Source organism: Molothrus aeneus, chromosome 1 (assembly GCF_037042795.1).
Source record: "Molothrus aeneus isolate 106 chromosome 1, BPBGC_Maene_1.0, whole genome shotgun sequence".
In the NCBI taxonomy this organism is placed as follows: Eukaryota; Metazoa; Chordata; class Aves; order Passeriformes; family Icteridae; genus Molothrus; species Molothrus aeneus.
The window spans coordinates 18,711,298-18,782,844 of record NC_089646.1 but is presented as its reverse complement, the minus strand read 5'-3'; the positions used below and the strand labels follow the sequence as shown (position 1 = coordinate 18,782,844).

The following is a 71,547-nucleotide window of genomic DNA, read 5'->3' as shown; positions in this document are numbered from 1 at the left end:
CATGTAAAAACAGCATTTTAAAGTGCTGTCTGAATCCTCTATTATTAACATGACTCCCAGTCCCACAAACTTTAGTCAGGTTCAATTGTTTCTAGCCAGAGCAGCAGGCAAAAGCCTTCCAATGAGCCCATTGCAAGGAAAAGGCTATCACTGCAGCTCCATTGGTTGAAAGAGCAGGAATTTTGCTCGCTGTCAAGCTTTTCTTTGCTCACATGAACAGCAGCCCCAGAGTCCAAACTCCCATCCAGAATGAGCACTGTGCAAAATCTCCAGGATATGCACATTTGAAGACCCTCCTGAACAATGGTCAGCAGAAGAGGTCAAACCAGGGCTGTGTTTGTGAGATTTTTGCCTGCCTTCCCAGCTTTTCTTCAAATGCATGAAACAATTTCAACTTTCATTAAAGAGCAAATAGTCCTTAGCCCTCTGTGCACTGAGGACTCAGGCAGTGTCTCCCTGCTCGTGGCAGCTCCTCTCTTCCCCTGGGCTGTAGTACCTGGATCCTTTAGTCTGCGCTGTCTGCAACTCCCTCCCTACCTCCAGCCTCCCTTTCCAGAGGTGGAGCCGGGATCACTGGTTTTATGATGCCCCTGTGGTTAGCAGCAGTAATCCCTTCTATAAAATTGTTTCCTGACTGAGGACTTGCACAGGAGCAGCAGACTTAGACCACTTCTCCACACACTGGAGAGAGTTCAAACACTCCTAGATCCCAGCGACAAGGCAAATCTGTGGGGGGTGCATTTAACCCCCGAATTTTGAAGTTGTGCTGAAATTCAGCAAAGTGAATATCCACTGAGCCACAGAAAGTGGCCAAGAGTGCATCTCATACCTGGCAGTGGAGGTGGTGCCCAAGGGAGCCCTCAAGTCCTGCAGCTACTCCTGCAACATTCCTGCATTTATCCTGTTACAATCATACTCACCATGCACAAGCATCCCTGTGCATTGTGAGTATGATTGTAACAGGATAAATGCAGGAATGAATAAATAGAAATCTCACTGCAGTGCAGGAGTTTTCCCCAGAAGTTCTTCCCTCAGAGACTGTCCTGCTGCCTCTATGCCCTGGGAAAGGAGCACAGAGCAAGCTGCAGGTCCTGCACACACCAAGGAAGCTCCTTCCTGCCCACAGCCAGGTGCTGCTCTTCTGGAGAGAGCTCAGATTCCAGATGGAGCTGTGTCTCTTGCACTCCCAGGTAGTGAGTGAGCTTACAGACCATGAGTTTGCATTAATCCCACTTGGAGGTGGCTGCCTCTCCTCATGCACTGTGTGCAGTGTCCAGACCTGCAGGTCTGATTTCTCTGGAGTTTTAAAGTTGCACAGGACAACACCATCATTTCCCAATTTCATGGTACTACACTTTGCAACGTTAATGTTCTTTTAATGGAGTTTGTAGGTGCAATACATAAGTATAAACATATCCAGCATGTGGTAATAAACTGCATAGTAAATATAATTACAACAGCTCTCACCAAACTGAAACCTTTTCATTTTACTGTTAATTGACTAAAAGCATTTGCTGAAATGCTGAAAACAAAACTTTGGCATCAATATTTAATAAAAGACAGCAAAAAGATACTAATCATCTGATGGGATCAAGTAGCTAGTTTTTAGATCATATGATATATGATGAGGTGTAGAACTGATGATGCTCATTTCTCTCTAATTAATGCCTAAACCAACATTCAAACAACACAGAAGATCTGGGTTAGGAAAGCTGTTGCTGCCATTCATTTTCTCTACTTGTTATTTTGAGGAAAGACCCATTATGTGAGTGAAAAGCAATTGTTCTCATGGCCCTGACCCCTGTCAAGATGGAGACAGGTGAAAGGCAGACTTCCTAAGGAGAAGTCCAGCAGTGTCTCCAGCAGGGCCAGTCAGGAGGAGCAGTGTGAGGCTGCTGGCTACCTGCAAGCCAGAACAGGGAGTTTTCCACTGCTTGCCCTCCCACAGGGAATGCATGGTCATTTCATGGCACCAGTGCCTCCAAAGCAGGTGGAAATGTAACTCAGGAGTAACTGAGGCCCCAGCAATGATGTCTCCTCCTTCCCTTACCTTCCCATCGCTTACAGGGAGCGAGGGAAAATTCTTTTGGAACAGAAATGGAAAAAGACCATTGCTGCCAAACCTGGGCTACCTCCAGCACATGATCCAGTGTGGAGAGGAAGCAGTGGGAGCAGGGGGAGCTGTGGGAGCAGAGGGTGCAGGGGGAGTAGGGGGAGCAGGGGGTGCAGAGAGTGCAGAGGGAGCAGGGGGTGCAGGGGATGCAGGGGATGCAGGGGGAGCAGGGGGAGCAGGGGGAGCAGGGGGAGCAGGGGGAGCAGGGGGTGCAGGGGGTGCAGGGGGAGCAGGGGGAGCAGGGGGGAACAAGGGGGAGCAGGGGGAGCAGGGGGTGCAGGGGGAGCAGGGGGAGCAGGGGGAGCAGGGGATGCAGGGGATGCAGGGGATGCAGGGGATGCAGGGGATGCAGGGGATGCAGGGGATGCAGGGGGAGCAGGGGGAGCAGAGGGTGCAGGGTTCTCTGAGTGCTGCTCACAGGTACCAGCTGCCATCAGCCCCCAGGGCTTTTAAGATGCTGCCACATCCTGTGCCTGTTCCAGTCCCCAGGCAGTGATTAATTACTGGGCAGTGGTCAAACCTCACCCCTCACACCTGCACGTACAACAAGTGGTGCCATTGCAATGTCTTCCCTCCTCTGCTGTGCCTACACATCCCCCCCTATATTCTTGTATTTGCCAGCTTTCTGGAGGAGGTTCTCTTTTTTTATACAGAAACAGGAGCTCTCAATTTCCAGCCACTGGTGCCTCAGTGCTGCTGCAGTACACAGCAATCATTACAGGAACAGAAAACATCATGCTTGGAAGATGAAAAAGAGTTTGAGAAAAAATGCATCATAGTCTTAAATCTAAAATAGCTAATAAGAAAAACTGAGAGAAGCAGAATGTAGTTTGTTACATATTTGGATGGCCAATGCTTGGAATGCTCACTTCAAGTACTCTTGCAGCATTTTATATACATATACATATATTGCAGCAGTTTTTCATCTAACTGTTGAAATACTGTAATGATCACATGTTTCACTTTAAATAGAAACTCCTACTGAAAAAAGATCTGGTAGGTAATTTTCTTTCACATCTGTGATGGGAGATGTATTATGTATTTGAAGTTTGAGCCAGCATTTTCTCTTGCTTTTTTTTTCTTTTTTCTTTTTTTCTCTGAAGAGCCAGCAAGAAAGAATGCTTCATTTTACTGCTCTGCAGTTTTGAAAAATGAAATGGGTTGGACCATGATGAAAAGCTGAATATTTTGATCTGTCTGTGCTTTGGCTGGGTTTTGCTGCAGCATGAGGAATTCAGATCTCCCCACAAACAGTGCTCTAATGATAGGGTACCACAGCCTAGCCCCAGTGGCAGGGGAGCTCTACTCCCCTTACTCACTCTGACATGCTTAGTCCAAGTTGTAATTCTTTTGGGAATAAATCAGAAACTATGCAAGTCTCTCTGCCCCATGGCACCATCTTTATGTTGATTTGACCATGTTGGATGTACATATGTTGCATCACACCACAGGGGTGGGGGCTGGACAGGATCAATACCTTTTTTTGGCTGCCTCCATTTTATGCTGTGTTTATTTAGCCTGCAAGTTCAGGCCATGTTCAGAGGAATAGTTCATAACATCCATCAAATTTGGGTTTATTGATCAATTATTTCAATTTGCAGCGAACACAATAAAGGATGTCATCCATATGTTCAAGCAGCAAAGGAAAAATTCTATGCAAAAGACACATCAGCAGTTATAGCATATACAGAAGGAATTTCCTTCCTTCTTTTCTAGGACTTTCAAAGTCTTCATTAAGGTGTTTGGGCCTCATCCTTGACTCATGGGCATTGGTACAACCTCACGAATGTCAGTGGAAGTGAGGTTAATTTAAACCAGCCCAGAATCTGGAAATGAGAAATGGCTTCTTTTTATGACATGAACAATAGTTGAGGCACAAAAACTATAGAAAACAATTTACATTAAATGCTAGATTTTAAAAAAATCCCCTTATATGTAATGCTTATTTGTTGTTTGTTACATTAGTTATTATGTCCATCATCCAACATGATGTCCAACTAAAATACCCCAAATAAATGTTTTATGAGTATTTTCTGTCCTGCTTTTCTGACATCTTATGCTCAAACTACTAATGTGCTTGTTTTAATCAATAGGTAGTGTGGTAAAGATGACACAAGAGACTACAGCACACAGCAAAGGAATTCTGCTGCTCTTCAATGATGCTTCTAGGTGATCTTTGTCTTTTAATGTTCAAGAAAAAAGCCAACAGTGATAAAGAATTGCATTTGCATTGCTGTATTTAGGTTTATATTCCTATTCACAAACAATGGGGACTTGGTATCTTCAACCAGCAACATACTTTATAATGCAATCCAAATACTTTTCCTTGAGTTACTACATAAAAATATTATAGATCATCCAACAATATGAGGAAATGTCACTGTATTCATTTAAAATAGCTATCTGTGAAATGTGTGTTACCGTATTTTGCTTGGGGCAATATATTTCCATGCTTTATGAAATTATTAATTCTCATTAAATTCTAATGATCCCGTCTGAAAAGAGCAGAACTAATTAACTGCTCCATTAAAGTTATTACTTACTCCTGATGAGGCCTGTAAATGTTTCTACTTTGTTAGGCCAGTGAAAGTTTTCTGAACCACAGCTCCTGGCCTTACAAGGAAAATTCCCCATTATTCCATAACAGTAAAATTACCAGGTGCTAACAACACCCATGTTAGCCTCTAAGATTGAAGTCTTACACCCTGAAACAAATATTTTCTTCCTCTCACAAATGCAAGAAAATGAAGCTCATGCTGGCAGGAAGGATCTGCAGAACCTGCATCAGACAGGTGATATCTACTTGGGGCCAGCACCCATACAGACAGTAGTTGTTTAAATGTCTTTAAGGATTTGGACTGCAGTGGCTCTGTACCTCTGCTGACACTTGTAAAACCAAAATGACTTTGCTCCCTCTCCAGAGGACTGTGAAAACTGATGACACCATGAGGTTCTCACATGCTGTGTCTGTTGGGGTCTCATCCCTGCCCCAGGGACAGATGGCAGAGCCATGAGCAGCAGCAGGGCCTGGAGAGCAGCACTGCCCCCCAGTCTGCACACTGAGCTGGGGTGCTCAGCACAAACTGGTGATTTTGAGAGGTTACAGGGTCACCTTCAAAAATGGCACCTGCTTAAAGACCATAATGAGTGCAAGAGGTGAGTTCCCAACACGGACTAAGGACAAGCAAAAGGGATTCAGCAGCCTCAGCACTGCCAGGTCAAGATCACAGAACCTCAGTGAGATGAAATGAAGGGAGAAAAGCCTTGATCAGAGCTGATAGGAAAAGCTTGATGACTGAAACAGCAAACAAACTGTGACAGTTGCTTTCACAACCATGCAGGGTACAAACATCCATCCACATGTAAGGAAGATTTTAAATACACACATGTAAAAATCTCCCATGGAAAGGCCCTCTGCTGATCTGGCCACAGAACTGGAACAGAGCCCATTATTGCTACTGCAACTCTGACCAAGAGCTACTCCAGACAAGCATCAAATACTTTCATCCATCAGGTAATAATTAAAACAGGGATATATTAGTTAAAGAATTTGAATAAATTATTACTTTGGCAATCTATTACATTATTTACATACAATGAATAAATTATGTTTTAAATTATTTGCTCAGCTTCATTATTAAGACATTTTTCAAAGTTTGATTTTTTTTTGAGAGGATTTTGTTGGGGCTTTTTCAGAGCTTATTCTTTTCTAGATAAAGGCTGAATTTTTTAGGAAAATTAAATTGTTCTTAATAATGCTTCTCAGATAGTAAACACAAAATATTTTGACATTCAACTCCCATCACTCCCCAAGAAACTCTTGAGTTTGCAAGGCTTCTGCCACAAAACCAGTTTTTATAATGGCCACTGATACTTTGGAAAGGATCAGAAGTTAGATTTGCAATCTAAAGTGACAAATACACACTGCATTTTGACTCATTCTATGCCAATCTCTGCATCTCTGCCATTTAGGCACTGAGGTTTGGCTCAGAGTTTTGGATGCTTCTCTGCAGCGAACAAATACAATCTGAAATACTGACTGCTCTGGAAATACTTTTTCCTCTGCTATGTCCCCCCTTTCAGTCACAATAACAAAATGATCAATTCTTATCATTAGCCCTTGTTCCAGCCCCTTGAAAAATGTTTCGCCAAACATTTGCAGTTGCAACTTTTGACAGCACAAGCTGTGCTTAAACCGCTCACCCTTCCCTGCCTTTCCATGGCCTCCCTGTGCACTGGGCATCCCCAGGAAGGGAGCTGATTCCCCATTTGGGACAATCCCAAGTGCTTGGTGATCACCTGCACTTTGTCCAGTGATGGTGCACACCAAGGTCAGTAACGCTGTTTTGGGCCCCAAGGCAGCTGTGCAAGGAAGTGTTTCTGAGCAAGGAAACGCCAAATGATTGGAGCTGTCTCGGCAGCAGAAGCAGCCATAGGACCTAAGCCACACTCCCACTCTCAGGCTGGACTCGGTGCAAGCAAGCCCCAGGCTCAGCTGCTCCCTGAGAGAGGCTGCCTCATTCCCTGGGGGCACCTGGCTCCACCAGCCACCCCAGCCTGGCATTCCCACCACCCACACGCTCCCTGGAGAGCTGTGCCACTTGCCCAGAGCTTCCAAAATAGCAACTTCCCAGCCCATAAGCTTTTGAAAACATTTGCAACCAATTTTACAGTTAATTAAACCCAGATTTGCTCTATTCAGTCATTTGTTCTATAACTTTAAAATCTTTTTTGGTTTAAAGTTAAGGGGTTTTTTTAAGTCATGTGCAAGCTTTTGCTGTAAATAGGTTAATTGCAGCTCTGATCTTCTTCCAGCATCTGCCAGTAAAGACAAACAGTTTTAAAACATCCAGGCCTAACAGGGATCACAGCATTTCAAGGTGGGACCAGTCCCATGGTGCTGCCAGCAGAGAATCCCATGCCAAATCATACAGCTAATAAATAGTATGGCATCAATTCCTCAAAAATTTCCATAGCAAAAGTTTTAGGAAAAGATCCAAATACTCCATCAGTAAATCTCACAGAGTAGGTAAAGCCTTTGCAGTTGCCATGTATTTCAAGAGGTCTTTCTCTCACATGTGGTTGCAGTCCACAGATCCAAAGCTTACACAAACTAGATATGCCACAAATTTGAAACTCTCTCCTCTGCTCAGAACAAATGTAGGAAAATTATATGATGAAAGTCACCCACTTTTCCTCAACAAGACAAAAAAATCATTATCCACGTTTTTCTTTTAAAATCAATATTTCTACCAAGAAAGAGAAGTAAGTTGTTGCAAGCAAGACTGTCTGGCTTGAGTTTAAAGGCAGGCTTCTCCAAACTGGCAAAGTTTCCCCAGCAATGTGCCTTTCTCTGGTTCCAAAGCAGAATTTCTTATGACTCGTACCTTGAGTATGTAAATGAGGAAATACCAGTGAAAATTAAGCTCCTGCTCACCAGAGATCAATCATTGATTTTCTTCCTCTCTTTATTCAATGAATAGAACAGGCAAGATTTTAAAAGGTTTTAAAAACCTTTGGGAGAAAAATTATCCATTTAAAAACCGTTGCAGTGAATTGTAAATATCAACAAAAAAACCCCATGTCTTGCCTCCATTTCTGGTGAGTGCTATAAGTTTTTTTTGAGAAGTGAATGATCCATGTTCACTGAATAAGGTCACAGAAACAGCCCAGTGCCTTGAAGAGCAACTGGAATCACAGACACCCTTGGCAACTGTGGGCACCTATACTTAGTCCTTGCCCTGGACAAAGGAATTCATCCTACAAAATCTGAGGTGTCCAGGGGCATGATGTACTGGTATGTCCCAGAGACAGGCAGTCTCTGGTGCTATGGGAGCTGTAGGCTGTCCTTTGTAGAAAATAATGACTAATTTACTAACAATGGGAGCTTAAATCCTTCCTATATCAACCTGGAAGGTGTGAACTGATGTCCAGTAAAATCAAAAAACACCCTCTGAACCCAGATTAGTTTATTGGTTTTGAAAGCAAGGAATTTATTTACTCCTACAAGCAAAGCCCATTTGTGCATTAGAATTATCTCAGTGCCTTAAACAAACTTTCAGAAAAGCTTTCCTATGGAACAGCCATTAAAGTGAACTGTTGGAAATTTCATTACTGACATTAAAAAAACTCAAACCCCTCTGATGTCTAGTACCTTCAAAGTGATATTAGATATTATAATAATTCTTTTTTTTCTAAAAAAAATCACTATATAATTCATTAAAACAAGGATTTTAGTGCCACTTACCATCATCTCCTGCTGCTGGTAGGAGACCCCAGGGAGGGAGCACAGATGCCAGTGAGAGTCTGACTCAGGCCAGAGCACCACCCCTGCAATCCTGCCTGCAACAACAAGCAGGGTGAGGCTTCCCAGACCACATCCAAGCACTGGGGATTGGAGATCACCTGTCAGCCATTACCCACACTGGAGACAACACCTACTCTCTGAAAACACTGCTGCATTCTAGCACTTTTCTTTCTTAAATTCCACATCCTCACAACCATTTGATTTTTTAGACAATTGTCTTTATTTTGCAAAAAACACCCTGTGTGTTTTAGGCAAACCTGCACCACACTCTTATAGACCAGAAGTCTGAGTCAGACACCATCCTGTCAGTCTGTGTAGGTAATTTACACATTCCCTTAATCCTTGGACTCAGGATCCTTGTGGGTCCATCCCAATTCAGAATGCTCTGGGAGTGTGTGTGAAGTCTGACCATATATACAGCAGTTTATGTAAAAGTGCAGAATATACAAAATCCACATCAATCAAAAATATCACCACGATCTCAATATAAATCAAGATCCACAACTCAAAATCCAAGACTCTAGTTTAAATCAATTGGAGTTCTGCATAAGGATTAAGGTCACAAATTCTCCTTCTTCCTCTCATTTGAGGAAGTGTGTGCAGGGCTAGAAGTAAGAAAGTCTTCTAGAGAGATGTTTCACCTTAGCTAACAAAAACAAACAAACAAAAACCAACCAAACCAAAAAACCAAAACCTGCAGATTCTGTATCTAGAATAAATATATTATGCCACTCTCATAAATATTCACTTTTTGAACCCGTTCCAAAATTCACCAGAACTCATGCCAGTTTTTTCTGCAATTGCTTTCTGCATCAGTGAGACTCCTGACCTCACACACGGCCACTCTCCTCTCTGACATTTTGACATCATCATTTACAGGCTGTTGTTACCGTGGCAGGTTCTTTAGGGCAGGAACAAAGAAACAGTATGGTTTGACTTCTAGGAAAGAGCATTTGCTGAACTTCCTGCAACCATTCTACTCCTAACCCGTGGAAACCAATGGCTCATGTTCTGGGGAAGTCAAAGGATTTGTGGCTAGTTACTGCACAAATCAGAAGGGAAACACATACAGAGCTTGTTGCTGAACTTGTCAGTGATTGCAGTTAAAGGTAAATTAAAGGAGGGACACAGATCAAGAATCACCAAAGAATGGAGTATCAGGTAAAAGAAGAGGCAAAATGTGCATTTTTTTAAAAGAGAGAAGTTTCATATTGCCTTCAAGCTGCTGACCAAGATTCCTCTTAACAATGGATTATATATTACTGTAACCTTTTTTAATTCCTGCTTAATTAATAAGAATTCTACTATTTTTCAAATGTGTCTTTCTCCTCTGTTTTGGATTCTATTCTTAATCAATGAAAAACCCATTAAATTTTGAAAAATAACAAACAGTTTTATGGGGCATACTGCATGAAGTACTGTTTCTTGTTAATTCAGACTATTTTTTTCAGTTTCATTGTTTTTGAAATATTAACAATTCCTATCAATCAGAGACCTGCAGAATTCAAGTTGCTACATTAATTTTGAATAATTGATTTTAAAACAAATCAATTTACATTTCTATAAACATGATTTCCCAGGAAAACCTGATAAAAGGAGACTTTCTTTAAAGGATTTCCTGGAATCACTCTGGCTCATTCAGGTACATTTTCCTCTTTAATAAGTTTAAGGTACTTAAACTTATTTAATTTTAATATAACCAAACACATGCTTGCTAAAATTAACATTGAGAGTTGTCATCAAAACTTCAAAATTATTTAAAGAACATTGTAATTTTAAATTTCACAGTTACATTTAAAAGCACAAGAAATCCAAACTGTAGACAAAAGCAAAACTGTATTTATTCTTTAATATGTTATTACTAACAAGTATGGGTAACATAATTACATGATTGTATTTTAAGGTTATCTTTTATCAGCATCCCTGACCTTAAAATCAAAACTCTGTCTGGCAAAATTTGCCAGTAATTTATGTTGACATTAGTAGTTAAAATATTTAATGGGATTGTTAATTTTTAATTTTTATCATACTGTTTTCAGACACTCTGATACCAAAAAGAACCCCAACAAAAATCTAGAGAAAATGACTGCTTACTCTATTGCCCTTCAGTATGTTTAACAACCACATTTCTGGGTGCTGTCATACAGCCAGACATACAGGAGCTATGAAATACAATTTATTGCCCATAATTAATTACGCTCACAATCCTTTACAAGGAAAAAATTGTACCAATAAAATGGAGACCTTATAAAAAGAACTGTGTATTACTTTGAAATGACAGGCTTCTCTAGCAGTTTCACTCCTGCTTTTTGGCTAAAATTGTTCTTGTTCGAATGCTGAATTGTCCACCTGGGCCCAGCCCAGCTGTCTCAAGAGCTCTGACTCCAGACTGGCAGCAAAAGCTGCATTCTTCAGCAGCAAAGTCAGGGTTCTATTGCAAGCCTTGGTGTAGCATGGTCTTGTGATTCTTTTTTTTTAAGCTTCACATCTTGGAATTAACAGGTTACATGAAAAGCTCAGCTTCCTTTAAACAAAACTAATTTTCAACTTCACTGGAGAATAAGTTAAAAATAATTTTGTAAAAACCTGGGGATGTGGAAGGCAAATAAGGCCAAGGGGTTTTTATACAGTAAAGACTTTCTAGGCTGGCATGGTGGGTTTACGTTCTATTTCATATTTTTAATGCTCAATATTGACAACATTAATAGTGAGGTTTTATATCAAATGTTAAACACTGCAGAAGAGCAGCCACCCATCAGAGCCAGAAGGACATTTATAGGTTAGAACAGCCGAGTTCCTCCTGCATCCCCATTAATAACAAAATCCATTGCTTAAATAAATAATTGGGAGGGGATTAAGCATAGTAAGAGCTTTGTTTTGGTGGACTTGTTCAGTGGAAAGCAAAATCCTAGTTAGTATCAACCCACTTACTTGAGAAAGTGAACTGGGACAACAGAAATCCCCCAAACCAGGAAATGTGTTTCCCAATGATTTTTTTTTTTAATCTAGTTATAATTTATTTTCAAATGCGATTCCTGGCTTTCCTACTGCAAACCCTGGGCAATCTCAAGCCCCTTGCTGTTGTCCTCCTGAGTCTGTAAACAGGCAGAATTAAACAACAGCATTACTAAGTGCGGACTTACTCCATTCATCTTAATGGACTGTTAATTATGACCACTTAAATGCCCACAGTGTTAACCCTGTCACCGCTGGCTGCATTTCACCCGAAAAGGCAGTTTATAGATGTTGATTTATACACAAACAAGTAGATGTAAACTCTCCATCAATGAACTTTTAAGCGAACTAAACTATTAATAGTTATTCATATGGATTATGAAGCCAGTTGAACAATCTAATAATTGTATTCTGAAGTTTATTCCTTTCAAAGATTAGAGCACGGTGCTGCTTTCAGAATCAACATTGCTGGCTAATTGCTTGAGGGCTGAAGAGTTTCAAACAGGATGGTGTTGGGTTTGTAGTGAATTTTCATGTTGTGAATTTTCAAGGGCTGGTAAGGTGCAGTTAACTGATTGACTTTGCACATCCTAAGTGATGCAGCAATATGTAATGTCAGGATGTAATAAAGCTAGTTGACTTTTCTTTAATTTCAGAAATTTTTATAGAGCTATATAAAATATGAAACTATTTATTTTAAAAAGCCAGGAAAATCTTGGGGAGAAAAGGTAATAAATTTTATATATTGCTGCCTATAAAGCTGATGGAATTAGCAGGTATGACAAATGGAATAAATTCTTGGGCACAAATATATAGACATTTGGAGGGGGCACAGAAATCACAGTGGTTTAGAAGAATTTAACAGAACAATATTTGGAGTACAGTCATTATAGGAATTGTATTTTTAATATTGTATGTACTGCAAAAGTAATAATTACCAAAGCCTTAGGTTTCATTGCCCTAGTTCTCCACTGGCATCCTGGGTATTTGAGGAAAATCTGAGCACCAAAAGGAGCCCTGTCCATTTGTTCTGTCACACCACAGGTTTTTCAGTCATTCCTTCCATCAAATCCTATGGTTGCTCCATGCTTGCACAAATCCCAGGAACTAGGTGTATGTGGTAAGCTGGTTGGCATGGGGAAAAGGAAGATCTCACAACATTCATAACATGCAAACCCCTTGTAAATATTTTCTCAGTCTGCACTGGCAGTTTCAGCCACCACCACTGCAGCACCACTGGCTGCCCATGCAATGCAGATTCTCATTTTTGCAGCACAACCATCATTTCCAGAGTCCACTAAACAGCCAATGTGACACTTCCACAACAATTAGAAAAACAGATCCACCGAATAAAGCAACTCTGAAACCAGAAACCACAACCCAAACCCCTGAGAACCCAACAACAATTTGTGCTCAAGTGTGCGCTCTGTTTCCCCCATTTAAGCACTTTGGGGTGCCAATTTTTTTTTAAAATAAGAATTAGTTGTAAATGAGCAGTCAGGCCCTTGTGGCCAGCACACAGCACTGGCAAGAGCAGCAGTGCCAGAGGACGTGGGCCGGTGCTTTGGGTGTACCAGCAGCGCAGACCCCCCTGATAGTTACCATAGAGATAGCGGGAGCCACAAAGAGCTTCGATCGCTCCCGGCCGGGAGGGGGCAATTTGTATGCGCGAGCCCTGCTGGGATTGAAAGAATGCAGAGGAGGACAGGAAAGATAATAGAGAGAAAAAGAAGTGAAGGGAGAATGCAAGAAATGAGAAAAAACGAAAGAAAGAAAGGAAAAGGGGGAAGGGGGAGATGGGAAAGCGACCAAAGGGAGTGAGGGTTCTCAGAAGAAAAAAAAATCCAGCGGAAAGACCAAGGGAAAATGGAGAGAGAAGGAGAGAAAACATGAGTGAGAAAATTCATCTTGTGCAGACAGCACTCGTGTTGCTGCCTGACAGGCACTGCTGCTCCAGAGGAGCTGAGCCAGTAGTGTGGGCAGCTGAGAGCAGCAGGGATGGATGGATGGATGGATGGATGGATGGATGGATGGATGGATGGATGGATGGATGGATGGATGGATGGATGGAAGCTTGCAGTTCCTGACCTACACCAGAAAAACTGCTCCAAACACGTAGCAGAGGAAGGAGACTGAATTGGAGAGGAGAGGAGAGGAGAGGAGAGGAGAGGAGAGGAGAGGAGAGGAGAGGAGAGGAGAGGAGAGGAGAGGAGAGGAGAGGAGAGGAGAGGAGAGGAGAGGAGAGGATGGTTTGTTCCTATATGCCCACATGTGAACATTCTGAAGCTATTGCCAACTGCACCAGCACCACAAAAGCAAACAAGTTTATTTCTTTCTTCTTTGTGCTCCTCAGTGAAGGGCATTGAGGGCTCAGGGCAGGACAGCTTGTGCCTCTGAAAGCTGTGACTGCCTGGTCTGGTGGGGCTGGAGCTTCAGCAAATGCTCTGGGGTCCCCTTGAGGACCACAGCAGCCTCCACATTCCCAGCTGCCTCCTGCAGACAACACCTAACTCCCTAGTCTGGAAAGGCCGAGAAGAGCAATTTGAATCACTAACAGAATCAGCAGTCTCCCAAACACCAAATTTGGGAAAAAATCTCTTAGTGATGACGGTGACCACTGTAATAAGTGGACTGTGCTTTTGCAAAAGTCTGTTGTTCCTCTGCAGGTTAGTAATGTCACAGGCAAGTCTGCTTGTCTGCCCAGAGGAATCTTAGCAAAGTCAGAGACAGAGAGAGATTTGATACATAATCAGTAACAGTTAAAGAGAAATATCTTATTTGGTGGTGTTCCTCAGCCCTGTACCTCCCAGAAGGGAGGAGTAACTAAAAATGTCTGCTTTGGTGGCCTCAGCGATGCCATCGTGCTGCAGCAACTCACCTCGCAGTTCCAGGACACTTCTCAGCCCCGAGCTGGTACTCAGCTGGGATTTTAGTTTGCTGCCAGAGGAATGTCCCAGAGGCTGGCAGGGCAGCAGAGAGCTGCAGGGTACTGCAGCCCCATGGCTGAGAGACGGGAGAATTTTTCCTGGGGAGAATGACCATCTGCTGAGTTTTTCCTAAAATACACCTTTTTTTTTTTTTCTCTTAGAAGCAGCACCATAGTATTCCTCACCTTGAGGGCCATCCCATTCAGCCCTGTGGGAACAAGACAACATCCCCTACATTTCCTTACAGAGAAACAGATTTAAATATGTTCAGTGAAAGTTTAGCTTGGATTTCAGAGACAACCCCCCAAGTGTCAATAGCATCAATTGGCCCATCTGTGTCATGGGCTCAGTACACACAGACCAGCCTAGAAGTGAATGTGAAGGTGTTATTTTTCTTTTTAATGAACCAATACTGGGTTTGTATCATTCCACTTTTCAAGCCAGCTGCCAAACTGACCATAAAGCAAATTTCTCCCTTGCATATTAACACCAATGTCAAGTTACCCCTAAGATCAACAGCATTGCCTTTGAGTTAAAAGCACACAGATGTCTGAGTAACAGTAAAATTACTGAAGTATGTAAAAGCCTCTGGAAATGTTGGAAAGCAGCTTTTCCATATATAACAGTGTCACCATTTAAGTCAAATACATTGTGATTTTAGCTTAAAAAGCCCTCCAAAGCAACACAAACTAAATTGAAAACACTTTCCATTCAGAGGAATATACTCTTTACATAACGCTGCAAAGTAAAGCAATAAAATGGCATGTATAAAACTGCAAAGTGCCTTTGTAGGAAAACCTGAATAGTTTAATGCACAAGTTTCCAAACTGTCCTATGCATTAGAGTTACTATCTTTTTAAATGTGTTTTATAATACAGAATCATTTTTAAAAGAGACGGTGCCAGTGCAGCCACAGATTCCCTTATCACCACCACACATGTAGGGAGAGGATCCTCCAGCAAGCCCCACAGTTTCCAGCCAAGCCCAGCCCAGCCTCAACAGCCTCAGGCTGCTGAAGTCATTAAGATTTTTATGAACATCTACTAGCCAGATGAGTCCTCATTTCCAAATCCCTTACAAATTTTTCCACCACAAGAATACTTTCCAAAAGCTGGGTAATAGGCCTCAAACAGTTCTTTCAGTACTAATGTGAACTGGAAACTAAAAAACCATCCAGCAATGGTAATTTGTACAAGTCTCTTAAATCTTGAAAATGAGGCTATTCATTTTCTAATAATAAATCTTTACTACAGATAATCTTATCTTCCTTCCACAATAAACTCCTAATTATTACCTTTCCAGCCAGCATATCTGGGATTTTAAAAGTATGTGACAGCAGTAAAAGCAAGTGCTGGATTTTAGGACTGAAAAAAGGGGATAGTTAGGTTAGGCATACAGAAGATCCTTGTTTTTCAAGATCTGGACAACATGATAGAACAGAACAAGTTACAGGCTGGGAGTGAACTATTCACACCAGAGAAGTCAAGGACAGCCACGGCCCCACCAGCTGTGGGGAAACTCCACCTTCAGTTTGGCCAGATCTGTGCTGCCCTAAGGAAAGTGAAAGAGGAAAATGCTTCTTTTTTTTTTTTCATTTTAAGTTAGACCCAGTCAAAACCAGAATCCATTGCTAAATATTAAGGGAAAACGAACAAAACATTTTTGCAAACATTTGTCTAAACTGAAAACTTTGCACATCATTAATTCCAAGTTTTATCTCCCATTTCCACTGGAAGTTCTTCAGGGCTGGCAGCCCCTTGAGGCCCAGGAGTGCTGAGCACAGTGTGAGCCATGGCACAGACCTTCTCTGAGTCACTTTCACTCTGCCGAGGAAAAGCAAATTATGGAGGGCATCCGCAAGGCTAATTTTTGAGCTTCAGAATATTTATGTCACCCAAGGAAAAAAATCAGGTAAAGTATGTCCTCACGTTAAACTGAAGATCTTAATTTTGAGTAGTAACCACTTATCACTGCCTATTTCAATTGAACCATAGAAGGGGAAATATTTAGAGACATGATCTGAAGAGCACATCTGTCTTACACAACCAGAAATGTTTGCAGGAAATCTGTGAAGTGAAAAGGAGACCAAAATTATCACTCAAATCCTGTATTTTACCTTACTGCTTTACAATCATGTTTTAAACAGTACAAGGGATTTAGCAACAGCAACTTTTAAGCAGAATATTTACAAACAACTCTCAGCTTGTTAAATCAATTATTCCTTATCAATATAGGCACTACTCTAGCAAGCACTTAACAGTTGCTTGCAGAGCCTGATATGTCAATGACACAACAACAAAATAAAATAACCAGAATATCAGAATAAAATATAAAATCACCAGTCAGAATAATATATAAAATCACCAGTCCCTTGGTCTCAGTTATTTGGAAATTCCCAGAAACTCATTGCTCTTCTGGAAGGTGTAGATAGAAGTGTTCCCACGTCTCCCTCTCTATTTAACTATGAAGGTGCAATTTAGCTCCCAGGTTTTGCCAACAAAGCTATGATGATGACAAAGGAACATAATACTTAACAGAAAAAAATATTCTAAGCCTATCTTATGTAATAATACTTTAAGTACCTTAGGGCAAATGAACTTCATGAATCAAAGTCATATTCTTTACAGGAAAAACATTATACTGGCCTTTCTCTTCCTGTGAATGCATTTCTTTGTGGCAAAATACATATTTTGAGTAATCATAAAAATAGTTTTTAAAATAATTTATATTTTATTGATTTATAATTTAGAAATAAATTTATTTCTTCTATTTAATTCTACAAAATTTCTCTGTCCTTCATATCTGTGGGACAAGATACAGTGTTATATCTCCTTGGTTCTTCTTCACACCCTGTTTCCTCCCTGAACCCTACATACCTTTCACACATAAATCGGATTTCCATGACATTTAAATGCAGTTCCTTAAGCTTTCAGCAAATGTGACACAGCTTTCCTCTCTGGGCCCTACAGCAGTTCCCAGTATTACTCAATCTGGTTGTAATCTTTGTGTTTCTTGGATAATATTAAAAATTTGAGCTGAGTGTCACTTTCATTTTCAGAAAAAGACTTGCCCATTAAAAAGTCAGTGCCTGTTTTTCTAGGTTATTGTTTCTAGACTGCATTTTTTTCTCACAAGCACAAGTTCGTAATTTTAGCCTTTGATGGAGATTGTAATTTGCATTTTAGTAATTTTGCTCACTCTGCTTTTTACAAATGCTATTCTTTGGAGATTCCTGTGTGCTACAATTATAAAAAAATAACCAGGAATCTGCTTGGTTTTTTAGTGCCTTTGATTCAAATAGTCTCAAGAAATGCTGTACCAGCATCAGGATGTGTAGGAAAGAGGTGCTAGACATATTTTTATGTATCAATCCATGGGGTAGAGCATGGAACTGAGAAATTAAAGCAAAAATGTTCAGATACAGAAAGTAAGCTGTACCAATATGCTGAAATAAACAGGAACTGCGTATGCAGTATCTCAGAATTTCCTTGAAAAATTAAAAACTTGAATAAGAACAGCACAGTTCTCAACAGAAACATTATTCTTAACAATTAGGATTAGAACTGCTCCCCAAATTGACTTGAAAGAAACCAATAAGAGAATAAAATCAAGCAGTTCTGTCTGAAAATCCTATTCTTTAATCTTCAGACAATGGTCTCCAGCCATCCCTGCATTATATTTTTTTATCTGTCTTTGGGTTTTTTTTTTTTGTTTTTTTTTTTTTTTAAGTGTGTTGTTTCTGCTGTGCTTATCTTTGAAGGAGTAGGTCCAAAGTAAGCAAACAGCAACGAGAAAAGAAATAAATAAATAATCCCGGGGAAGGAGCCTCTCTGAGCCTGTGTAGCTGAACCACTGACTTATTGTCTCTGCTCTCACCACACCCCCCACTTCAGTCGGTTGTTCCTCTGTAAAGAAAAAAACAAAAAACCAAAAAAAAACCCAGAAAACCAAAACCAACAAAAATTTTAAAATTTGTGGAGGCCTACCATATTAAAAGCCTAGCAATCCTTAGGGAAAAAAAAAAAAAAACCACCAAAAAAAAGCCATGGAAAAGCTATTTGTTATATGAAAACAAAAAAGCATCTGAAATCAGCATGTTGTATTTGTTTTCACCATCAGTTTGAGGTGGGGGAAAAAGAAAGAAAAAATAAAGACAGCTGTTAACCCATTTTAGGAGAAGTGGGAAAAATCCTGGGGACTTCCTAAGCCTAATTTCAGCCTAGAGTGATTTTTATGGGCAAACAATGAATCCTTAAAATAATTGGTTCATATCATGAATGCACAACAAACTCTGAACCCAGGCCTTGATTCAATTTCCAGGGTAATTTGTAGGAATACCTCCCTTGATTTTGGCGATGGTAACAATGTACAATATCATAAAAAATAAAAAATCTTTACCGATGTGTTCTGGCTGAACACAGTGCAATTGTTTCTTTATGTTGCTTGAGCTCTGAGAGTGTTTTTGCAGCATTACATGTGACTTATGTCGATGAAAACAAATCGATATAAATCGTGGGTAAAAAAAGCACCATCACTTAGAGAGGTACTAAATTTCCAGACCACAGTATTCAGATTATGATTATTTATTGCCATTGTAGGTAGATGAAAGGCTGTGGCGTTCCTTCCAGTCTCCCTGTTCCGTGCCAGCTGAATTCTGCGAGAGGGATGGTGTTACGAATGGAAGGCTACAGTAATGTTAACTATGCTGTTTCCCTCCAACATCCATTTTGTTCCAAAGAAACACTTGCCAGAGATTAAAATATTCAAGATGGCTGTTTTCTGCACCCTTTCTGCGAGCCGTACAGTTTTTCATCTTTCCAATACTCCGGGTCCCCGTCTTTATTGAGACCATGAATATTTTATTCCCCATCTTATCTGCCTCCCAAGTCATTAAATATTGGCCAAAGTTCAAAGGGAGCTGCTTCGCCACGGTCTCGCTCCCAGCCCGGACCCCGCGCAGCCCCTGCGGCCGCCGCTCCGGCCGGACGCCGCTCCCGCACCGCCGCTCTCGCCGGGGATGCGCCCCGGTCCCCGGCACCCCCAGCACCCCCGGCACCCCCGGCACCCCCGGCAGCCTCGCCCGGCCGGGGCAGCGGGCGGAGCGCGGCGGCTCCGCGGGGGCGGCGGGCCCGGTCCCGCACCTGGACTTCCGCGCGGCCCCGCGGCCCCTCCCGCGCGGCTGCGGACGGGGCGGGGCGGCCGCGGGGCCCGGGGGCGGCTGCGGGGGGGTCCCGGCTCCGCCGGCCCCGCCCGCCGGCAGGAGGCAGCGGGAAGCCCCGGCGAGGGGCGGGGGCGGCGCGGATCCCCCCGGCTCCCACGCAGAGCCCACCTCTCCCCCGGGGCTTCCCGTGGCGGGGGAAGAGTCCGCGTTCTTTTGTCCCCGCGCGTCCCCGCGTTTGTGGGTGTCCCGAGCGGCTGCGGGGCCGGCTCGGCCCGGGGGCTCCAGCAGTGCGGGCGGCCGTGTCCTCCCCATCCCCCAGGGCTCCGCTGGACGCGGCGGGAGGGGAGCGGGACCCGCACCCGCAGGGAACGCCGGCTCCCCGAGCCCTCCATCCCGCAGCGCCGGGGCGCGGGCGGCCGGCGGCGGCTCCCCCTCCGCCGAATGCGGAGCCCCCGAGCGCTGCCCGAGGCGGGGGACCGCGGCAGAGCTGTCCCCTGTGTCCCCAGCCCGAGGCACCGGCCGTCCCCAGCCCCGCGTCCCCGTCCCATCGCCGCGCGAACAAAGAGCCGCGGCGCGTTGCGGGTTGCTGCGGTTTATCCAGGCGCTGGTGATGCCAGGGTGAGACAACCGGCGGTCCGCTGGTTCTGGGCTCTCCCGAACGTCTCGACGGCGAGTCTTGTCCAGCTGCCTTAAAAATTGCTTGGAATATCGGTTGGGAATACTTACTCTGGAATTCATCTCGGTGTTAGTTAAGAGGTCACTTTGAATATGTCAAATCTTTTTCCTAAAAGCATCAGACGGTGCAGTCCCCCATTACATTTAGAACAGCGTTTATCCGAGACTGCATATAGATAAATGGATTAAGGCAAGAACCGGCTGGCTTGTCTGGGTACATTACACAGCTACGAGAAGCTTTTTCCACGGCTAAGAACTGAAAGCTTCACTGACCTCTGAAAAAATTCTACTTCATACAAAGGAAGCTTCGATTCCCTGTCTAGTCCCAAAAATGTATCAGGTTTCCCGTTCTCCACAACCTTAATTGTAATTAGTTGGTGAGCAGATGGGATGAGGCACTTCCCATGCACGAGCTTTCCACTTCTACAAAATTAGTTTATCAAGCACTGCCTAAATGTCGCTTTGTATTACCGAGCCCATGATGAGCCCCTCCTGCACACGTGTCGCAGGATCGCGGCGTGGGTGCTCGCACCCCGCACCTATTTTAACAGGTTTGATGGTGCACGCTTGCACAGCGACGTGTAGCAACTGGGATGAGCCTAAACAACCCCCGTGGTCAGCTATAACCACCCCTGTAAAACGCATCTGTGACTTGCTAAGGAGAGCAAGACTTGCTTTAGGCGAGCAGAAACGCCTGTCCTTCCTCATGAACTATCAGCTAATTTTAGTTTTTAAATTGTTACTGGTTTTCCAGACACTGCTGCTTCACACTGACATGATCAATTTTTTGGTGGTGGTGGTTCCTGTAAGCTCTTGATGCCTGCCTGCCAGCGCGGCGGTCCAAGCACTGGCAAATGTAGATTTTTAGATTTCATCCCCTGCGAGGCTTTGCTGGCTGCAGTGGATGCAGTTCTATCGGGCTGAACACATCCTGCACTGCAAACAGCGTGGAAATGTCCAGGAGGGAATTTACCTGAACCACTTTAGTTAAAATAAAATTCTCCCTAACAGCAGGAAATATTTACGGGTTAAGCGTGGCTAACGGTGATAGGGGGGTCCTGCACCCTGAGAGCTACACCTCCCCTGATGCTCAGCACACGGCTGCCAGTTTTTCAAAATGTTTTACCGAAATGAAAAATATGTGGATAATAGAAAAAAAAAATACCATCACACCAACGATTTAAGGTTTACGACTTTCAAAAGATTTTTCGGTGTTTCTAAATACATGTCTTTTCTCTGCTATCTTGGCTAGCGAGGGCCGTATCTTGTCATCGATGGTAAATCAATGGCACAGCCTGACCTTTAAGAGGGTTGTATCCCTTATTCAAACCAGGCGGGTTGAACAGAAAGATTTGTGAAATACAGCTTCGCTGGGGAAGGGGCATTTTTAATACGGATCCTGTTTTCTCTAAACTGTAAATAGATCCTCTCAGAGCTGGCAGAGGTCGGGCTGGAAGGCAGCCGGATTTCACGCGACCAGAGCGCTCGTTGGAATCGCCTCTCGGGCTCGGATACGGCGAAGGTGCCAACTTCTAATTGACACGTTTAGGCGAAGCTCCCGGAGTAATTGCTTTTAACATTCATTTATGCAAAGCGGCTCCGCGCGGGCAGGGCGAGCCCGGAGCGGCCGCGCCGCCTGCCAGCAGGGAACGGGCCTGGAGCACGTCCCGCCCGGGCGGGGAGGGAGCGCGGGGCACGGCGCTGTCCCGCTCCTGCCCGCCGGGCCCCGGAGGCGGCGGGAGCCCCGCCGCCGGCTCTGCCGCCGGGCTCCGGTGTCCCCCCTCGCTTCACCCGGCCGTGCGGGCTCCCTCCGCCGCGGAGAGACGGGGCCGCCGGTGTGCGCGTTCCCAGCGCGCCGCGGAGCGCCGGCCGCAGTGACACTCGGCAGTGGTCGCAATAATCCTCGTCGCAAGCCGCGTTTGTCCCCGAGTCTCGGCTCCCACCCAGGCTGTCCGCCGGCGATCGCTCGAGTGCTGGAGCGCCGTGAGCGCCTCCCGGAGCAAACCCCAATGGCCCCGCAGCCTCGCTCGTTATCTCGGAGCAGCTCGAAGACTGTATTTTCCTTCGCACCTCCCGCCGCGGGAGCCGGGGGTGCAGAAAATCCCGGGCACTCGGGTCCCCGCCAGCCTCAGGACAGAGCCCGCCGCTGCAGCCGACGGCGCTCGGGGGCCGCTCCAGCAAGGGCATCGCCGCACGCACGGAGGCAGGAGCAGGTCCCGGGTGCCCGCAAGCCTCGCTCCACCGGCGAGGCACGGGGCAGGAGCCGGGGCGCCCTGCGCAGGGCACGGCCGCGTGGCCCCGCAGGAGCCGGGGCGCCGTGGGCAGCGCGGCCGCTCTGCGGCGGGCTCAGCGCTCGGCGCGGGCCCCGCCGCAGCTGGGGCCGCCGCGCTGCGCTCCCCGCCGCGGGCCCCCCTGCCCAGCACCACGCGGCGCCTGCGGGGCCGCCGGCGCTGATCGCACACCCTCCTCCGGCGCACACGCACAAAACGACGGCCGGCGGCGGGGGCGGCGCCGAGGCCAAAAGGGAAACCCGTCCCTGGGTGGGCTCGAACCACCAACCTTTCGGTTAACAGCCGAACGCGCTAACCGATTGCGCCACAGAGACTCCGCTTGTAGCGCCTCCGTCCTGCTCACCAAGTGCTACGATACCGCCCCTGCCGTGACCTCCTCCCCCCCCGCCGCCTCCTCGCCCCCGCTCCGGCCACTGGTGGCCACCGCGGACCCACCGAGCCCGGGATCCCAAACAGCGAGCCTCGCGACACGCCAAAAAACACTGAGGAAACAGCGAAAACAGCGGCTTTCCCCCTCCTACCCAACGAGAAACCCTCATTCTCAAAATCATTGTTCACAGCAATGCTCTTATTTTAGGGAATAAATTAATGAATCAGACTTAAAACTGCTTCTTCTGGGATGCTGCTAACTGATGAGTTACTTACGCAAACCAAAATATAATTTCCAAATATCATGACAAAATTTCTCTATTAATACATTTGGAGAGTAATTTTAAGTGACTGCAGGGAACAGTTAGACTCTCTAAAGTAGGCAGCAGTCCTCTGTGTGTGTAGGTTAAGTGTATTTACAGTTCTAAGTAGTGGAAACAATCGTGAAGAAAAGCTAACATTCCTATTTATTATTTTACCAAAATCTTCTTCCCAGAGTACCTTACAGTAAATCTATACCTACAGCTCTGCAACTACAAAGTTTCACATCTGAACCTGAGCAATTGTTTCCCCTTTGCTTTCACAGACTGATACTGTTTGTATCTCTTTGAACTCTTACAATATTGTTGGCCTCATGTTGTCCCTACGTCTCCCTGAAGCTCAGCCTGATGGCTCTTTTGCCCATTAAAAGCCCTCGGAGCTGAGCAGGCTCATGGCACTCACAATACCAGCACTGACTGCTTTCCAAGTGGTGCTGGTCATCTCCTGGTATCCCCCATCCATGACCAAGAAGTCCCAGCTCACTCCTGAAAACAGAGACTCTCATATTTTGCACAATGCTGCTCATCAACACTGTTTGATTTCATTCCTCATCCCAGTGAGTAACTTTATGCTGATCATTTACTGATCACAGTGCAAACTTTCCAGTTTTTCCAATACTCTGAGAAGACCTACACAAATGCCAGCATTATCTCAGGATGGCTCAATTTTCTTTTGTTGTGTATTTTTGGTACCTTACTGACTGACACATTTTAAAACCTTGAAGAGAAACACAAGATATGCAAGTCCTGAAGAGTAATTGAAATAATTATTTTGAAGGTTGCTTTTTGGGACACCATGTCTGCTGCTGCATATTTTCCTACCCAGATATCTGCTATTCTCAGGGTCAGAAGAATCAGTTCACAAGCTGGACCACTTTTGTCTGCTCTGTGTAGCACAAGCAAATAGTCCTGTGATTTTATGCACAAGCCATTGGTTATTTAGTGGAATTACCAAGATTTCAGTCTGACTAAAGGCCTAACCCATAGATCCACAGACCTGTAGACTGGGTGTGGATTTGGGACCCTGAAATGTTTTACTTTATTCACATGAATATTCACATGAGTTTTAACAAAAGTAGGCTATTTTCAAACTCTGTGTCTAGAGGCCAGATCTACAAAGGGTCTTTGCTATGCTGATATTGAACACAAGTTCTAACTCTGAGCTGTCTCACCTGGTGTAAGACATCCAGGGCTGCCTACTCAATGCACTGCTACAGTGAGAGGAGTGCTGTAGCTGAGGCTACACAGTCACTTGGCACCTTTCTTCTCAGCAGTCTTCCTCCCCGAATCTCAGAATCTCTCATTTAAAGTCTTACAAGGTAAAAAAGAAACTAAAAAGAACATACACAGCTGTGAGTATTACCCCTTAAAGCTTGAAACCTACAGATCAGCAAAAGATCCAAACCTGTATGGTTTGGCTGGCTGTGGAAGCACTAACCAGTGAGACATGGTACCAGAGGGCAACACTATCCATCCCTGCTCTGCAAAGGGAAAAGATGCTTTACCTACTATTGGGACAAGGTGTCTGACTGTATCTTAGGAAAAAGGAAGAGCCCAAGTACTGTTTAAGGCATTCAGAAACCAGAAATAATTCACTGCTTCAGAATAATCACCCTTCCTATCAGGGTTTTGCTCTTTATTTCTGGACAGCTCTGTTCCTTGATGTGCTGCTTCTTGTGGATTATACTGGGAGGTGCTTAATTCTTTGCAATATCTAGTCTATATAATTTAAATACTATTATTGCATTCACTACCTATGATTCATATTATGGTTTAGAATTTCATAAAAACATAAATTTATAACAATATATTGCATTTTAATATATTAAAATAGAATACTATATAATGTGAAGTAATTTATATTTTATATAATAACTTTTTTTAAATTCCTAAATCTGTGTGCTTAAATGTTCATTGCTATGACATCTGTGACCTTCTTCAGATATAGTCTTTGGTCCTTAAATGTCAGAGAAAGTTACTGCAGGACAGAGGGTGAAACTGGTATTGTTTACAAGATTTATAAATGTACCATATATTTATCTGCTGTTCAGAAAAAATAAATCTAGGTTTTCATCCAGAACAATTCCTAAAATCAGTTCCACAGGATATATCAGAAACAAAAGAATCTTTCCACTTTTATCACAGAATTATTCTATTTCTACAATTTCTACATGGGAAAGAACCATTTTCCCCCAACAAGCACACGTCCCTACTTTATTTATTATCCTGTGTCAATTTTGGTCAGCTATTTGTCAGTTCTCAAGTTACAACCCTGCCCAAACTACAAAAATTCATAGCCACAAAAAAAATTGTGTAACAGCTACTCAATTTCTGCCCAAATGCATTTCTAATTCCTTACTTTGTAACAGAAATCTCTAGGTTACCATCCAAAGATTTCTTGTGTTTTCCTCAGAAACATACGATTCTAATCCTTACAAGAACTGGGACATTAAGATAAATGGACAGATAATGCAATTCAACATTGCTATTAGAGTTATTATGGGCAGAGAATAAGATTTCCATGACAAAAGATTTTTCTTTATGGAGCTGCAAGCATCAAACCATGGAAAACATTATTCCTGAAGAAGGATTCAAAAGGTTGGGAGAAGCAGATATTGACAATTTTTCTTGACCAATTGCAAGACTTCTGTTCTTTTATTCTTCCAATAAAATGCATTTGTATGAGGGTTTTTTTTCAGTTGTTCGTATACAAATTTGCTACTTTCCAGATACAAAGATGGCTTATATTTCTTACAGACTTTGTCAGCTAAACATTTCTATTCTTGCCTCTATTAATAAAATCAGAGAAATGTTACAACTGAGAGGACATCCCTCCAAATATGATCAACTTACCCTAAAAGCAAAGAACAAGACCAGACAATAGTATTTTAAAGAGCTATCTAGTTCACTTAGCCCTGGCTTCTCTTCTGATACAGGTCACACAAAAGATGATGGCTAGGTGAGAAAATCCAGAAATCTTGGATTATCGTCAGCTGCAGACTGTTGGGTAAACTAAGCCATACTCCCACCCTCCATGTTTACCAAAAGGAAACGGCACAGGCTGCTGGTTCTAGATCACAACATATGTATTACAACATGATGTTCAGGAGAGACAAAAAGTTGTTTCAGCATGACTTGTGACAAAATTAGAACAGCCATTGCTATGATCAGTAATTTGAAGTACAGTCTGAAATTGAGGAAAAAAGCCACCAAAACCCAAAAGCCTGCAACAACAACAAAAACAAACAAAACAAAAACAAACCCCAAACCAAACAGAGAGGGCAGCATTCAGAATTGATCTTCAGATATCAACTGACATACTGTAAGGGGAATTTTATTTTGCCATTCCCTGAAATCTATCTGCTCTGGATGACTACTGAAAAGTGGGCAATCATTATGGCAGTCAGTTCAATAGTTTACATACATACACACACACACAAACATAACCATAACCAAAAAAAAAAAGCAAACAAAAAACCCCATATACGATATAAAGTGAAAAGATGAAAATTTTACTGGCATTAGAAATGGGAAGAGTAATAATGATGCTTTCCACACAGCACTTATTTATCTCAAGCACTTCTTATTATCATGGCTAGAAAGGGAGAACTTTCTTGTCCTTGCAGTTTTTAGAACTGCTCATACTAGGAATGCCTAAGAGTTCTTAAAGTAATAGTGAATACTGTGAAAATAAGAATGAGTCTTAAGCAACTGAACTTTAATGTTGTCTCTACATAACACACATGAAAGCACAGGAATTTCCAGCCAGTGTTTTCAGAAGCACCAACCTGTTTTACCATTTCCTGAAGTCCAGAATTCACATTTAAGTTCTCAGCATAGGCCTTAGTTCAGGAAAGCAGCTGTATTCAGAGTAATATGAAAGCACATGTTTCCTTCAAGTAAATAAGATTATTAGTGTTGTATAAAAGTGTTTTCCTAAACAAGTTAAATTTCAGGGAGAAAAATAAGGGACAAATTTTAGAGTAGACCCAAACCCATAGTTTGTTAAGAAATGAGAAGACCACAAATTTTGTATCCTTGCCATGCTGAGGACAACACATCTCCTTGATAGTGTCACCAGTTCTAAGTTATTTTGCAGGTCATCACACAAGTCAGGTTTACATCTGCTGAAGTGCTACAGTTCAGCCAGAACGTCTGAAGGAAAGGCAGAGAGAAAGGAATACATGGGTAAGCTTTGTGGACCCAGTCCAGATATTTCCAAACAGGAATCCAACACGTTTGGCCAGGCTGCAGGCTTAAGAAACCTGTGCTGACAGGTTGTGTTGGCAACACCACTTTTCAAAGAGTAAATAATAAACCAACTTCCTGTATCAGTGCTCTTTTCAGGATGCATTTACAGGCTCAAAGTGTTCTTGCACTGACTTTTCTAGAAGAGCTTTGTGTGACAGATGGCACAGAAGGTTCAAAGAGCCATGGAAAAGCAAATATATTTCAGTTTCTGCAGCTGCATTTATTTTCAGCTAGCAAAACATCAACAAAGGTTTCTAATCCTGTAACTATTGCCAAAAGGGAGGGAGGCTATAATACCCCATCCTGAAACCAAACTTGAATTCCTATGTTTATCCTTATCTCCAGAAGAATTCTAACTCTCTCAAACACCTCTGATGCAAGGAAGCTTCTTCCATTGCTGTCCCTTGCAATGTGAGCAACATCCTGTAGGACCTCAGGATACCTGTTGGTGGTCTGAACCTGCAGTAACAAAACCTCCTTCTTGAAGTTGTAGTAAGAATGGTATATGAGAGATTTGTCTTGTTCCGTATAAATACTGTGAGAGAGATACTCAGAATATTCTTAGTAATTCACAGCAGAGAGAAACTAAAGGATACCTCTCTCTATATACCTTCTAAAAAATCCCTTTTCTTTATATGGTCTCAGATATGGGCAAGTTTCACAATAATGGGGCCTGAAAAACAAAAAGCAAAACTTCAACTAGACATTAGTCTCCTCCTATTCAGTGGGAGAGAGAAAAACTGAGGAGGTTTATTCTTACATTGGTTGAAATAATGGACAATGTACTTCTACTGTTCTGTACAGTTTATCATCACTTAGCATGGACAGGAATTCAGAAATTTAAATATTCCATAGGGAATATTTAAAGAATAATTTTTAAAAATCCCAAATCAATCACTTTTAAGCCCTCAAATTAAATATACCTATTGTAATCCCAAGTGCTGGAAAGTATGAGGTAGAGGAAGATTGGAGTAGGGAAAGTAAAGAAAAAAGAGACAGATTAGGGAGAAACAAAAGCGGACAATGTGAACTGTGAAGGAAATGAAAGAATAAATAAATCAGAAAAACTAATAAATCTGAATTAGATAATTATTGACTCAGGCCATATTCCTGCTGATTTCAGAGATTTTGGAATATCTGGTGGAAAGGAACCACCATATTTTTGCAGCTTCAATAGCTTGCAGTGAGACTGAAGGCAAAAGGAGAACACAGAGGCAGCTGACCTGTCTCCTGTTACTCCTGTCCTAAAGGATGCTATAATCTCCACTACAGCACAGGAAGAGAGAAGGCACTTGGAGAGTTACTCACAGCCTCCTGTCCCCTCCTCCTCTTCTTGGCCCCCAGTTTCTCAGATCTTTCTATTAAACTTTAATAGTGGGGACCCCATCACTCAGGGCAGCACCGCAGTCATTCATTAGTGTCCACCTAGGGAGCAAATAACTCTTTAGCTGCACTGTAGGTGTCCAGCTTGCTTTGTGCCTGGAGGGGGATTTGTAACCGAAACAGGGAAGTGCAGGAGCAAAGAGAAAAACTGGGCAGTAATAACCCATGAACTCTCCTTTCATTCAGGTAACACACAAGACACATGTTAATGATTTCAGCTAAATTACCAGGCAGAGAACTAACTGTACAGTAACCAGGCAGAAACCACCTGCATGTGCCAACATCCCTCCTTAGCAGGGGCTTTCTGGACAAGGGACAGCAAGAACTAACTTGCTGGATTTGCAGGGAGTTGCTTTGTTGTGTATTTTACTGCTCTGTCTTTGCAAAGTCCCTTTTCAGCTCTCACCCAAATGGATCGACAAGCTAAGATTTTGCTCAGGTCTTGTATTTTAGCTTGTCTGCACAGGGTTCCTGTAACTGGATTAGGAGAACCCCTGAGACTCCAGACAGAATGCACTGGGATTTCAGCAGCTCTGCTGTCTGATGGGACTAGAATATCAGAATATGTGCTATCTTAGGCAGGACTGCTTCATACCTCATGGCCTGGATCATCAAGGTAATTTTTAATTTTAATGGGTTTTGCTAGACCCATCAAAGCAAACGAATGAAAAGACAGACAAACAGGAAATGGGTTTTGCCTCCTATAATTTCTGTCAAAATGCATGTGTGTATGTGCAAAACAATCAAGCAGTTTTTATGTAGGCACTCTTCCTCGTTTTCCTCTTTCAGGTTTTTGGTGGCTGCTGGCCCCAGCAGGGCGAGGCAGCTTTGCCCACCTCCCCAGTGCCCTCAGGTGAGCACATCAGCCTCCTGTACATAAAGGTAAGATAGACAGAGAAATACAGGGGGAGAAAGATCTCTAACAGAGGAGAGAAGACTGCAAATATCTTTGAGGACAATGTTTCCCTTTTCATCCCTAAATATTTGCAATCAATAGAGCTTCAGTATTTCACAGGCTAATCAATAATGCAGTGAGCGTGACAGAGATGTGAGGGTCTTCTTGGCAGCTACAAACTGGCAATGATGCTTTGATGGCTCCTACTGAGGATTTATCATCTCTTGGATAATCTCCTGCAGAACACTGTGGGGTCTGAGAATATAATATACAATATGGCTATAGCAAAGAAGCTGGACAGATGATTGCACTTTATCTTAATTCCCTATGGCGTCATCTGCCAAGGAAATGAAAGGTAAAATAAAAGCATGATAGATGTCTAAAAGTATGAATACAGTGTACAAAGATTGTTGTTTAGACATTTAATCTAGCTAAGGTGGTCCACAGAAGGTAAGACAGAGCAAGAGCGTTATGAGGAACCATTTTCCTTTTTTGCCATTGTCTTTGCCATGAGTGACTTCAGAAGGACTTTATAATAACTAATATTAGATTATACTAACAATTATTTCAGAAGCATACACAAGATAATTCTCTCTCATTTTCCACATGCATGCAATTCACTAAGTGTGAATAAGATGAAAAATTGCCCCTAAAAACATAAACACATGCGCTATTCAATAAAAAAAAGAACAGAAGAGGTCACATCTCCAAAGTTTAATATATTTTGGTCAAAATGCCCCTGGCTCAAGTGACCAGAACATTTAGTGAGGTGTGCCATCCCTGCAGGAGGGGATCCTCCATTCAGACTTCTGCTATGCAGAGCACTGTCCCTCACACACAGCATAAGCCCTCCCAGAAAAAGGAAGTACAAGCTGTGCACAGCAGCACATTCTGACAGTACCAAAGTTCCTCCTCCTCCTCGAGGCCGTGATGCAAGGCCCTAATAATAAGCCCAAGAATTGTCAGACAACATGTTAAATCTCGTCATTTCACCTGCCCAGGAATCATCTGGGCCTGAAAGGTCTAAAATGATTCCTTTCCCCTTCTCTTTTCTCACTTTTCTTTCCTTACTTAAAAGCCTTTCTAGATTTCCACAGGTTTGTTTTGCAATTATTTACTGTCTCTAAATCATTATTTCAAATATTTTTAATTCTACTTCATTAAGAAATGGTATATTAATAAACATCCACTGCAACACATCCCAGTTGCTGCTGAAGAGGCTCCTAATGATCCAACTTGTTACAGTTTTTCAAAAGAACACACAATCCAGCATTTTCAATTTTCCACACAGCCAAGCTGTAATGTAGGACCATTAGCTTTTGCTGTATTTCCACACTCTCTGCTAATACACTGTGCATTGGTTCAGCTTCCACAACTAACTACCTAAGTGTAAATGCAAAATATAAAGAGCACCTGATGGTGTACAGCATATTTCTAGGTCTTATAGCCCTCCTACTCTTTCATTATCACATTAACTAGCTTCAGAAAATTCTGCTAACACTCAGAGCACTTTAACAGTTGCTTTCCTCATGTATTCGTGTGATTGGCATTTCCAGATTCTCAGAGGCTTAACCTTTTTCCTTTCTTGCAGTTAAAAAAAAAAAAAACAAAAAAAACAAACAAAAAAACCCCAATCAACACCCCCACCCCTCAAAAAACTCCCACAGGTGTACTTGAGTCTGTCAGTGCACCTGGAAATTTTCAATCTTTTTTTTTTAATTAAGATAATCAACAAAATTGTAATGTTAAAATCACTCTCAATTAAATTCTCAAGCAAACTTAAGACAGATTATTTTCCGAAATTCTTTTATTTTTTTAACTCAGGATTTTTGAGAGCTTGTTAAAATATTATGCCAAAACCATCAAGCTAAATCACAGCAGAAAGAATGATGATATTAATGATAAAAAATGTATTTATGGGCTTTTACAAATCACAGTATCCAGTTCAATGACACACAAGCAGATTTATAACAAAACTAATTTCTCAAGACTACAGAAGCCTTTAAAAGCAGCATTTCTGCCATCTTCAAGAAGCTTTTGCAGCTTGGTAGGTACAGATAATTTGAATTTCATCAGCTAATTGTCATTAAAGACCCCCCCATATTTCTCTTAAATTGCATAAATAAGAAAATTGTTCATTTCCTCTTCCTCCAGCTCTGTTTTCATGTATGATGAATTTAGGCATGTTTTGCTGAAAATGGGCTAGAGATTATGCTGCATAGAGATATGCCTGCTAAAAACAATTCAATGAATTCAAAATAACTGTGGTCTGCAACTGACCTTTCATATAAGCCATATATCTCTATATTTTTTTACATGCCTTAATGATTATTAGAGTCTGGCTCAATGAAAGCAATGAAAGAGTACAATATTTAGCATTTGTTTTATATTACTTATAATTTCAGTGTTCTGTTTACAGATGTTTACAATCCCCATCCTGGCAATGTTACTGAGATGAGTAATCCGGTCTCTTGATTCTATTACTGAATGGAAGCACTCAAGTATTCTGAATGGAAGATGCAGGAGTGACTCTTTTATTCTGATGTAAACACGAGATAAACAGGCAGACACACCACACGGATCAGCTGAGGTGGGGGATGCCTCCTTGCTGGAGACAGGAGTCTGCTGCCTGTGCAGGGCTCCAGGCAGCTGAGCACAGCAGTGCTGAATGCTGAATGCTCTGAGAGCTCTGCAGCAGCACCTCTGATGGAGACCTATCGGAGCCAGCCCTGCGCTGTGTGCCCTCCTCCCAGCACAGAAAGTTCTGTCTCCAGCACCACGGTGTGCATCGACGTGTCTTTCAAAGCCATGCTTCAAATGTTACTCCTAGTCAATGCAAAGATCATAGTCTTGTATACATTAAATTCCTCTATTTACCTCTATGAGGAAAAGGGATATCTATAACATCATTTCCATCCTAAGGCCAGCTTTTAACTAAAATTACCATGGAAATGTATGTTTGGATCATTTTGATATTAGGTAAGTGGAGAGTCTCAACTGTGAAAAATAATTCTGTGTCTAACATTTAGCTTAGTTTTGAAAATTAAATTCTGTAAATACATATTAAGATATTACTCATAGGGATTTTTAAATAACAAATCTTAGCAACACATGGCATAAGTGTATGTATAAAATGTGATAGAAGTTATATGCATTTCTTGTTTGGAGCAGATGCAACTGTGGCTACATCTTCCTCACTGATGATTTTTGGTTTCAGTTCAAAGGTTTGCACATGAGTTTCATGCACATGGATTTTCTGACATTTTCAGGATCTGGCATTACAAACACTCGAGTAACTTTCTCCAGAGGTAGAGTCCAGCTCTGCTCCAAAGCTTCTCATCTGAGCCAAGCTGCGTTTGCTGAATGAAGCCCCGATATTGACACGGATACACGTGGCTAAATGAGATTTGGCTGCCAATTTCACAATGTGGTATTCTGTATCAGACAAAGCAACAAAGGAAAGGTGACTTGTTTCCCTGTGTGAGCTGTAAATACCAGCCATCACACCACTTAATAGGTTTATTTTATTAATAGCATATATTTAAAGACTTCAATGCAAGTTTCTTTTGAACGATGAAAGGCTGGCAAATTCTTAAAAGATAATAATCAGCAGTGCAGCAGTTCTTTGATGGTCTGTAATTACCCAACTGTCCACTATTTGAATGACAGCAGCAAACTACCACTCACTGTTAGTTTATTTTTATTTATAACTTGTACTTTAGGTAAGAATCCATTAATTACAAGCAAAATAAATTGCTTACTCAAAACACTTCCCACAGAGGCTATTTTTTTCACATGCACTAATCTAGCTGAGATATACATGACATTTTAAATGGAGGTTAAACTGATGTAAATAAATGCAATTATTTGAAAGCAAACAGGAATCAGTCACATTTATTTCTGTGCAGGATTACTGTACTTTCTCCCCTAGTGACCAAGCACCGAACCACAGGAATTCTGAAAGGCTGAGGTTTTTAAAACTTCCTACCAACATGAAATTTGAGGCTATACCGCTGTACCTTTTATTTTAATTCTATGTGATTTGCCTTAGGTGGCATCTTGTGTAGTTGTTTTTCAAATAGAACCACTAAGCTTGGAGGGACAGCCAAGGGTTTGGATTTCACACACTTTTGTGCTTTGCTCATAAAAAAGGTGCAGATGAGCTGCCTGCACTGCCAAGCATGGAGCTGCTGGTCCCTGCTGGGAACACTCCCTGACTGTCACTGCCCTGGGACTCCCCTGGGTGAGCCCACCCCAGCCAGCCTGCAGTGCCACCAGCACCCACCCACCAGGCCAAAATGGCCATCCTGAGAGCCTGGCCCTCAGCCAGCTCCACAGCACACCCCAGCCATCCCCACAGAGGCCACAGCATCAGGGCTCCTTCCCGTTCTTCTCCATCTGGCACCACCCATCCCACCTGGCCACCACTGAGTTCCCCTGGTCTAAGGCCAGGGTCACTGCAAAGGCAATGACCAACCCAAGAGACATGCCAGAACTGACTGCTGTATTCTTGCCACCTTTTATAAAGGACTTAAATTTCAGAAGTGAATCTGTACAGTTTTGGTGTGCTTTTCTCACACTCTGAGCTGTGTTGGTTTCACTGCCATCCAGCAGCCCTCAATGAAGCTCTTTGAGACAAAGAAGAGTGAGAAATCACTGTACACCCACAGCAACTCTGAGGAGCCACCCAATTTCTATGCTGCAGGCACTGGGAAGCCCAATCCCAGTTCTGACAAAGACAACAAAAAGGGGATTTTGCCACCAGTATCAATGGCAGTGAGATCCAGCTGCCCACAGCAGCAAGGTTCCATAAATCAGTTATGTGGTATGATAAAGACTCTGGGACACAATGATCTTATTGTAATCAGTAGGGACTAAAAAATCCCACCCAATTTAATGCATCAAACCATTTCAGCCAATTTTTGCCTTTTGCCATAGCAGAGGTCTTCTGAAAATTATTTAAAATAATATAAATGTGAGTTCCAAAATGTCGGTTTTACATCCTGCCAATTTCAGCTAGCATGCCATGTGAGGGACAATAGATAACCTCATAAAGTCTAATCAATAAAATCAAAGCACGCAGCTGAACAATTAGCCTTCCACGAGCGTCTTGATGATGGTTGTTTCAAACTACACAAGTTAGGGTAATTGCAAGAGGGTCAATCTTTCTATAATCAGACCAATGCAGGGACATGGTTGGCTTTAGGAAGGCTGTTCTTGCTGCTGCTGTGTCACTGGAGAAGCAGAAGCACGGCCCTGACGTGTTCTTGCTCCATTGCAGAGGTTATGCAGAGGGTCAGGGTGCTGGGCTCCCAGAAGCTCTCTCTCACCAGACTGGATCTCATGTGCATTTTCAGCAGCGTTACTGGGTAAGGAGCAGTCACAGGCATAGTCTGGCCCTTTATATAATCCTTTAACCCAACCAGAGATCAATTCCTGGGAGAAGTCTATCCCATTTTTTAAGAACGGCTTTGTCGCCAGCACTGTAAATCTGGCAATAAACTGTTGGGAAACTCTATCCTCTCTCATGCTTAAAGAGCTTTGTGGAAAATGGATCTTGAGGGATAGGGAAATGCAGGAATATTTTTCTGCAAATATTTCAAAGAGGAGCTTTTCTACCTGGGACTAAAACATTTTTGTATTTTTGACTATTTCAGTAACTAGTACATTTTTAGAATGTTATTTTTATCATTATTTCAATAAACTATAGCTTTGTATTGTCAATTCCAAAAAACACAGGCAGGAGTATCTTTGTCAGAGTTCCATATTATCATCAGACATACATATTTATAACTCTCCATTTCCTAGAATGCTCCACATAAATAGATGCTCAGTGCTTGTCATGTAACATGTCTTGCAGATAGTAAGAACAAAAGAAAAACAACAAAGAAACAATATCAAAAATAATTTTAAAAAATCTGAGCTGAAAACATAAAAGAGAAATGCTCAGGCATTCACTGGTAACAACCACACATTTGAAGCCAGTGTGACTGAGCTATGTTTTGCTTTCCTCATGCTTATGAATATGATTGATGTCATGTGAATGGGAAGAAGTTTATTTAAATCCAATAATAATCCCGATGTAAGTGTATTTTATATTGACAGACTAACTCAAAACCCAGTCACCTTTACCTGCATGATAAAGTTCCAACCTGCAGGAGCTCCAGTGACAGGCTAACTTTAATTTCTTCGCTTCAGTCACATGAACCTGGCCAGGGTCATGAACAATTACATACAGCCTGTCATATGGCACAAGGGTCAGTATCTACTAATTCCAGTGGCTACTGTTACAATATTCAACCACCAAAAGTTTCAGATCAGAAGTTGAAAGTTTGAGACATTTATGAGTGAGAACAGAGGATCCTAATTTAAAACGTGTGTGACCTTAATATAGCATTTGGGGGTTCAGAATGTTCTTATGTACTTTGTCTAATACTGCAGTTTTACAATACTCCCTTGCTTCCAGTCGTAAAACCTTATCTGTAAATTCTGTAAAGATGTCTGAGAAAAGCAAATTTACGTTGACTATGTGAACCAGTAACAGGCAAATAGTTTTTCTTTCTGCAAAGGCAGAATAAAAAGAACATGCATCTAACCCTTAATTCCAGACATAAGTTGGCATTTTTCACAGATGTGTACATTTTTCAGAACGTTCTATAAATCAGAATGATTCTGTACTTGTCAATGATAACTCTGTTAATGTAAAATAATCTTATAACAGGACACCAGAATAATCTATCTTAATCAAAGACAGATTTATATCCATACAGTCCAGTTATTCACAGACTGTAACAAACCATATAAAAATGTAGATCTGACATCACTGTAAGTCTTGCATACACAATTGCCTTCTTCGTGTGTTGTATAACAATGAAAAATAACACCCACTGCTGCTCCCATTGAAATCAGGGACACATTCCCACTTACATGGCTGCCATTTGGATGAGAGATCAACACTAATGTCCAGCTTTTGAAAACTTCTTAAGACTGGGTATCACATGGATTTGAATAACTCTGATTGTTCCACAACTAACTGTAAATATAATTTTTTTTTCTTCATAATTAGCCCAAAGAATTAAAACAAAATTCAGAAAATAATGGACATGCACAGAATTTTTCATAATTCTATCCATACATTTTTCTATAATTACAGCTTAGATTACAAGAAACAACTCAGAAGCCTGGCTCATCAAAATATTTTCTTGAGGAAATTACTTAATAAATGGAAGTATGAAATAGAATTAGGAGATCTGTAGGCTGTGATATATTTCATTTTCTCTGGTGGGAATTAGTATATTGTGGATGAACAATATTTGGAGCAAAATCTTTCTTTATTTAATCATGTGTACTTTTTCTGAAGCCAAAAGCCAGTGTATCTACAACAATTTAACTGCAAAAATAATGTAATCAAATATGACCAAACCCACAGTCCTTATCCAAAATATCCATTATTGACATGATGACTTTGCTTACAGTTCTCAGCCATGTTTCAACAGCTTTTTTAATAAAAGCCTTAATAGATTAACTGACAATGGAATCATTAAAGAAACAGATGAACATATTTTTAATAGTATGAAAAAGTTTAACATAAACATATTAATTACCTGGTTTCTGTATCAATGTCAGTGAAAATTCACAAAAGGGAGGTAAAGAGCAATCTGAATTCTTTAAATTGATTCTGGTTCATATAAAAATAGTTGCATTTTATTCAAAGTATAAAACAAAACACAATAAAGTTTTAGTGAGACAGAACAGTGCAATAACTCAAGAAAATTAATGCCATGAACAGTTTTTCCTCTCTTTTTGATGGCAATGGTCAACGAAATAAATGAAGAACAACAAAAGAGAATCAATGCAAAGGCCTAGAGAGTAACTCCAATTTTTTTAACTATTAATTTTGTTCTCGGTGTCAAAGGCAATGACAGTAAGCATTGAATAAATACAAAACTTCTTTGGGATTGCTGTTTTTTTCAAGATGAAAAATGCACTGGCTCGGAATGTTTATTTGAACCAGCTGTAGGGTATTACTATAGAGAGTCAGGAAGTTAATATATTCTTTGGAAGTCCAGTATCATAACATGTTATTCTAGCAGGCACAGTGAATGAACAGAGGATGTGCAAAGGGACCTGGCAGCCCAGGCACAGACACTGCAGATGCTCCTATGTTCAAGCCACACAGCAGCTCTAAGTTACCAGCACCATGTCTTGATGCTAATTAGTGGAGTGACTGGTAAAAGAGGCAGAATCAGAATTAACTCCCACATTTCCTAGCAGACATCATGGGACCGATCCTCTCTGAACTCTACAGAGTGAAATCTTCTGGCTGAGATCTATCATGCAACAGGATCAGGCTCATAACACATTACACCTTTTCTTCATTTATTATAGTGCTTTATTCTGGGCATTTGTCTCCTCTGGTTTATATAACCATGTCCTCCTTGTTACAGTCCTAGCAATACAGCAAAATGTTGTGATAAGAAGGGCTGGAAAATCAAAGAAATCGCTACTCTGCCAAAATTTTCCATGGCAAGCTGAGTGTTGTAGAGATGGAAGGGTATATATTCAGATATTCCAGTTAAGAACAGTCATGAAACCTGTTTATATTCTGAATCTCTCTCATAAAACCATTAAATGTGAAATCTTTCATAACACTACAATCAATCTCTCTGTAACTATTTAATAGCTATGTTGAGGCAAATCAAATTATTATCATAATCAGGGATAAAATCCAACACACTCTGCAATCTATCAAGTAGAAGATCTCATACTTGTACAATTAGTGTCTAAAGATTGTAGTGGGTTGACCCTGGCTGGATGCCAGGTGCCCACCCACTCTATCACTCCTCCTCAGCTGGTCAGGGGAGGGGAATATAACAAAAGGTTCATGGGTTGAGATAAGGACATGGAGAGACTGCTCACCAGCTACCACCATGGGCAAAACTGACTTGACTTGGGGAAATTAGTTTAATTTATTACCAAGAAAGTCAGAGCAGGGTAATGAGAAAATAAAAGCTAAATCTTAAAATACCTTCTCCCCAGCCTTTCCTTCTTCCCAGGCTCAACTTCACTCCCCATTTTCTCTACCTCCTCCCCCCTGCACAGGGGCATAGAGAATGGAGGCTGTGTTCAATTCATCACATTTTCTTTGCTGGTCCTTTCTCCTCAGTAGGAGAACTCACACTCCTCCCCTGCTCCTGCATGGGGTTCCTCCTGTGGGAGACAGTCCTTGACATTCTCCAGCTTAAGTCTTTCTCATGGGCTGCAGTTCTTCCCAAGCATCTCGAGCATGGGTCCCTTCCACAAGGCACTGTCCTTCAGGAACCAGCTGCTCCAGTGTGGACCCTGTGGGCTCACAGGTCCTGCCAGGAGCCTGCTCCAGCGTGGAGCTCTCTCTCACAGGGTCCCAGGTCCTGCCAGGAGCCTGCTCCAGCGTGGAGCTCTCTCTCACAGGGTCCCAGGTCCTGCCAGGACCCTGCTCCAGCGTGGAGCTCTCTCTCACAGGGTCCCAGGTCCTGCCAGGAGCCTGCTCCAGTGTGGAGCTCTCTCTCACAGGGTCCCAGGTCCTGCCAGGACCCTGCTCCAGTGTGGAGCTCTCTCTCACAGGCTCACAGGTCCTGCCAGGACCCTGCTCCAGCGTGGAGCTCTCTCTCACAGGGTCCCAGGTCCTGCCAGGACCCTGCTCCAGTGTGGAGCTCTCTCTCACAGGCTCACAGGTCCTGCCAGGAGCCTGCTCCAGTGTGGAGCTCTCTCTCACAGGGTCCCAGGTCCTGCCAGAAGCCTGCTCCAGCGTGGGCATCTGCGAAGGTCACAGACTCCTTTGGGCACTCCTGCTCCGGCCTGGGGACTTCTGTGGGCTGCATGTGGATCTCTGCTCCACCTTGGAGCACCGCAGCCTTCACCACAGACTCCAAGGGAATCTCTGCTCCCACACCTGGAGCTCCTTCTCCACCTTCTTTCTTCACTGAGTTTGCTGTCTGCAGAGTTGTTTCTCTCACATATTCTCACTCCTCTCTCCACCTGAAGTTGCATAGGATTTCTTCCCCTTCTTGAGTGTGTTATCCCAGAGGCTCTGCCACCATCACCCATGGGCTTGGCCCTGGCCAGTGGCAAGTCTGTCTTGGAGCTGGCTGGCTTTGGTTCTGTTGGAAATGGAGAAAGCTTCTGGCATCTTCTCAAAGAAACCCCCCACAGCCCTCTCACTACAAAAACCTGTCCAATCAAACCCAACACAAAGATCAGCTGCTGTGTTTCAGACTATTAATTGTATTATATATATATATATATATATATATGTATATATATTTTATTATATGAAGTGTAAGGCAAATAATTTAGAGCTGAATTTCAAAGCTAGATGTAGACTTTTATGGCAAGATGATGTAGGATTGTAAGCTATGACACCACAACAACTAGAAATAACAGGGTAAGTTAAAGTTACCATAACAGATGTTTTGACTTTGTCTGCATTCCCTTACTCTAGCTAATGTTGTCACAATCTTCTAGTTGCCTAAATATGGATAATTGCTATCAGTCATATCTCATCATCCTTAGGCAACTTTCCCAAAAAGGGAAAGGGGAATTTTCTTTGAGTGACAGATGCAGAATAGTGATAGATGCAGAACGCACCATTTTTTATCCTCTGTCTGCTATGTAAGATACAATGTGGAACAGTTCTGGAATATCTCCTCATTGTAAACAAGGACAAAAGCCTCTTCCACAAAGTACCACTGCTACCTAACTTTTTTACCTCAATAGAGCAATAGAGACATTAAAAATTTAATGAAATTTCAAAATGTGTAAAGAATCTGTCTGAATTTATTTATGCTTAAAATTGGGTTATGCTCTAAGCTACTATATCTTCATTTCCTTTAATTTACAGAAACAATTTGTTTTCCAAAATATGAAAAGAGACATATAATAGTTTAGTTATTTAAAGCAGTCTAGCCAATAAATGGGACACCTACATAGATCCATTATCAGATTGTGCTAGGAGATGCTTTGGCTGATAATATTAGTCTAATACAGTCCTGTAAATAACAGAATAAGTGAACAAGTACTCTGGAATGTGCTTACATTTTAAAACCTACCTGATATTACCTACCCAACATTAGAACACTGCTTCAGTAAATCAGGTATTTTACTATATTCACATATTATTTAAAAACTGGACTAGATAACAACCCAGATAATACAAGATATTCTACTAGAATAATACAGGAATTCCACTAGATAATACAGGATATTCTAAATTCTGCCTCTTTTTTTTTTTTTTTTTGAGTACCACAATATCACAATAATATCTCAGCTTAAATAATTGGGTTACTGCCATAAAATGCATGCTGGTCCACACTTCTATGTACAAAATTCTTCTGGCATTTTCCTAGTATGATATGGCACAGTGATCCTGGTGATGTGAGTGGATGGTGGGAGGCACAGAACAGGACTCTACCTCCAAGCCTGAGCAGCATGGCTTGCCCAGCCTAACCAGCTCTGTAACTTCCATGCAGTGAACAACCTCCAGCACTGAGAAGTTCCAAAGCCAGCAAAGCCATCCCCAGCACTCACCCTGGGCTACTCATTCAATGCCAGCATTCTCCCCCTCTCCTCTGACTCTCATTCCTCACAGCCACATCCAAAAAATCTTGGACTTTCTGCCAATTGGTGGTTTCCAGTTTTACTCCGCCTTAAGAGAACCAGGGGGAATCAGACAAATCCTAATATTGACTGGGAGAGTTTTGCACTTAGGCTCAGGCCACTGGCTGGGAAATGAAGGTCACAGTGAAGCAGGGCAGGGGGAAAGGTTTCTGACAGCTTTCCCTGACACTGGGAGAACTCCACAGATGAATGCACTCTTTTCAGTCTCATCATACAGCACGAGAGAGAAAATCCTACCACAGAACCTCCCAGGGTTTCCAGCCTCTCAGATGGGCTTTGCCTCAGAGAGGAGCCTTGACAGGAACAGATGTGATAACAAATGACCTTTAGAATTGCACCCTGAGAGCTGTTGACCGTTTCCTGAAAGCTGCTCACCCTCCTGAGCTCCTGGTTTTAGTTTGGAAACCTTGAGATCCTGGCATATAGCTAAAATTTTTTTATTTTTATTTTTTCTATTTCTGGTCAACAACCAGAAATAGAAAAATAGAGTGTAAGATCCAAAGAAAGGGGGGACAAAACCAGAGTACATGTATATTTAAAGACTCTTCCCTTGTTTATAAACATAAAAATCATAAATCTAAATGCAAAGCCAAATCTCAGCATCATCTTCTTCCCCAAATCAAAGAAAAAATTCTGAGATGACACAAAAGGCTAGCCAATGATAATATAATAAATAATTGATGCAAAGCTATTTAATTTTCATTCCAATTCAAATTAAACCAAATGTATCATATTAGATAACATAATATTTATATATTTCTGTGAGAGTACTTAGATTTGCTATGTGATACACAAAACTGTCTTTCCCAAAGACAGCTTACAGGGTAAGTGGAGCACACAGAGAGTAGTACACCTCGAGATGTCCAGAGGAGAGGCTGCACATGCAGATGTATGTCTACAAGCATGAGAGAGGAAGATGGGAGATAGTTTATTTGTTCCACTTTGACTTCACCAAGAAAGTGAAAAATTTCTCAGCACTGACTTCTTGTAAAGCTCCTTGAAATCAAGACTATGACCATATCCCATAACTGACAGGGAGCAAAAGTCACATTTCATTCATATGCTCACTTAGGTTTCTGTTGAGGATTTCAGGCTGTCTCCACTGAGTCTGGGTGGGGGGGTGGGAGGCTGAAAGAATAACAACACACTGGCATTCCATTTTTAAGGCAAGTTCAGGAAAAACCTGGCCCTGCTAATACAATGATATGCTACATCTCAGTCATTGCCTGTGAGAGGCAGAGAAGAGAAAAAGGGGAGGGGTAAGCAAGAGACGGAACGAGACAGAAAGCAAAAGCAGAAACAAAGATGCAGCATTGGGAGGCAAAATGAACGGAGGGATGAAATGGGGGAATGTGCACAGGATGCTTCTTCTTACATTTGTGAAAACTAAACATGCACACAAACTATAAAGCTGAAATGAAAAGCACAGGCAAGCTTATTTGGTTTAATCCTTTCAAGCAGTGAAATTATTTTCTCTATGATTTTTTTCCCTGTCAGTTCCTGTCATTTCCTTGCAATGCCTCCTCCTTTCTCACTTGTCTTTTCTCCTTTTCCTTTTCAATGCCATCTTGCTTTGTTCCTTTTTATTTGCTTCTGTCTGTTTCTTTCTTCCTCTTCCTTTCTTCTCTTGCTCTCCCTTGTCTTTTTTGTCTCGCTCTTGCTCTCCCATGTGTTCTCTGAGCACATGAAGAACATGAACACAAGTAGTTAAAAAGCTTTTTTTTTTCCTGATGCTCCTTTTCTATCCCCATGTGGTTTTGACTGTTGTAGCTCTGTTAGGTTTTAAATGCACATGGGGAACCCACTTGTAGTCCCATGTGTTTTAGAGCTATCTACAGTAGCACACTGCAGGAAAAACATGTGGGAAGGGAATGTGTCAGAAAAGTTTCTTGTACTCCCTCCAACACGTGGGCCACATTTAACAAGGTCAAGGGACAAGTGTGGCTCACAGGCATTAGTTTGACCGGTAGGATAAAAAAGGATCACACATTCTACTTTATTTTACCTGCACACACTCTGCAGTGAATCACTCGCCCAAATGCAGCTTATGGAGTCTCAATTGATCTACTTTTATTTTTAGGCAGATTATTACCTCTTTTTTCCTGATTTGATGATTCCAAGATAATGAAGTATATAAATGTAACAGAAGGAAATCTTTTTTCTTTCCTTTGTCTCCCTCCTGCATGAGAGCATCATGCACGCTGTGATCAAGGAGACAGGGGTCTGCCTGTTAAGCTGGCTGGCTGTTCCTAAGGCAGATAATCTCTGCTGAGGGTTCCTTCTAAACTTTCCTGATACACCACCAAATTCACACAAAATGTCTGTGAACTGTTGGTTCATGTTATGCACATTTTGACACCTTTCAGCTGGCTTTCACAGATTTTCAAAGCACCTGTTCCAATACAACCTGTCTTTTTGGCAGCAAGCAGTACCAGTAAACCCCTGATTTTCTTTCTTCTATTGCTTAACCATTTATAACAATGTACATGTCAAAAAAATTATAATTAAGTGAAAGAAGGCAAATCCTGTTTAGCTTTCATGGATACTGGACCACACTTCCTGCAGGAAATAAAAAAAAGGGTTTGCATTGTTAGAGACCAACTAAACTGTTCTTCCCTGTCACTCATTTCTTAGAGGGAAGGTCCAGCTCACTTGCAAGTGGGCTGCTTTCCATGTGAGCAGATGGGCACGGGGTTTGACAGCCAAGAAATGATGGATCAAATTTTGAAATTTGTTGCTTCGTCTCCACTCTAGTACTTCCTAATTGGCCTCAATGGAACTTTATTGCTGTAAAAATGGTATAATGGCAACAACATTTGCCTGAACAAGCACACATCCCATGTAGGTGCTGCAAGCAGACTTCCTGGCTGGCAGAGCCAGAGTGACGCCGTCAGTGAATATCTGCCACAAGCTGACGTCGGTCTCCAAGGCTAACATGCTCCTGGGTGAGCACACAGTGGAATTCAAGGCAGCTTCTAATGCTTACTTTGAAAGCTGGTCTAAGATACAGTCTTTTGTCTGCAAAGATCCTTTTAATAAACATAACCATATAAACAAACAAAGGGTTTACTTATGTTTTATTATAAGCATAAGGCAACAGGAGGGAAGAGGTGTTTTCATTGATGCGCTATTGATAATACGTTATCTAAAATTGTTACCACCTGGATAACAAATGTAATTCAGGATTTTATATAGAAAATTGACCAAAATTAAATTATATTTGACTGCTACTAAGAAATTAAGAAAATAAATTTACCTTTAGAAAAACATTGTTTCCCAGATTTCTAAGAGCTGCTATGGCAGTATACATTCACCTTAAATTCCTATGTACTCAGTGAGAGCACAGGATATGAAAATAACACAGATTTATCATTGATGTCATTGATGGACTTATATAGTTCTGTTTTTATCATCAGTAATTTGAATTATTACTGATTAAGTGTTATTTAAACTACGAAATAGAGGCTTCTTAAATTTCTTCATATTGATTGTACATAGCTGTGCAATTTTAACTCTTTCTGTTGTCATTTTAACAGTGTTAGCACTGTATTAACTACTGCCAGCAGCTGCAAGACAGGATCTTAACATTTTGTTTATACTGTAATTAGAATTTCTTGCCTTGTGCTGCCTTCTTCTCTACATTTCGACGGGTTACTGATGGATTTGCAAAAATAGTTGAATTCTATGACTGCATAAATAACAAGTGATTATTATTATTATAATTAGTGTTATCTTTAGAAATTACATTGTATTTTTAAAAAAATTGTATTTTAAATAAAATTGCAGAACAGAAAAGATGATAAAAATCTTTATAAGAACCTACACAATACATTTCATTAATTTTTTCAAGGAAAAGAAAGCAATTTCTCAGGGTCTCCTCCAATTTTTCCCCACCACCTTAGGCCCAGTGCTATTTGGTATGGGCAGATTAGGGTAGCTGATGATTCCTATTGATTTAAATGTCGTGCTAGGAAGCCTAAATCCCCAAGAGCAATAGAATCTCCCCTATCACTATCCTACTGCTTATTGACCTAATTCAGTAACCAACCATCAGGGTTTTCTCTCACAACAAATAAATCTTGCATGAAACAGAGAGTACATGGACACTCATAGTTTTCAGTGGTGTTGCCAGTACAATAAATTTAGAGTCACCAAAGCATTCACCTTTGTTTTCTCAGAGTGATCATAATGCCATTTGCTATTTAAAACAAGCAGAAACCACAACTGTTTTTAAGGGCAAAACTATTTCCACAGCCTGAGGTAAACTTGATGTTGTGTAAATGATGCAGACAATTCAGCATGTGTAAAATTCCACACACTTTAATGCTTCAAACAGCCCATAAGTTATTGCTGGAGCATCTGCTGAACAGGTTTAATGGTTGTAGCATCACATCCACTGATCGAGATACTTCTTAGTGCCAGTGTTTACTGCTCAAAATTCTGATAACTACTAAATTTTCATTAATTGAGCCAAAGAAATGAAGAACAAAACAGGGTTTGTTATGTTACTCTGGATCTCACAGGGTCATAATTTCAACTAGAACTTTTGACTTGGAACTCTGCAGATGCCTCTGTATCTGAATTCACTCTTGGTGATTTTACTGAGTTGAATAACACGTTTGTTTATACATAAAAGCCAGGATTCTAAACTTAGTGGTTCTGTAAAATGTGGCTGTTACAAGATACAAAATATGTGCAGCAAGAGAACACAAAAAATACACTTCAAATATTTTTTTAAAAATTTAAAAAGGAAAAAACCCAAACCACATCATACTACTTTGATAGGGAGATCTGTTTCAGAGGAGAGGCCTCATTCTGCTCCCAGTAAAGTTAATTAGAGCAACAACAAGATCCTAAATTACTAGTCCTCTCATCAATATCAAGTTAAGCTTTTATCAATGTAATTTGAAGCAGCATTAAAAGCAATAGTGCTAATTTATAATTGTTGATATTATCAAAGCAAGATCCTTTGCAACCATACATAACTGTGCCAGATTTTTATCACACTATAAAGGTTAACATAAGTGTTACAAGAAACATCAATGAGCTACGTTCACTACGTTTGCTTTTGGTTAGATAAGTATGCTTTGTAGTAGTTGATATTCCCTCTAGATAATGGATATGGGCCAGATTCTCTGCTGACACAATGCAATAGAAGTAATTTGAAGGCAGATATGCTGATTCACACTAGCTGCAGATTTAGCCCTAATATATTTAGATGTAATAAACCATTTTAAGTAAGTCAGTTTCCTAACTATTACTCAGCCATTCCTCACAGTTGCCAAAAGGAAACTGTGAATGCCAAGGTCTGCAGGACTTTATTTATCAAAGCTTCTTTTAAGGCATCTATCATTTTGGCATGCATGCCTTGCTTTATGACCAGAATCAAGCACTTTCATGAAGCAGCAGGTCTAATCCGAGCAAAAAATGCCACGCAGTGCTTGCTCTTGCTGCAATATTACAACATCTGCTTCAACAAGGTTTTTTTTTAATAAAAACTGTTTATTACATTAACAGAATTAGATTAGATACTGTGGAACTGTATAAAGAGAATAAAAATTGTTGTATCACGTACCTCTAAATACTGGATTAATAATAACTCACTCTACTGCTTTTATCTAATTTGATAGGAAACTAAGTGCAGAGCTAAGAAAATCAGATTTCTGTTTGTTATATAAATACAAAATTATTTTACATACCAAAATTAGGTGCTATGCTAAATAACATTTCAGTGCCATGACATTAAACATCTGGAGACAAATAGTACCTGAGCTCCACAGCTTAATTTTCCTTTGAGGTTTATCTATTTTTACATACATTTCCTGGATGTCAGCTTATAGTAATTACTCTTCTACACACATCTCTAGCACTAATGTGACAGACTGTGAATGCTTCTTGACAATAGAACATAATATCCTCCTTACAGGTTTCCACCAGCAAGGTTACAATCTTACCATCACGTGTATAAACATGTAAAAAGCCTTACTTTAAACATTGACAATTTTCAATTATATTTGGCTTACTGTTAAAATTCACATACAGATCAGACTTTTCTCAACAAATTTACAAAATAAAGCTAGAAATAAAGAACTTTGGATACAATGTGTGACATCTGTATCTGAGAGCTGCCTCAACTTTGAAGCATTTGTAAATTATGTCAGATCATTTGAAAAGGAGCAAAAATTTCCATTTAAGACCTGCTTCCAATAAGTGTTGCTTACAAAGACAGAATACCAATATAATAAGTAAAAAGCAGTTCCTAGTATTTTTGTGAATATGACAAACTGTTCATCTGTGACACAGGACTAAAGGTGGAATTACAATAGTAATTCCAGTAAAGCAGCAGGAATGTTTGCATTTCTCCATCTGACATTAAAAGCAGCACGCTCTATGTAGGCCTCATTTGTAAACCTCCACGAATTTAATCAAAGGCATCAGAGTTTTATCCAAAGAAAGAGCAAACACATTATGAGCTACATAGCTTTATTTCTCTGTGAAAGAAAAAGAAACCAAGAGAGCGACTGAAAATTCAGTAAATACAGGACTTTTCTTTAATTAGAATGACTTCAAAATAAGTCAAAACACATAAAACAACAAAGCTGCTATCCTGGAGGATGTACTGTCTAGTACATCACAGTGACTCTGGCTCACATCCACAGATTTTTACATTTTTTATTACTCAGTTTTTTGCATGATCTTGGACATAAAGTATGCAAATTATCCTTGTGGGTTTTTTTTTTATTTGGCAAGAAATTATAAAATATGAATTCAAATAAATTTTTAGAGGTTTGATTTGTGTTTTGATAAAATAAGGGGACTTTTATAATATGTAAGATTTTCCTGAATTGTAAGAAATCAGAGGAATTATAATGTTTTAAGCAGTGGTACTTCTCTGGTTGTCTCTATTCCCGAGTATTTAAATAAGTACTAAAATATCAATAGTTTAAGAGTAAAATTAAAATGTGAAAGCTCTGGATTTTTTCCTTTTTTTTTCCTACAGCCTAGGAATATCTGTCTTTTTTCATGTATGAAGGGGAAACCAGAAGACTTTAAGTTTTGACAAATATAAGATAAAAGCAAGTTGAATAAAGTTAATCAAAAGGTAAATAGATAAGACCTACTTATTTTTTAATAAATTAATCTCATTCAACTCCAAAAATACTATCTAGTAGAAAAAATGGTTTTCATGTTAAATAGACCAAAAAAGATTAAATACCTGGTAAAAAATGTATTCAACTACTACAGGTTTTACCTTACCAAAATAAATCAAGAGCTTTCACATATTTCAATAAAAAGCTAAGTTCCTTAACTGTTAATCAGAACTATTTGTAAGCAAACAAAGCATGTTTTATTGAATAGTCCTTGTGTCTAGACAAACAATGCATTTATTGAAATTAATACATACCAAAAATTTCTGAAAGCAAATATTTTCTTTTTAATATGTGACAAGTACTGCATTTTCAGCAGATATGAGGACTGCCTACAATAATCATACCAATTAAATAATTCACATAATTGCCTGGTTCAAGGCAGTACTTTATTTAATATACTGCACTTTTGTGCCTGTGATTATGAGAGAAATTTTCCTGGACTTTCTGGCATATGCAGACTCCTTTTCCTTATTTCTGTTATTATGTCAGTTACTAGTATCTGGATATCATGCTGTCTTTAAAGATATGAATCCAGCAAGAAAAATTTTTTGTAGAAAATACTGACTTATTTTTACGGTTTTGATCTGCTTAAAATATTTTATTCAGAAAAATATATTTTATAATAAGGAAGGTTTGATACTGACTTAAAAGAAAATTCAAGGGGCAATCCATCAATATGTGGAAGAAACTCTTGGAATTCAGTAATAATTTGGCAGAAAACTGGTGTTGGAATATCATCTTATGTTACTGTCTCTTAACTGAAGAGCAATACATAGATTAAAAAATGTTAATCTGAGACTTTTCAGAAATACTTATGCTAATGTTTAAATTTTATGAATTAGTCCTCTGGAGATGCTAATGATTTCCCCTCATTTTGTTCTATTTGAACTATTTTGTTCTAAGCAACAAAGCTCAAGCAGTAAAAATTACTATCTGGCATGGGCTGAGGTAGTCTGTTTCCTTGATAAATTATTATTCAGTATTTATGCATTTCCCTCATAATTTCTTTATTCAATATACAGGTTAGATTTCTCTAGAAAATTTTAAAGAGCAGCTCTTTAAAATGTGTATATGCTCTAAACAATTAGTAAAATCTCAGAGCAATCTTCCCATCTGAATCCATCTCATGACTTTCTTGGGGGGAAAAAGAAAGAAAAAACGTCAAGCTGAGAGACTGGGTAGAGGACTTGATAATATAAATTTTGTGATGAAATTGTGATGAGAGTTACATGTACAACACAATCTTACAATGACTCTTGAGCAGTTGTTTCGCCTTTAAAGCTGGATGTTAATTTATAGATTTCAGTATGCTATAAATGATAATGGGATGTTGAAGAAGAAATTGCTGTAATGTGCAATCATGCCATGTGTGTTCATTTTAATATATTTTAGGTGACAACCCTTTTTTAAAGCCCTGGTCTCTTTACCTTTGTAATTCTACAGCTCAGAACTCTGTCCTCTCCTCCATGTTATGGTTTTTCCTCTCCTCCATTTTATGCTGGCTTTTATTAGGTATCATGTCTATATTTGACAACCATACCAAAAAAAGAGAGAAAGCCTTATTTTGTCAGCCCACCTGCCTGTCACCACCACTTTCTTGCTTCTGGGAAAGAAAAAAGAAAAAAAAAGACTGGGGCTTCTGTCTGCCAGATTCTGAAGCTTGCAGTTTGTCAGTTCAGTGGTATTAATTTTTATGCATCAGGCCAGAAATAGTAATTCAGATCATATTCCAAAACATTCCATGTTCATTCTGCACAGTATCACAAGGCCTAATATTGTACAGGAGAGTTAGAACTGAGAGCCTGATCCTGCAGCCAGTATGATTTTCCTCTTTACCTTGATTTGGGCACAATTAAGACCTAGATATATAAATGTGTGTTTTTATAACACAGTGGTCAGACAACTCACAGGAAACTGGAGGCAGAATCTTTTGATAGCCTGCATCCATACTGAAGGAGATGCATGCACTGGCTGGATTTGCAAAAAATGTTAATTAATTAATATCACAAAAATATTAAAATCACAAAAAAATGAAAAATAAAAGAAGTTGATGAATGATCTCAAATGTAGCATGATTCAAATAAACACAAAAAGGTGTTGTGGTGAGATTTGATAAAGTCTAATCTTACAATCTGTGCTAGGACAAAGCTGGAACTGGCCTCCAAAGCTGGACCAAGCATTTATATGGTGGGTTGTAATTAGTGAGAGTGATGGATACAAATTCCAAGCAGCTTTTTGGTTAAATTAGCTACCAGTCAATCACCATGAAAGTTCAGAAAAAAATTAAATTTTTTGTTCATTTTGATATTGTATAGATATTATTTTAGAATAATGAATCTAATATCTATATGAATATAGATATTATTTTAGAATAATGAATCAAAGGCCTTTAGCTTTTCCTCATATTTTTTAGGCTGAGTAGCTTTCAGCATTGCATTTTCCTTTAAGAAATGTCCAACAGAAATGTTTATTCAATAAAGAATGCCAAGTAACACAGTAACATTCTTGACCATGCAGAATAGACATACACAAAGAAAAAAATGAGATCTAAAACATTTTCTGTACATGAACTCCAAAGGTCATATACATCATGATTAATGATTCATGTAACACACTAAGGCCTTTACCTTTTCTGATTACATCAGTACTAATTTGGTCCTTAGCTGAGATATAACCACACAATATTTAATTGTTTACTTTTAAGTTACTTAAGTAAACTTCAGTATTTTTGAGGATTATGGCAATGTTTCAATACTTAAAGAATAAAATGCTAACATAAGAGGTTAATACCTCGTGAAGGATTTATTTGATTTTCATGGAAATGTTTTCAGATGGCAGTTGTACACCTTTCCTAAATCACCACAAAAGGTTGTTTGGGCTATCTGTAACTATTTTTTGTATATCAAAAAAGCACAGAGCCTTTTGCCAAAATACAAAAGCAATCCTGGCTAGAAAATTACTTTAGGAGAAAAGGAATTAGCTTAGTAGTAAGTTCATGTTTCAGCTGGCCATAACCACAGGTAAAAACGTGGTTTGATAAGCAAATCTATAAGCGTGGGGAGAGGAGGGGGAATATCTGATGACACACATAGACGTTTCAGAAGCAAAATAACATTCTTTCCTGGAAGAGCGGTTAGGCATTGGAACAGGCTCTCCAGGGAGGTGATGGAGTCACCATCCCAGGAAATGTCAAAAACCCCGAGTAGATTGTGGCGCTCTGCTATGCTTGGGTGGGTATGGTGCTATCCAGGCGAGGGATGGACTTGGCGATCTCGAACGCCTTTTCCAGCCTCAATGGTTCTATGATTCCCTGTAACGAAGGGACAAGGCTCTGCTCCTGAGGACTGAGATTGCCCGCACGACATTTTTGGGCTGTAAAGCTTCACACCAACACATGCACGTCAGACATCTACTGAGATACAAGCGCTTTAGGGATTTCATGAGATACGAGCACTTTTAAGACTCATTAAGAGCTAATTACACCCCAAAACACGCCCTTGCGGCGCATCTCCCACGGAAACGGCACCACCTCCCACTCCGAGCCGCAGGGAGCGAGGGGGACACGCGTGGAAAGGGCAGGGCAGCGGCGGGGCCGGGTGGGGCAGGGCGGCGGAGCGTGGGGGGGGCGGGGGGGGGCGCGCCCCGCGCGGGCTCCGCGGCCGCGCACCGGCACCGGCGCCTCGCGCCCCGCCCGCCCCCGCCCCGCGGCGGCGGCGGCCCCGCCTCGCGCCCGCGATCAGCTGCGCGCGCGTCACGTGGGCGCGTGTCGAAGGTCACGGCGCCCACAATGGAGCTGTCGCCGTACGCGCAGGGCGGGTGGCGGCTGCTGGGCGACCCCCGCCGCTTCCCCCGCCGCCCGTTCGCCGCCCTCCTCCGCGCCGCCTTCCGCAGCCTCCTGGATGACCCGCAGGCCGCGTTGGGTAAGGCGTGCCGCGGCGGCGGGTGCGGGCCGCGCCGCTCCGCGGGGCGCGCAGGCGGGCGCGGGGCTCCGTCCGCCCCCGCGGATGTTCGCGCGTGTCCGCGCTGCAGCGGGCGCTGCCCGCGCACACCCGCGGGGCGGCTCCTGCCCCCGGGCGGCTCCAGGGTGCCGCTGCGCGGGGTGTCATCGCTAATGCTCGCCCGCTCCGTTAAAGCTCCGAGCTGTCCGAAATAAGGGGAGCGGGCCGAGAAGGGTCCCCGCGCGCGTTCGTGTCCGCGGGGTGGGCCGGGCTAAGGGGGCGGTGTTCCCTCTCTGCCACCCTGCGGGGCTTTTCGCGCGGGGACGCGTCCTACGGCAGCCCCGGGCCGAGGGTGCGCGGCCGTGCAATTAATTTTGCGCTGTTAATGACTCCGCCGCCGCCGCCGCGGACGGAGCCAGCCGCCGGTGCCGGGCCGGGGCGGCGGGCGGGCGGGCGGTCCCGGTGCCCCTCCCGGCCGGTGGCCCCAGCCCCGCTTCTCGCCATTAAGAGGCTGCTGAAGTTCGCGGACGAGGCTCGCAGAGGAAACTGAGGTTTTCCTTCTTTCCTTTTTTTTTTTTTTTTGGTTTTTTTCCCCCTTTTTGTTTTTAACGGGAAGGAGCTGTAGGGGCGGCGGGGCGCTCAGCGCCGCACAGCCCCGCCTGGTACGGCTCGCCCCAGCCCGTGCTTCTGCCCCTCACCTTCTCCTCCGCCTCCTCACACCTTGCCTGCTTGTTCTGTCCTCTCGCTCTGAAACACCAAACGTGTTTCATTTTGACGTTTTTGTGGGAAGGATAGCGTTCAAAGGGCGAGCAGCAGGCTTTGGTACCGTGTGCTGGGGTTTGGCAAATAAGTGTGTCATCAGTAATTCATTTATTTTAGACGATCCAGACCTGAAAGATATTGACCCTACAGTATTAAAACATTGCCATGCTGCGGCTGCAATGTGTATTCTGGAGGCAGGGAAGCAGAAAGCTGACATATCTGCTATAAGGTACTCATACTTGGAAGCTACACCATTTTTCTAGCAGTTATTACTTAGAAGTGTACTGCTGAGTTAATGTTAACAGAAAACTAATAAATTCTCTTTCCCTGTAGCACGTGCCTAGAAGACTGCAAACTGGATAAAGAGAGAATAGAACAATTTTGCACCGAATATCAGGTTTTTAAACCAACTTTAACATATTAGTTTTTCTTATTTCATAGGAATTTATTGAACCTAGTAATTTTTTTTTTTCTCTTGCTTCAGAAAAACAAGGATGCATTGGAAATCCTATTGGGAAGGTAGGTCAACCACTCAGCAGAGACATGGTTTCACTTACAGTTAGTTTGAAACTGTCCTGGAAAACACTTCTGCATACTTTAGGTGATTAAAGTAAGTAATATTGTGCCATTAAAAAATAAAGTGCGTTTTTAACAAACTCTAGAAAACAGCTATTGAAACTTTTCTTCATTTGAAATTCTACTCTAAAATAACCTTTTAGAACTTCCCAAGAAGCATTACCAGGATCATGAAAAGTTCTTTATTGATGGACAGCTTGAGAAAATGACCTTTTCTTTTAGCATAGAGGACTTGTAACTGTTGTGTCTTCCAGCATAGGCAGATCTCCTCTCCATATAACTGATGTGTCTTGGCGCTTGGAGTATCAGATCAAGGTAATTTTTACAGATCGAGGTGTTTCTTTAGTCTGTTTTAATGCTGAGACCTGGATTTTTAATATGTTCTTTGTTTCTAATTTAGAACAATCAACTTCATAAAACTTATCAGCCTTCCTATTTGGTGACCTTAAATGTAGAGGTACTGTACTCCCAGCACCCTCAAAGGAAAAAATGCAATTTCAAGATATTTTTAAAATACAATAGACATTGCTGTTTCTTTGCTTTTTTTCCCTTCAGAACAGTGATTCAGGATCACACCCAGATGTTAGTTTTAGTTGTACAATGGAGCAATTACAGGTACTTGTTTCCTTCATCTTTCTATGTTTAGCCCCATTTGTGGATATACACGTTTTTAACAAATTGCCAATCAAAATGAAATCATATACACTATTACTTAAAAAAAATCCAATACTGGGAGGGTAAGAGAATTTTCCATAAAAGTTATCCAAGTGTATTTTTACTGTCTTTTCAAATAAAGTTGGAAAGTAACTGAATTTAGTTGCGTGGGGAGTGTTTTACATACGTGCATAAATATTTTGTCTGTTTTCATAACTGTAATCCATATGTATATGTGGGAGGAAACTCATCATTTTCTGAAACTCTGATTTCCCGTGCTTTAGAGAAATGATTAAAGAAGCTGGTTCAGTGATTTAAATGTGTCATGATTAAAAATAGAGAAGGAACTGAAGGCTCTTCAGTGGTGTTAATGACATGTAAGAAATGTCCTGAAACAAACGTTGATCTTTGTTTAGCGATTTAAATGTGTAACTGAACAATAGAGGTATTGTAATGCTTGGAAGTGACCAAACTCTGGAGGATCGGGAAGAGGGCTTGGTGGGAGAGGAAAAGCAAGATACTAAAACTTAAGGTTTACATCTCGTCTTTTTAAGTGTGTCTCAATAGCTGTCCTTTTGTCAGTAATGAGTGTTTCTAGTTGGTTTGCTGGCATAGTGAAATCTGATGTGCTTTGGCTGGAGAATGGTCCTAGTACAAAATTACACCCAAAATATTTTCGGTGTTTTAGAAATCCATGTACTACTTCAAAGCCGGAAGCAAATGTCAGCATTAGCCATTGTGGCAATACCAGTAAAATCTACGTGTAAATAATAATGATCTATTTTAGGAGAAAATACATTTTAAAGAGTGTTTTCCTTCAGTTCCCACTTTTCTGACTACATTATAAAATACTGAGCTATTGAATTATTTGCTTGCATTGTTCATCAGTTGCAACACTTCTTTGTTCTACAAGGTGCTGGTTTCACTTGAGTCTCTGTCTAAAAAAAATAATCTGTTCTTCTAGCTGACCTTTAAAAAATATGCTTATTCTAAGACTCTATTTCATCTCTTAGGACTTAGTGGGAAAGCTAAAAGATGCTGCAAAAAGCCTAGAACGAGCGACTCAGATGTGATGGAAGGAAGGTGTCAGCCTGCTGAAGCACTCTCCTTCCTAAGTGTCTCCTAAATGACAAATGTCTTTCATCTCTTGATGCAAACTGGGGTTTTTTTAAGTCCTTGGATGTGAATTAAATGATTTTTTTACATCTGCACTGGGTATTCCCTACTCATGTAATTTTTTTTTATTATTATTAACTCCTGTTAAATATTTGCTGAACTGCCGTGTCATCAAGGTATTCCTTCTATCTTATTTTGTATATTTTTACAACTGTCACTGCTTATTTTTCTCTGTGATCTAATAAAGGTTTATTCGCGCCTGTTGTGCAATTTCTATGGATGAATTAGCTGTACCTAAAAGTAAGATGCTAAACGTTAGATCAGCTCAGTGAGGCAAAAGCGCCTTCCCGTGCCGCGGCGCGTTTGCTAAGTCGCCCGCCGCGCTTTGTTACTTCCAGCCGACCTTACATCTCTCCTACGAGGAAAAGTCGGAGCCCGGCGCGGGGGTCGGGAAAGGATTCGGTTTAATTTTGTGGAGCCGGGGCGCCTCCCGGAAAGCCGGCAGAGTCCGCGGGATGGAGCGGAGCCGGGTGGCGGCTCCGGCTCGACGGCGCGGCTGCTCTGCTCCCGGCATCTCCCGCTCGCCCTGGGCCGCGCTGCTCTCCGCTCGCTCCCGCCCGCAGATGCGGAGGGGCTCCGAGGCGCGCTCCGCCCGCACCTGCCGCCGAGGGAGAGCGGCCCCGCGGAGGATGCGCGGCGGCGGCCGGTCCCTCACGGCGGAGCAGGGCTTTTCCTTCTCCGCTCCTCAGCGCCCGAGCGGCGGGCGGCGTCTTAACCTCGCCGGAGGCGAGCACGGCGCGGGTTTCCCCCGTTCCCTCCGGCCGCTCCGGGGCCGTCCGTCCCGCCCGCGGGACGTGGGGACCCCGCGGGTCCCCGCGACACCCGCTCCCGCCGCCGCTCGGGGTGGAAAAGCGTCCGCGCGGCCCTCGAGGGGACGCGTCGCCTCGACGGCGGCGGCTCCGCGCGGCCCCGGGCGGGCGCGGCGGGGCGAGGGGCGCGCGGCAGCGCGCACGCGGTGGCGGAGGCGCGAGGCCGCGGTGCGGGTCCCCGCGGGGGTGCCCGCGCGGCGGGACGGGGCGTGCGGGGGTGGGAGCGCGCAACAAGTGCGCGGAGGGAGGCGAGGGCTGCGCGGGCAGGGTGACGGGCGGCGTGTGGGGCCGGGGAGCCTGCGGGCTGCGGGGCTGCGGCGCGGCCAGGATGGAGAGGGCAGCGCCGGCCAGGGCGGGGGGTGCGGCGGCTGAAGGGGAGCCGCGGCGCGGGCGGAGGGAGCGCGGAGAAGGAGGGCGGGAGGCACCGTGGCTGCGGCGGGCGGGAGCCGCGGAGCGGGGCCGGGGGTCGGGGCGGGCGGTGAGGAAAAGGAGGAAAAGGAGGCATCGGCGGCGCGCGGGCGAGCGCGTGCAGGGCCGGGGGGAGGGGAGGGAGGGAGGAAAGGAGGAGGGAGGGAAGGGAGGGGGTGGCGGGCGGGGGAGGGGAGGGAGGGAGCGAGGGGGGAGGCGGAGGGGGAAGAGGCGGCCGGGTTGCGGGATTGGGTCACGGGGAGGCTGCCGGGCCCCGGCGGCAGCGCCGCTAATTCCCAGGCCGCCCTTAAGGAATGAGGCGCCCCACGTGACGCTGGCGGGGCGGGCGAACTCCGAGCCATTTTGGGGACGGTGTCAGTTTCCACTGTGTGCCTTCAGCGTTGCATTCTTCCCTCCTCCGCCCTCCTCCCGCCCGCCCGCCCGCCCGCCCTCCTTCCCTCCCCGGGTCCCCGCCACCAACTATGAAATAACAACAACAATAATACTCGTAATAATAACAATAATAATAAAAGAAGGAACGCGAGAGAGGCCGCGAGGCGGAGCGGGGGGCAGAGGGAGAGACAATGGGCTGGTGGAGAGAGGACCCATCCGGACCGGGGAGACTGTGCGCTCGCAGCGCCTGAGCCGCCCGGGCGGCCAACTCGGAGGGAGCGAGAGAGCGAGGGAGCGAGCGAGAAGGGCCCGCGAGCAGCCGAGGAGACCCGGGCGTTCTGTAACTAAAATGAGCGGAGCGCAGCGGCGGCGGCGGCAATAAGCTTATTGCAATTGACAGCGTCTGCAGTTCATTTCAAGATGGCCGCTTGGCTCACATTCATTTTCTGCTGAACGACTTTTAACTTTCATTGTCTTTTTTGGCCGCTCCGATCATCACCAACCGGCTCCGTTTTCCGGGTACGTATGAAGCGAGGTGTCGTCTTACCGAGGGCGGGGGGCGAAGGGGGCTCGGCGGCGGTTTTCGGCCGGTTTGGGGGCTGCAAAGGGGCGCCTAGGTGTCCCCCGAGCTCTCCGTATGGGAAAAGCGCTGACAGGCTGCTCTAGCCACACACACACATACAGACACGCAGCAGCAGCAGCCTGTGCACTCGCTCGCGTTACGCACCCACATTTGCAAATTTTAGTTCCTTTCTTTCTCCAGACGCCCCCTAAAACCTTTCTGTGCACATGGCCCCCGAGGAGAATATTTATATTTCCCGACCCTGCTGCCAGCCCGGCCCGAGCGCCCTTTGTTTAAAGGCAGATTTTGATTAAACAGGGACGTTCGTGAAATCTGGAGCTGCCTGGGTCAAGTGATTTCAGTCCTCCCCGAAAGAAATGTGTCTGGGGGGGGTTAAAATGTCAGATAATGCACCCATTTTATAGAGACGGAGCCAGTGGGGGGTAGCGATCCTCCTGGGGGGGTTGTTAGGCGCCGGGGCACCCAGCAGAAAATGTTATTAACTTAAGTTGGACAAGTACTTCTGTGAAATTGGATGGGTTGTAAGATGGCGGTTCCCAGTTGTTTCCAATGTCTCCTCTTACATTTCTGCTCTAAATGCTGAACTTTAGGGGTTTGTGCCTACTGGGAGAGGCAAGGGGTGGTCAACGCCGAGAAATAACTTTTTTGGGGGGTAAGGGTAGCACTTTTAATGCGGTCTTGGGGAGCTGGGGCGAGCGGTTTGCTGGAGCCTTTGGAGCAAAGGTGATGTGTCTGCGGGACGCGGAGGGGGGGTGGTGTGTGTGAATTTCTTTTCTCTAGTTGGTATATTTTTTTACCCTGAGCCCCGGGAAGGGTAAATTTACATGAAATCCTTTGTCAGATCTTAAAGGTGTCACGAGTGGGCTCCTCGTGCTGCTTATGGGCAGCACTTGAAAGTTGCTGGTGTTATGTTTTTATAATTGAATGGCCTTGGCAATATATAAAGCGGGATGTTTCTGGATGTCTGCTGTAAACATTTGCAAATAATCAGGTGAAAATAAGCAGGAAAAAAATCGCATTTCCATAAAAGTGAGGCAGTAACTTTTCAGCCTCTAAAAACTTTGGTTCACTCTTCCACTCTCCAGGAAAGTGGAAGAAAACCTGGGCATGTGTGCCCATTTGCAAGCTTGTCGCTAAAAGAATTTTTTTGCGTAGTCTGTAGTGGTGAGAGCAGCTTCTGTTGTGGGACTGTCCCTAAGACCAGGGACGTTCAGTACAGTCCAGTAAAACTACTTTGAGTGACTCTCGGCAGCCGTCCTGGAAACTGAGACTTGTGTTGCACTTCGCCAGAGACACGAAGTTTTGACCTACCTGATCGCTTAGATATTACAAAATTAACATTTTAGTGTATTTTTTAAAGTAGTTAGATTGTGTCTTACGCCTAGTCCCAGGGAGGCGATTTAAGAGACTGGGGTCCTTTTGCACTCTGTTGCCAATATTCAGGTCTTTTCTCGCTGATGCGAGTTGCGCAGAGATACTTGAGGTTCGTGTGCCTCCTCTGAATGAACTACTGTCCTCTCCTTTAAAACATATGTGGCCATTCTTAAGCGAAAGAGTAATAACAGGCTCGATAGTACAAGTGACTCTGGCTGATAATGGGTGAAGATGTAGAATGAAGGCTGCTTTATTCCTGATGAGAGTTTTCCGAGAGGAGATGGGTACAAAGTACACAAACCTACCCGAGCGATGCTTCTATTTTTTTATGTATGTATTTTCTGTTAGTGACCTGTCGAGCAAGGTTTGATAGCTTATTGCCATTATGGATTTTTAATAATGTAGTTGATTCTTAGCAGGAGAATGCACTTCTGTTTTTCTTCATTTTGACATAACTTGTTTAAGGCCTCTGTATAATCGGTTGGCTGGCAGTGTTTACTTGTTGCAGGTATTATCCACATATATTTTACGTTTTGTTGTTCCATGTGTCAATGTGTAAATATATATTGTCCTGGCTAAGAGGCTGTTTGTATTCCTGTGAAGTGTTGGCATTCACCGTGCGATCAGCAGGAGCAGAAAAAACATCTGAAAGGGTTTCCCTCGTACCAAGATATTAAACTCAGGCTGATGTAGTAAAATGTGCTGCGTTCATGTTACATCCCCGCAGGCACAGACACGCGTGTGCCTGCGCGGGTGGCTTTTGGGGAGAAATTAAGTGCCTAGTTCAGCTCGCTGGGGAAAATCACTGATTTTCAAGATAGCTCATAGCACGTTGAAAATGTGCTAACTTTGGGCAATAAATAATCCGCATTTAGGGGTTGCTTCGACAAAACAGGTTTCACGGTTGAATTTAATCCCCCTCCATTTAGGAAGGGGCTTCGCCTGCGTGAAATAAACGCGTTAGTGTCTTGAAAGGTTTGTCCCAGTCTGTCAGGGCTGGGAAGGAATTCTCGGTCAGCCGACTTGTGTGACCTCGGTCACTGCTGGGTTTTTTTTTTTTTGGTTTAGATATTTATGAATTATAAGGTAGTGACTTGAACAAATAAAACACAGAACCGTGAAAGCTGTCCATGTGTAAGTACCTAAAGGGGCTCCAGAGCCGCCGGCTTCAGGGCGCTGGGTTCTTCAGAGAGGCATGCAGAAACTCCGTCTCTGCCTTTTCTGGGAAAAGCAAAACCTCAGTATCAGTTTAAAAGGAAGAAGCGGAGGGTCAGGGACCCTGGAAGCGACATTTAAACCGCAGTACAATGCAGCGGGGGTCTTGCTTTCCCGCACGGTGCTGGGAACAGCTTTGGGGACCTGGTCTGGCTTGGTGCTTCTGGAACTTTGCTTTTCTTTGTGCTGGCCGGCTGTGGTTTGATGTTGGGGAGTTTTATCTGCTGTTCACTCAAGGGTTCTCCTGCAGTAACAAGAGAAGTTTCCTGGTCGGGGTCGCTCGTTGGCGCTGTGCACGCTTCTGACGAATATTGTACCCCTGTCCTGGTCAGTTTGGCTGACGTTCAAAGCTTTTAGAAACATTACTGTGTTGCCACCTTTCCCCCCCCCCCCCCCTTTTTTTTTTTTCTCCCCTCCCGCTGCCTAACATTGAAGTTTGCGAATGGCTGCTCGCATATTGAGCATTCGGTGCTGCGGTGAGAGGTGGCTCGCAAGCTGTGCCTCGGGAGGAGAGGGGACCAGGGGCAGGAGTTGGTGTGCTGGGAGCACTGACCTGGGGAAATTAATAGCTTGGAGTGGAGCAACGTTGTTACATTACATTTTTCAGGATCTGGTCGACAGAAAATAATTTACTCTACAATTGACGTGGCTGACAGGGATTTTTCCCTGTGCGTGCTTTTCCCTTTATCTGTTATTCCCTCTCATTTTAAACAGTGTGTATGCATCTAGCATTGGTGCCAGTGCATGTGATGGGGTTTTATGGGTTTCAGACTATGAAAATGACATTTGTTTTTCACTCTTGTCTCTGCTTTGTGTTGACAAGGTGTTGATTTAGCTTTAGGAATGATCTGGTCACATGGTCCTTCGCATGTTGTCACTAATGTACCGTTTAAAGTCGGTTTGGGCTTTTTCCCCCTTCTCGGTGTGTTTTATTGCTGAAAAGGGGGGTTACTTAAGTATCCGGAGACTTGTTTTCTCCCGTCCGAGCACCTTACTCTGGTGATGCAAATCTCTTTTACACCTTTTGCAAAACTTTGCACCGCGCTTGCCTCGTCCGCGGGATGATTTTCAAACAAGCGTCAAAAGGTGGGAGAAGGAAAGAAAGAGAGAAAAAGAGTTGGGGGTGAGAGAGAGCTAGGAAGGAGAAAAGTGAGGAGAGCAGAGAAGGAGAGAGCGGGGATGCCGGCGCGGTGGAGCGGGAGCTGGGGCTCGGCACCCCACTGGCGGGGCAGTGGGCTCGGTCCGGGAGCGCGGCGCGGTTCTGCTCGCCGGAGGGAGGGAACGGAGGGGGAGAGGAGCTATCTCAGACCAGCTCCTCGCACCGAGTCGACGTGGAGAGAGGCCCCTGAGAGGATCCGAAATGGCCGAGGCTCGGGAGGAGCCTCTGGCACTCGCCTCCGCCAGGCTGAGACCCCGAAGCCCGGGGCCGCCCCCGCCGGCCGGGCTGCCCCGCACCGCGCCCGGGCACCCTCCGGGCTGTGCCACCCGACCCCGCCCGGGCCGCTCCCGCCCTCCCCCTCCCCTCCCTTCGCGGCCGGGCTCCCAGACCCCCGCGGGCTCCTTGGCTCCTCCACCCCCACCGCCAGCCCCCGGGCCCCGCGTCCCACCCCCTGGCCCGGCCCGACCCGCCCCCCCGGCCGCCCCCCGCCCGGCTCTCGTGTGTTCCCAGCGGTGGCAGGATGCCAAGTGTAAGTGTAAGTTGCTATAGCAACCCCCTCGGAGAGCGGAGCAGATCCGGATCGGCACCGAGCCGCAGCGGCAGCCGCCCGGACCCCCCCGGCGGGCCGGCCCCGCCGCCCCGGTGCCCGGCCCCGCTCCGAGGTGCGTGTGTCCCCCCCCCTCCGTCCCTCCCCCCGCCGCCCCTCCCCGCGCTCCGGAAATGCCAGGGCAGCCGCACCGGGAGGCGCTGGTTCCCCTTTGTGCTGCTCGCCGGCAGCCCGGTGCCCGCCGTGTCGCCCCCGGAGCTCCCCGCCGCATCGCCGCCGAGCCGCCCGCGCAGCCCGAGCCGGCCGGTGCCGCCGCGCCGCGGGAATCGCCCGTGCCCGCCGGGGAACGGCGCGGTGGGTGCCGCGGAACGACCGCCCCTCCGCGGGGCTGCGCCCAGGCCGGCCCGGGGCGGTGCGGTGCGGGGACGCCCCGCCGGCCTCGGGACCGGACCTCGCCCGCCACCCGGCCCCGCGCCGCCGCCGCCGCCGCCTTCGTCTTCCGCGCTCGGTCTTCCTCTGCGCCGGGGGATGCGATGCGATGCACGGGGGAAGGGGATGCGCCGGACCGCGGCACCTGGGACGCCGCCGCGCTTGGCCCCGCTGACCGGTCCTCTGTGTGTGTGTGTGTGTCTTTCAGAGCCGCTCCTCGCCACGCCAAAATGCACCGAACAACCAGAATCAAAATAACCGAGCTAAACCCCCATCTCATGTGCGTGCTCTGCGGCGGGTACTTCATTGATGCAACAACCATCATAGAGTGCCTCCACTCCTGTAAGTACGACCGGGCGCTCCGCGTTTTTCACCCGCCGCTTCCCTCCTTTCCCGACATCCCGGGAACACACACGAAAAAAAAAAAAATCCTCCCAAGCCCAAACCCCCCGAGGGGCTCGGGACCGACGCCCTCCTCCTCCCCGACAAGATGGGAAGTAGGTGTTCCAGCCGCGGTGCAGATTTTCTGAGGACGGCCCTACGGTCTTTGTTAAACTAATAATATATGTGCCATAAGCGTCTCCTTTTCATGGTAATTGCAGCTTATTTGGGTAGTTGTTTAGCTTAAGCAGCGTGTTGCTGACAATGGACGATTTGCTCTAGCTTGCATAGTTTAGAGAATCGCACCTTTATCTATGCATATCTGAGCGGCACCTAGGAGCATCACTAAAAGCCTGTGGTGTTTGACTTACAGTTTGTAAGACCTGTATCGTGCGTTACTTGGAGACCAGCAAGTATTGTCCTATCTGTGATGTCCAAGTTCACAAAACTCGACCGCTTTTGAATATAAGGTAGGAGAAAGTTGGGAAGTGCGCATTGCATCTCTGTATCTCTGTTTTTGCTTTATGTGAGGAGACCAGCAGTAGTCGGTGTCAATGTTATCTCTTCGTCTGCAATTTAAATCTGAAAGGGCTTGTCAATTTACAAGCTACCTCGTGTGTATGTGGTCTCTTTGGAGTTTCTTCACTGATTGAAACTGAAGATGCCTCTAGATGTTTTTGTTGGCCTATTTTAACATAGACCAGTCATTGATGCCTCTTCCTTCTCCCGAATTCTGCTGTACCATCCGATAGTTCTTGCCTCTTCTTTCTGTATCTCCAAGACATGCATCACTCCAACCACAGCTCCTAGTCATGAAAACTCCTGCTGCAACTTTCCAAACTAAGAGGCAGAAGCCTTTAAAATATCATTTGCCTTTCAGAAACATTTTTGTTGTCAGCACTACATTTTGCTCTCTGCACTTTCTAGGAAAGACAAGAAGATTTAAGGCCTTCCTTCAGTCTGAGAGACTTCTTTTTCAGTTGTGGTAATATGGATGAGTTTTGGTTCAGAGTGGTATTTAGAGCAGGGTTAGTTTGATTACAAGGTCCTGTAAGTTAACTTTTTATGACTGGCCTCCCACTTTGTAGAAGATGCCTCATTGTTGTGAAAGTTTATAAGTGAGGAGCTGCCATTTGGATTAAAATATTGCTTCATCTACTTAATTTTATGTTGTGGGGTTGTTCTTTTTTCAGGTCAGATAAAACTCTCCAGGATATTGTATACAAGCTAGTACCAGGCCTTTTCAAAAGTAAGTACTTAAATCAGGTATTTTATTAAGAGCAGAAAAACAAAACCAGAGCCGCTATCCTTTATCAATACCGTGAGTTACAGAGTAACTACTAAAAGAAAAATATATGCTTTTCCATCTAGATGAAATGAAAAGAAGAAGGGATTTTTATGCTGCTCATCCGTCGGCTGATGGTAAAAGCTTCTCGTTCACAACTTTAATATGTGTGGCATTGAGCTGGATGTTTTTACTGTTTCCTTTTTAACTTACAAGTGATGTATTACCGTCACAGAATTTTAAGAAGTAAAGTCAGCATAATAAAAGTTTATTGTTTTAACAGTCAGGTAGCTTTCATTCATTATCTTACTGTGAAGATTTTTTTTCTTGTTACTGAGAATTGCAATTCTTCCTGATTTGAATTTCAAAATGTAAATTATTGTGGAAATTTCTGTGCAGCTGCCAATGGCTCTAATGAAGACAGGGGAGAAGTGGCTGATGAAGACAAAAGAATTATAACAGACGACGAGATAATAAGCTTATCCATTGAATTCTTTGACCAGAATAGGCAAGTTCCAGAATGGCAAAATTTTATGTTTACCTATTTGATAGCACCTGTATTTATTATTTGTTGTAATTGTGTAATTTCTTTTCACAGACTGGAGCGAAAAGGAAATAAGGAGAAAGAAAAGTCAAAGGAAGAGGTAAATAACTTTCCTTTACTCCAGGGGAAACATATCACACACACACACAACTTTGGGGCAGATCTGTAGCTGAGAAAAATATGTAGCTATATGTGTCTAGAAGAAGTGAAGCACACCTCCTATCATGGCACTAGGTACAGAAGAGGTAAAACATTTTCATACAGCTGTATATGCAGGCAACTTTTTAAAATTCAAAATACCCACAGTATTATTTTGAAAGCAGAATCTGATTTTTCGTCAAAGTTTGGGAAAACATATTTAGTAATTTATTAAAAAATAATATGTATTGCATATGTACCTGGAAAGATATTAAATATAATACAAATATTTACATATGAATTTAATTACAATTTTAAATTACTTTCTGTAATTTGCCGCTTATTTTGATGTGCCCTCCAAGACAGCAGGCATTGTTGTACTACAGCTGATAATTTAGTAAGGTGCACTTTTTTCAACATGAAATGCTGGAATAGAACATTGGTGGGAGTACTTGTGCATTCTCAGTAGACTGACTTTCTTTACCATGCCACTAGGTGAATGACAAAAGATACTTGCGCTGCCCAGCAGCAATGACAGTGATGCATCTAAGAAAGTTCCTGCGGAGTAAGATGGATATACCTAACACTTTCCAGGTACCCATGGGGAAAGAGTGGTTGGTTTGTTTGTTTGGGGTTTTTGGGGGTTGGTTTTGGTAGGACTCATTTTTCTCATTACAGCCGGTCCCAGCCAAGTATTTTTGGTGTGTGTCATACATTATTTGGTTTATTTATAAAATATCTGTCTGTAGAGTTTGGTGACATTGTAATTTTTTTAGTGCTGTAAATACCAAAGTATTAAGAAATTGTTCCTTGATGTATTTGCGATATCTGTGACAGTGGGGCTACTTCTACCTCTGAGCAGTCGTGTGCTAGGGGTAAGTGCCTGGATGCTCCTTAATGCAAGGGTTCATATCTCGAACAGATCGATGTGATGTATGAAGAGGAGCCTCTGAAGGACTACTACACCCTAATGGATATTGCCTACATCTATACCTGGAGGCGGGTGAGTATTTCCAGCGTGCCTCCCGGGAGGGTGCAGGTCATGGCCTGGGCAGGGCACTTACCAGGGTCTCCCTTTTGCTTTGCAGAATGGGCCTCTGCCCTTGAAATACCGGGTCCGACCTACTTGCAAGAGGATGAAGATCAGTCACCAGAGGGAAGGCTTGAATAATAGTGGGGAGCTGGAAAGTGACTCTGGGAGCGACAAGGCAAGCAGCCCAGCAGGAGGCATCCCCTCCACCTCCTCCTGTTTGCCCAGCCCCAGCACGCCAGTCCAGTCTCCTCACCCCCAGTTCCCCCACATCTCCAGCACCATGAATGGCACCAGCAGCAGCCCCAGCAGTAACCACCAGTCCTCCTTTACCAACAGAGCTCGGAAAACATCAATAAATGGCTCCTCAGCCACTTCATCTGGTTGATGTGCCAACCAGGCTACCACCCTTGCCCCTCCTTTATATAGGTCTCTCCATGCCATTACAGCTTTATAGATGCTAATCCATGTGACTATCATCCAAATTGCTTTCTTTTGTAGTAACACTGAACTTGGCTATAAAAGGCGGACTAGGTGACATTCAGGATGGACGTTATTGGAAACGCAAGATTGAAATGTAAATTTTTCAGAGGACTGGGAAACAAACGAAAGTTACACCTTCACCTGTTCTGAATGATGTGGAGTTGTGTCTGTCCCCATCATCTGGAGCCAGGAGTCTCCAGAAGTCAATACAAATCCTGGGAAGTAGTTTGTTAATCCAGACTAACTCCTCCATTGCGTTCTCTTCGATTGTTATTGTTCTTATACTGTTTTGTGAACCTGTAGAAAGCAAGTGCTTTTTCATCTTGAAATCCAACAAAATTGAAAGAATATGCATAGAAAAATGCATATATGTAGCCATGTCACTGTGAATAACAATTTTTGCGTATTAGCCATTTTGATTCTTATGTTGCATCTTTTACTTCTCTGTTGCTGCGCAGAACCGATCAAAAGAAAACTTCAGTTTTACAATCTGTATGCCTAAAAGCGGGTATTACCGTTTTATTTACTGACTTGTTTAAATGATTCGCTTTTGTAAGAATCAGATGGCATTATGCTTATTGTACAATGCCATATTGGTATATGACATAACAGGAAACAGTATTGTATGATATATTTATAAATACTATAAAGAAAATATTGTGTTTCATGCACTCATGATATGGTTGTTAAATTTCTAAACAGGTTCGACCCTTGCAGATGCCGCCTGTTTGAGCTTTGCTCATACTGCAAGAAACACATTGTGTGTGAGAGCTACAGTATTGGGGAAGCACATTCAAGTCTCTGATAACCTGGAGGCAATTGGCAATCTTAAAAGAATTTTACTTGCTTTGTCTTTTATTTTTCCTTCCAAGTGGAATATTTTTACTTTACCAAATGTTGAAGTGATAACAGTGAAAAAAAGAAATCAAGGGATGTGGAAGTTTTAGACCTGTTTGATTACCTTCTTATTATTTGGTGTGGTGGGTCTGTGTTTCTAAAAGCACATGGAATCATTATAGAAGCCATAAACTCTTTGATATAAATTTTAAGGAACCAGCAAGTGGCCGGATGAAGGCATTTTATCTAAATTTGTTTTAATATATATGTATATGGTACAGTACTAACTTCATTAAAATTTAACTGGTACTTCAATATTTCCAGTAAATTGTGGAGAATGCCTTCTCTTTAATGGCCTGCAAGTAGGTGCATTTTATTAGAGGCTTCTATGGGTGGGGTTTTTTCAATAGGAGGAACTTTTCCACCATAAAGTGTGAACAACCCAGAACACTTTTCAGTTTGTGCTTTGCTTTGGTCGAACTTTGTGTGTGTTCATCACCCATCAGTTATACATTTGTGAGGGTGTTTATTCTATATGGATATTGTTTCATGTTTGTACGGAAAAATTGTAGTTAAACATTTCATTGTCTCCAGTCTGCAAAAGAAGCACAATTCTTATTGCTTTGTCTTGCTTATAGTCATTAAATCATTACTTTTGCATATAAATTGCTGTTACTTGTCCTGCTTGTTTTTATAGACCAGGTGATTGCAAATCCTCCACAAGGTTATTGCTTATTGATGTATATGTCTTGTTAAACAAGAGTTGATATTTTTTCCTGTAGTAAACATGTACAGTTCAATTTCAACAGTAAAAACTTCAGTTTTATATACACGAATAACTTTCATTTATAGCTGATCAAAGAAATAAACAAATAAAAGGGATAATTCATTGAAAAGTAGCAAATTACCTCTGTTGATAATGTGGTGTTAAAGGGCAAACATATTGTTCTTGTGGGAAGTATTTCTGAGTGTACCAAAGATTTTAGTGAACAGTACAGTACAGCGCACTAAAATAACAAAGGGAGGGAAAAAAACACCTAGAAATTTTAGTGATTTGTTTTGGTTGCCTGTCTTGAAAACATTTGCTGTTCTTTATTTGACCCCGATTTATTATTGAAAATAAGCAAATGGTTCATCCTCACATCCCAGTCAGCCACAGGTTTTACCTCCTCTCTGTTCAAACTTAGCCTTTGTTAAACTGCACTGCCCGGGAAGGGAAGAACTTGATTTTTCTGATGGCGAGTGCAATGTTCTGCCTGTGCTACCCTGGATTACTTTTAAAGCCTCAGTGGAACTAAATACGTTTTAATAGAAAGATACCTCTCAATGTGACTGAATGTCTATCTTGGCACGATTCCCTGAGCTACATGAGTGAATCACGCTGTACTGGTTGAATTATTTCGCCCAAAAACCAGCACTGAACCTGCAGCAGAGGCTTGCACATTAGCACACAGATCAAAATGTGCTTAATTTTACTCGAAATAGCAGTTAATCACTACTTCTAGCATCAGTACGGAGCTAATCTCGGTCTTTGTGGCGTGCCCTTGAAGCACGCGGCAGTGAAACAGGAGTTGGATATTTCCCTTCGAGGTTTACTAAGCTCTTACAGTATTTTCGACCTCTCCCAATTTGACATCTCCTGTCTGAACAAGAACAAACGCTCTAGTAGCTCTCTTGCCGAGCTGCAAAAGCCGCCGAGGATGTTTGTGCTACCATGTGAAACTTTTGTTTTGCTGCTGGCCCTGCGCAGATGGCACTGCGATGCTTATATACTGCTAAGCACAACTGGGAGGACGATCAAAGATAGCATCTTGGTGTTCTACTTGTGAAGCTGCTATGTCAGCTTTCCCGGTTTCACAATATTTTCCTTTGCATATACATAGTGACAGGTTTTCCTTTCACATGTACCTAAATTCTCCCTGAAATGAAAGAAATCTCCGCTCAGTACATGTAAGAGGAATCTTTTCATTATCCGACGTTGCGTTTGTGTAGATGTTGGGATAAAGGCGAAGTCTACTGCGTTATCCTGAGCTTGTTCAACAAGCAATCTGGTCAAGGATAGAGGCAGGAGTGGTCTGTGCCGGCTGGAAAAGGATGTTTTTCTGCCTTCATCCGACCAAATTTTCCGCCCTGGTTCAGCTGCCTGCAGTTCCAAGCAGCGCTTTTGTGTCCGGCACGAATGGAGATCCAGCCCCGGGGAAAGCAACAGAGAGGAAGCATGAAAAGCTCCATACGCTTCTGGAGAAGACGGACAGAAACAGGGAGACGGAATGCAGAAATGTGCCGGGAGAGAAAGAGGAGCATGACGAGCTTGCTGAGCCGCGATGGTTGTCCCCCAGCACGGACCATTTCTCTCAACAACCTGCGCCCATGACTTCCAGAAAACCGTCGCTGGCGGGCGGGTACCGCCGGCAGATTTCCGACACCGGCAGCGTCCCGTGGGCAGGAGAGGGAAGCGGCGGGCGGCACCGCCGCGGCGCCGGTGACCCGGGCAGCACCGGGGGAGCTCCAGGAAACACCGTGAGAAAGCGATGCTCCCCAATTTTTGAATGATGAGGGGGCATAGAAACCCGACGGCGGAGGCAGCGGCGGGCGCCCTTCCCGACCAGGCGATACCTTTGGTCCTCTGGCCGCGGCCGCCGGGCCACCGCCGTCCCCTCCGCCGCCGCACCGCTGCCCAGGAGTCGCTGGGGATTTTCAAAGCGCGCCCAAAGCAAGTCTTCCCATGGCCGGTACCGGGGCAAACTCTCCTTCCTTCCTTCCGCCGCCGCCAGCCCTGCGCCTCTTTTCCTTCGCCGCGGCCCCGAGCCGCCGGTTCCTCAGCCCCGGCGTCAGACTGCTCCTGCCCTCCAAACATCACTTTTGGACTGTTCATCTCTCACCACGCAGGAACTCCTGCAGTTCCGATCTTTGCCACCAAACTGGCTGACGAGGATCGGGTTGTCTCGTCGTGCCGGGCTCCGATTTCTGGCCCCGGAACGGGCGGGCGGCGGCGGCCCCCGCCGCAGGCACCGCAGCGGGAGGAGGGCGGCGGCGGCCCCGCCGAGCACCTCGCGCCCTCCCGATTTTAAAACGGTGAAATTCTGAGACAGTGTTTACTCAGATAAGTGTTTCCTGTTTCCGCTGTTAATTTTTAACGTTCTTGCTCCTACACTGGGTACTTGAAACGGATTTCCTTTATTTTACTATAAACAGTTTATTTTTCATCTTTTGTGCCCTTCTCTTACTCGGAGGACGCCTGGAGAAGAACCTGCCCTCACCTCCCAAGGGCTGCGGATCTCTGCTTTCTGCAGCTCAATGTCGTTGCCCCGTTCCGGGAGCTCCGACCCACGGTTGATTTGTGTTTTATTAACTCGAGGATGGCAAGGATTCTGGCAGAGAGGATTTTTTCCAACTCTGGCTCCTTCACTCGCTTTCCCCGCGACCAACAGAGGAGTCCCGCCAGGAGAACAGAAACACTTCTAAAGCCCGGTGTGGACCAGGCAATTCTCGGTCTCGCCGTCTTTGGGGATGGGATATTTGTATTTATTTAACAGTGATGATGTGGGTTAAAGAAAAAAAAAATAATAATGTCAGCAACGGGTAGAGCACGAAGGACACGTAACACCCACGGCAAAGGAGGTTTTCCTGCCGGGGTTGGGCACGGAGAGGGACTTTCATCCCCGCTCGCTGCCGCGAAGCCGCGGCCACGACGGGCAAGACAGCGGCAGTCACGGAAAGGCCGCGAGTGGCGGTGCCGGGGCGGGCGCTGCCCCAGGGCTTCGAGGAGCCCGCGGGCCTCCCCGCCGCCGGGCGGGCGGCCGCTGCCCGCCCCGGGAGCCCAGCCGGGAGCTGCGCTTCTGCTGCGTTTGTCTCCGCGCCGCCTCCGCCGGCGGGAACGCGGCTTCTCGGGCCGGCGTGGAAACGTGGCGCTCGGCGCCGCCGGTGCGGCGGGCGCGGCCGGCCCCCGCTGGCTGCCCCTCACGGGCGGGCCGCCCCGCTCCGCGCCCCCCGCGCCCGGCAGAGGCCATCTTGCGCCTGCGCACCTCTCGCGCCCGCGGAACTTCCCCCGCGCCGCCAGATTCGAACGGGGCTGCGCGGAGCGGGACCCGCGGGGGACCCGCCGGCCGCGCCCGCCGCGCCTGGGCCCCGCCAGCGCCGCCCCATCGGCCTCCGCCGGCGGCCGCGGCGGGTGCACCGTCGCGCCTTTGGCAGCTCTCGGGCCGTGCCGGGTCCGGCCGGGATGCGGCGGGCACGCCTGGCAGGCAGCACCCCCGGCCGCAGCCGCGCTCCGCTGAGGTGCGGCGGTGCCGCCGCAGGCTCCGCACCGTCCCGCGTCCAGTCTGCCTTCCCCCGCCCCCTGGCCTTTAGGGTGCTCCAGCCAGCCCGGGCAT

At 43.7% G+C, this 71,547-nt stretch overlaps 2 protein-coding genes and 1 non-coding gene across 3 annotated transcripts; 2 read left to right on the top strand and 1 right to left on the bottom strand.

Annotated features, from left to right (window-relative positions):
* Positions 1–22,669: 22,669 nt before the first annotated feature.
* Positions 22,670–22,743, bottom strand: TRNAN-GUU (transfer RNA asparagine (anticodon GUU)). The gene has a single exon. It is a non-coding gene; the product is annotated as a tRNA-Asn (tRNA).
* A 29,470-nt stretch (positions 22,744–52,213) lies between these two features.
* On the top strand, positions 52,214–55,759 carry COMMD3 (COMM domain containing 3). Its single transcript, XM_066552323.1, has 8 exons — positions 52,214–52,373; positions 53,271–53,382; positions 53,487–53,550; positions 53,638–53,672; positions 53,984–54,044; positions 54,130–54,186; positions 54,285–54,344; positions 55,397–55,759. Exons 1-8 carry the CDS (start codon positions 52,241–52,243, stop codon positions 55,454–55,456), a joined length of 582 nt encoding a protein of 193 aa, XP_066408420.1. The 5' UTR covers positions 52,214–52,240; the 3' UTR covers positions 55,457–55,759.
* Positions 55,760–57,228: 1,469 nt separating this feature from the next.
* Positions 57,229–68,078, top strand: BMI1 (BMI1 proto-oncogene, polycomb ring finger). Its single transcript, XM_066552310.1, has 10 exons — positions 57,229–57,688; positions 62,685–62,818; positions 63,231–63,327; positions 64,051–64,106; positions 64,229–64,279; positions 64,542–64,650; positions 64,741–64,786; positions 65,320–65,418; positions 65,747–65,827; positions 65,913–68,078. Exons 2-10 carry the CDS (start codon positions 62,707–62,709, stop codon positions 66,240–66,242), a joined length of 981 nt encoding a protein of 326 aa, XP_066408407.1. The 5' UTR covers positions 57,229–57,688; positions 62,685–62,706; the 3' UTR covers positions 66,243–68,078.
* The last annotated feature ends 3,469 nt before the right edge of the window (positions 68,079–71,547 follow it).

What these genes read in the sequence shown, in the direction of transcription:
- COMMD3 (XM_066552323.1), top strand. Translation starts at nt 52,241, where the DNA reads ATGGAGCTGTCGCCGTACGCGCAGGGCGGGTGGCGGCTGCTGGGCGAC. An exon ending in TGACCCGCAGGCCGCGTTGG is followed by an intron (nt 52,374 to 53,270) that starts GTAAGGCGTGCC and finishes CATTTATTTTAG; the next exon opens with ACGATCCAGACCTGAAAGAT. An exon ending in GCTTGGAGTATCAGATCAAG is followed by an intron (nt 54,045 to 54,129) that starts GTAATTTTTACA and finishes TTTCTAATTTAG; the next exon opens with AACAATCAACTTCATAAAAC.
- BMI1 (XM_066552310.1), top strand. Translation starts at nt 62,707, where the DNA reads ATGCACCGAACAACCAGAATCAAAATAACCGAGCTAAACCCCCATCTC. An exon ending in CGACCGCTTTTGAATATAAG is followed by an intron (nt 63,328 to 64,050) that starts GTAGGAGAAAGT and finishes TTCTTTTTTCAG; the next exon opens with GTCAGATAAAACTCTCCAGG. An exon ending in GAATTCTTTGACCAGAATAG is followed by an intron (nt 64,651 to 64,740) that starts GCAAGTTCCAGA and finishes TTCTTTTCACAG; the next exon opens with ACTGGAGCGAAAAGGAAATA.